The sequence below is a fragment of the Phragmites australis genome, chromosome 9 (assembly GCF_958298935.1).
Source record: "Phragmites australis chromosome 9, lpPhrAust1.1, whole genome shotgun sequence".
NCBI classification, from domain to species: Eukaryota; Viridiplantae; Streptophyta; class Magnoliopsida; order Poales; family Poaceae; genus Phragmites; species Phragmites australis.
In genome coordinates, this window is record NC_084929.1 from 4044579 (window position 1) to 4116667 (window position 72089).

General features: G+C 43.4%; 2 protein-coding genes and 1 pseudogene across 5 annotated transcripts; all 3 read right to left on the reverse strand.

The window, feature by feature from the left end:
* Window positions 1–13313: 13313 nt before the first annotated feature.
* LOC133929640 (disease resistance protein RGA5-like) lies at window positions 13314–29288 on the reverse strand (annotated as a pseudogene).
* A 2023-nt stretch (window positions 29289–31311) lies between these two features.
* LOC133928454 (double-stranded RNA-binding protein 2-like) lies at window positions 31312–36045 on the reverse strand. 2 transcript variants are annotated; one of them, XM_062374786.1, is made up of 5 exons: window positions 35801–36045; window positions 35048–35184; window positions 34669–34916; window positions 33145–33364; window positions 31312–32840 (listed from the first exon to the last, which is right to left on the reverse strand). In XM_062374786.1, exons 3-5 carry the CDS (start codon window positions 34912–34914, stop codon window positions 31582–31584), a joined length of 1725 nt encoding a protein of 574 aa, XP_062230770.1. In that variant the 5' UTR covers window positions 34915–34916; window positions 35048–35184; window positions 35801–36045; the 3' UTR covers window positions 31312–31581. The 2 variants fall into 2 exon arrangements, with proteins under 2 accessions (XP_062230770.1, XP_062230769.1); XM_062374785.1 differs by having other exon boundaries at window positions 35048–35189.
* A 5719-nt stretch (window positions 36046–41764) lies between these two features.
* LOC133928455 (transport inhibitor response 1-like protein Os05g0150500) lies at window positions 41765–48623 on the reverse strand. Of its 3 annotated transcripts, none has more exons than XM_062374789.1 (4): window positions 47911–48623; window positions 44220–44712; window positions 42938–43752; window positions 41765–42118 (listed from the first exon to the last, which is right to left on the reverse strand). In XM_062374789.1, exons 1-3 carry the CDS (start codon window positions 48408–48410, stop codon window positions 42973–42975), a joined length of 1773 nt encoding a protein of 590 aa, XP_062230773.1. In that variant the 5' UTR covers window positions 48411–48623; the 3' UTR covers window positions 41765–42118; window positions 42938–42972. The 3 variants fall into 3 exon arrangements, with proteins under 3 accessions (XP_062230773.1, XP_062230774.1, XP_062230771.1); XM_062374790.1 differs by lacking the exon at window positions 41765–42118 and adding an exon at window positions 42205–42487; XM_062374787.1 differs by lacking the exon at window positions 41765–42118 and having other exon boundaries at window positions 42514–43752.
* Window positions 48624–72089: the final 23466 nt, after the last annotated feature.

Sequence of the window (72089 nt, forward strand, 5' to 3'; positions counted from 1 at the left end):
TTGTAGGTAGCATTAGTACCTTAGTTGATCAATGTTAATAAATTATAACTATTTATGTCACGTACAGGAGGAGCGCACAGGGAGCCGGAGGCATGCGGGACTGGGCATTCGTGAATGCCGAACACCTACAGAGGTGGAGGAGTCAGCCGCGGTGGATGTCGTCGTTCCTGCTGGTCAATACGACGATGTCACGTACTGGGAGTACCTTTCGTGGTACCGTCCGCGCACGTGTGCTATCTTACTCAGCGGACTTGTAAAGCCAGCCCCCAGACCCTTCCCCGAGGATCGTGACTACCTTCTTCATGTTGTGGTAAGTCATACGGTACTTATAACGATTTTTATTGGTTAAACCTATGTATTACTGACATGGCCCTCATCTTATATAGATCGAAGAGGCGTATGAGATGCATACACAGGCTGAGCAAGCTTGTGGGGAAGCAAGCGGGTCATCAACGAGGAGGGATCGCAACCCTCTCCAGGACTACATGAGGACGAGAGGGTCCCGCTTCCTGTCCGCTATACGTAGTCTAGGTGATTGTGCCCCGCGTTGGAGGGGGTATGACCTACCAACCATGGACCCGTCTCGTGCCTCCCATAGCAGGCGCTCGTCCAGTGCCCGTGACGAACCCGTTCAGGCACAGTCGCGAGAGGCACCTTCGGCTTTGGAGCATCGTGAGGAGTGCATGCAGGCTCCTGCGCCCGAGCAGTGTACACTGGGTTCACAGGCCCCGCAGTGGACACAGCCTCCTCAAACTACGTTGACACCTCTGCCTGCAGCATCGACTCATCACGAGGACATCGTTGACTGCACGCAGCAGACACCTGACTGGAGCGACATGCTAGATAATGACTGGGCTGCTGCAATGCAGGCTGCCAGCTTTACCGAGCTCCTCGGTGCACAGTACCCCCAATATCCCGATGCACCTAGGAGTCTATAGTGGTACCAGCAGGGCGAGCCTTCAGCACACCGGACTCTGTCGGAGCACCTTCAGCACACCGGACTCTGTCGGAGCACGTTCCAGGGGCGTCCACACTGCCACATGAGGATCCTTCTTCATGGTACATGCAGGACAGAGTAAGCGGGGCGAGATACACATTCGGTGGGGGTCCCACAGGGCAGGACGATGATGATGACGAGCAAGGGAACACGAAGAAGGGGCCAGCGCAGGCCGTTGGGATGAGGGCCACACACCCACCAAACGCGTACACTCCTAGGGATTGCGTGCGGCGGCGTCGTCGTTGAGTCGCCAGTGCAGTTGCTCGGTGTACTTGTACTTGTTAATGACACATGTATTATTGATTTTATTGTCGTAGTTATTCATATTATGTAATGTTCACTGTATTGTTAATTTAATTATTTTTAATTTATGTAATGTTTGTCAAATAACTTTGGCACATAACTTTATTTGTTACTTATTTATTAAGTTTTGTTACATATTAATTATGATATTTAATACTTGTTTAATGTTTTTTAAATAATTAGGGATTCGTGCTTTGGTGCAGCGCCATAACGTTGCAGTGAAGGATCAATAAATCTATGGCGGGATCTTCGAGTACAGACTTTCCATGGACACCTACAACGATCCATATAGCACTTAATGCCTCCTTGCAAGTTGTGCGTGAAGGGAAGGATGATCCCTTCAAGGAGAACAACCTAATCCAAGCCGTGACCAAATTGCATGCAAGACCCTTCTATTCTGCGTTAACCGCTCCGCTCCAACATGTAACCATCGAGGACCTTAGGGCCCTCTTGCACGAGCAGCGTCAAACGTATCTCAGGGTGTGCGAACTGGTCAACCATCCTTCTGTTCTAGGTTTCTCCTGGAGGCAAAGAACGATAGTGATGTTGCCCGACCAGTATGCATCTCACATTTAGGTTCACAATTTCCTATGTGCTCACCCTACTTATATTTTTTTCCATTGATTTGAATGCTCCTCTTTTGCGTTATGCGTTCCTAGAAGATGCGCAGTTGATCAACAGAGACATCACAAACTTCTTGGTGATGTATATGGTCTTCGGCGGGGGTGTCATGCTGTCACGTCCTGATATCCGTAATTGTGTGTTTTAATCCTAAAACATGCAATTTCAGCTTCATGTTCCAGTTTGGGTCACTGGAGCACCTCACTTTGAATCAATGAGGTGGGAGAAGGAAAAACTAAGAGAAATAAAGGAGCTAGAAGCAAGTCTGGGCTTTCCTCTAGGTAAATGGGGCCCACTTGGGTGGAAAATATCTCTCTATAGGTGGGCAACAACACTCTCTCTCCCCCTCAAACTTGCCCATACGTACTACTCACCCACTCCACCAGGTAAGGCTTTTTGAGGAAGCAAGTTGGAGTTGGCTGTCTCTCACTCTCTCTCTTAGGCTCCCTTTTTTCCCTTTTGGATCCCTACCTCTGGGAGCAAGATCAAGGTACGTATGTGGTACTCACGTGACCACTAGCTCAAGGCTTACTTGTCCATCCAATTTATTTTTAGTTTCCCCGAAGGAATTCGAGCTGGTTCTGAACTTGTTTGGTGTTCTTTAGGAGAAGCAAGGAAGCGGCAGTTTTTCCTCTCTTCTCCAAGCCATTTTTCGTCGTTTCCTCCTTCAACTGGCGGTCACCAACCTCAGCAAAGGACCTTGGGTGAGTATGCTAGGCTCCCATGGTAAGTATGCTCATTTTTGGTTGGATAGATCTTGAATCTGGAACTAGGGTGGCAAAGTTCTTAAAGTTCTTCAGTCTGGGAACAAATGAGGATTTAAGTTAGGAATCATGTTGCTAGGCGGTTGAGCAAAGTCTAGACCATGTACACCCTTCTAGGCATTTTTACTTTTGATTTAGAGAGACTCCCAGGTTAGTTTAGCCCAGTTTTTTCTTTCATAATGGCTGCGGTTCTGGAGCTGCACGAGGCTGATTTTACTGTAGCGCCCGAGTACTGTACATCCGAGCACTCCGGGCGCAGTTCACCCCGAGCACTCCCGGTACTGTTCACCGAGCACCCGAGGACTCCGGGTACTGTTCACCCGAGCACCCCGAGGGGCTCCGGGTACTGTTCACCCGAGCACAGTTCACCTCCGAGCACTCCCTGGGTACTGTTCACCGAGCACCCCAGCATCCGAGCACTGTTCACCCCAGCACTCCGGATACTGTTTACCCCGAGTACCCGAGCACTGATCACCCCGGTACCCCGAGCACTGTAGCAGTGGTCGCAGAGCGGTTATCAGGTTTTTCTGGAAGCTGGTAGCTTGTAAAATTCATAGTTAATTCGTGCGAACTCTAAACTTCATGAGACCAGTTGCGTTGGGTTCGTAGGAATATGAGCTACATGTTAAAAATGTTGAAACTCATTAAATACGTTCTGAGAATTTATTTATTGATTAAATATGTTTCAGCTTAGTTAAAGCACAAATAGTCAATGCCATGTTCGAAAGTCGTGAGACCACTGGGAAAACTCTTGTTTTGCATAGTGTGATCTGAGAAAAATATTGTCATGTATTGTGGAGCATATTTTTCTTATATGGTCGCATTTCATACATGCTCATTTCATTGCACGCGTTGCTCTCTATAGTGAACGCCGATCCGTCGATCCCGGAGGCTGTGGGCGATCGTGAGGCGTCCCACCTTTCTGATCCAGGGCAGCAAGGCAAGCATCGTTCATATTGCACCGTGTCTACTTGAAAATTTAATATGTTATCTACGCTTATGTATACATTGCATGTGTCGGGTACCGAGTTGGGTAGAACCTATGCCGATGCATTCTCCCATTTCGGTCACGTGTCATGTGTTCTTCCTTGGAGCCTAGTGGTGTCGTCGAGGTCTAATTATAGTTCGCTTTGCTTAGTGGTACTTAGGCTTTCCGGTAGAAGTCGACGACGGCGTCCACCGTTGTCGCGAGCCTAGGGCTTATTACTTGTTCACACTTGTGGTTGTGTTGAGGATGAGTCAGTTTGGTGAGTGGTGAGTTGAGACGAGGTGTGGGCGGTGTTAGGGGTGTCATCTACTCACGAGGAGTCCTCAGGCAGTTCGGGGAGGGAACCCGGACACCATAGACCGCTTGCACCGGTTAAGCACCGACCGTCGGTGTAGTCGGCTTTAGCACATACCTTACTCACCACATGCTGATATAATGGTAGGCGAGCCGATTACCTTCGCAGACGTGGTCATGTGGGCCTCGTCATAGACGGTGTGAGTCCGGTTTGAGTCCGGGCTTTTAGCGGTATTAGTTTGCTCGGGGAGTAGTTCTAATACCGCCGTGCCGAGCTATGGTTGATCCACATGGTTGGGCCTGGTTGGAAAAGGTTGTCACGGGTACCCCCTTGTGTGCATCTTAGCGGGTGGCACAAGCCGTATGGTCCCTGTGTCGTGTGGGTCCAGGAGTATCCCCCTGCAGGGTGTATAATCAGTTCGAACTGCCGCGCTCTCGGTCATGAGCATCGCTATCGCTTATCTCCACCGAGCGACCATGTTTTGGTCGTAGAGTTTCGATGTGGGTTGTGGCATGGTTGGATTGGGGTGGTTTGGTCGGTATGTGGTTGGTGGTTTGGTGGGAATGGTTTGCTTTTATACACGTGTTGTTCATATATCTGTTCTGATCAGTTGGTTGGCAGGGTTTGAGTCGGTGGTTGGTTAAGTCAGTTGCTTACACCTAGAGTCTAGGTTGCTTACCGCTTAATGAACTTAAACATGTCTTAATCCTTGCTACAGCTCCAAATGCATGATCCTTGGAGTCGAGAATATATATACTCATACTGTGTAAGACTTGCTAGTACCTTCGTACTAAGGGGTGCTGCCCTTAAGTTGCTTTCAGGTTCGCAGGTTGGCGAGGGAGAGGCAGTGTTCGGCTACTTTGTGCCTGCCGATTTGGGTGGCGGGCAGGAGTAGCACCTTCTACTCCGAACTCCGGCGTTTTTGGTATGGAGCCTAAGGGCATACGGCTCCATACTCTTTTGTTGTATAGGTTTTTCTTCCGCTGCGTAGTTGTTGTTGTTCCTCTTTTGTTGTAAATTGTGGAAGCAGTTGCGTGTTTAATAATGGTAATCCAGTTTAATTATTTGCTCTCTATTAAACTAAGTTGTGATGTTTGAGTTTGGGAGGCATGTGTTCCGATCCTGGGCACAAAACACGTGCCGGGACTACCGGAATGGTATTCTGGTTAATCGTCGAGGTTGTGATTATGAATAATGATCCTCCTGATGATTAATTAGAATACTATTTGGACGGTTCCTCACACATGCCTGGTTCGCGTAGAAGACAATGACGGTCAGCGAACCTAAGGGGTACAGGGGTGCCCTCTACTATTCATCCAGAAAATGAGGTGGATAATGAGGGTGATGATTTCATGCCCCTAATGCCTCGACGTTCCAACAGCAATATAGGAAAAGGTTCGATGATCACTGCAAGAGGACATTCACACAGCACATCGAGTTGGCGTACAACCGACAATGAAATAGGACGTGCTATTACCGCGATAGCTCAAGATGATGACGACGACGACGATTTCATGCCACAACGACCCCTCCCTCCGAGGCCTCCCTCTCCGGAGGACATTGATGACCCCAAAAATGATGGTGGATTTGCTAGTACCCATCCTTACAACTTCCCATTACCACCTCGGAGACGACAACTATCTTACCCTAATAGCATTGACCGGCACAGCTAGCATTCTTCCGCTAATTTGCGTCGCCACTTTCCTTCGCCATCTTAAGATTATCTAGGTATTCAACATCTATGCACAATGAACTATGCAAATGCCAGGCAGGACTATTTATTTTGTTTACCTTTCCATTTCATTAGTTCAGTTCGATGGGTATATGGTCAGTATCTTATTTGAACGTACTATGTTACAAACTATTTGTGAACTTTATGTCTAATCAATGTGATGGTAAGTTTATTATATTAACGTACTATCCAAACACAATTCTTTCCAACATATAAAAAGTATTTGTAAACTCAGGTTTTAGACACGCCAATACTTATGCTAGTGTCCTCTTATGACTAATGTTGTAGCACGAGCACCATGGGGACTGGCATAGACTGGGTTTGTATCACCAGCACCTCGGAGACTAACATTAATTACAGCTCTAGCATCAACCATGTGATTGTATGAACCGTTTAACCTTGGGCTGTGCTTGCTTTAGGATGAATGCTTAAAGCAACCTTTGACTTTGGATTAAGATCAAAGGGACAGATCAAAGCATTCTTCCGTTACTTCTGCACCCACTCAAAATCAACAGTTTTCACAGGGAATGCTTTCATAGGATTATATGCCTCCATGCAGAGGCAACAATAACTCATTGTTGAACTTTTACAGAATGAAATAACCACACCAAGCAACATCTTTCACAGGAAATCTCTACCAAGCATCAATACCACAACTTTTCCAGCTTTCACAGGGAATCCTATGCTCCAACCCCCAGCCAAACCCATGTACTCAATCCATGCACCAGCCCCCAACCACCATAAATAGCCCCACCCTCATCCATGGATAGACCACTCCTTCCTCAGCTCTCTCAACTGCAATGTCTTCCTCAGCTCCATCAAGCCCACCCAAGAAACATTGGGGGATTTTCATCCTCCAAGGGGTCGAACCGCCGATGTGCTTCTGTGGTGACCTTTGTAGGCTTCGCGAGTCCCAAGACATCTCCTACACCTATGACCTACACTTCTTCATGTGTGTCAACTACCAGTACGACAAGCCTCGACATGGACCGTACGAGTATCCACTGGTATAGCGACATATATCACTAATGTGGCACTTTTCGTACGATTTCATACACTATCTTACTAATCTCCCCTCTTGTTTCATTTATCTAGTATCCTCCACCTATCTGTGAATTCATGGAATGGCTGGATATGGAGCAAAATGCGCACCAGAAGCGGTGGATCGACATGAGCAGAGAGAGAAAAGAAGCGGGAGAGGGCCCGTCGCGCTAAAGCAGAGGGCCCCGATGCCCTGCGAAAGGGCAAATATCCTAGATGCACTCAGTAGAGAGCATTTATTGTAACCCGGACTATTTTCATTCCCTAAGGCGTGTTTGGTTTAGCAGCGGCACACTATAGTTAGTCTTTAGGTGTACCGTACATGCCAACGTTTGTTGTCGTCATCTCTTTATGGTTAGCGTCCATTTGCGCAGCGACGAAAAACCACATATCCCATGTAATGTTTATCAGCGTATGTAACCTCTATACCGGGTTATATGATAATCGTACTTCACAAATATTATTGTTCGATAAATTAGAATTTGTATCCTCCCAACGTTACTTCACAAAAAAGTTACCTACAAAACTACCTTCACAAAAAAGTTACCTAAATAAATTATGCAACGAGAGTGAAGCACGGCCGGCCGTATTCGGCACGTGAGGTGCCAAATATAGATCGGGCCCATCCTTTTTCGGCGCCTCAGATACCAAAATCGGATTTTCGGTATTTCAGTGCCGAATACAGATGCTAGATTTGTAAATACGTCAATATATTATCTAATTTGACAAATACGATAGTGTTTGTTGTCTATTTTTGGATTTTTATCCATATTACCTTCTTTCCATTCTGTATGTATGCGCCCACCCCCAAAATCAATCATGCTTCAGTCGATGTGGAGGTGTAGTAGGCTAGTAGCGACTAGGTGCGGTGCCCCTTAGGATTGAGAGTTGTGCTCCCTTTGAGCCCAAACAATGGGCCAAATTGCCTGATGTGTCTTCCAACTTAATGAACTTACTCTAACAATATTTAAATTCATCAGAACGGAAAGAACTATGATTGTCTTCAATTTAGGAACTTCAATCAGGGGAACATTCCATTAATACATCTAGGACTATTTAGTTCAACAGGACAAGTAGCATATGACCAAACCAGAATAGGTACCAAGGAAATTCTGAGGCAGGACCATGGAGGGGAAAGGAAGGCAAAATCAGTAGTACTAAACTCCCACCCACCTCCTCCGGTTCTAACTACAGACCAAAGGCAAATCGTGATAATCATCTCATAGATGTTACGGCCAGCTCAACGAAATAAAGAATCAGATTGACAGAAGAGCAGAGAGACTGCTCACACTATCAGCATGAGCAAGAAGTAAATGATAAATCCGTAGCTTGATATTTCAGCTGGGAAATATAGTAGCACTTCTCCATCTTCTCCGAGACCTGTGGAATATCCGTAGCACGGTATTTGCTGAGGCCTACATCAGTGACATTTTGTAAGCCTCTGCTTCCTGATCAGGCTGCAGATCTCAATAATTTTCGTAATAAAGAGGTCCTCATCCGAGCATTTTGATTTCAATGCGAGGACAGACAGGTGAGTGCTGACGGCACTACTGAAGGCAGACGATGCTCCTCCCCGGTCAGGCGACTGCATAAAAAGCCAGACATTTCTACTAAACCTGCTTGGAAGAAACAACTACCATTTAGTGAAAGCAGTACAACCATGTTCAGCTTGACAGCTACAACTAGGAACAGTCACAAACGAAATTAAAAGGATAAGGTAGGCACAACCCGAGCTAAGATCGAGAAACAAGGTGAAAAACTCAAGGAGTTAAAGTAAGGAAGCGAATTTTCACGTACCATCATTAGCTTTCAGTTCTATAGATGATGCTTATTACTGAGGAGTATACTCATTGAAAAATGGCCACAACATTCTCATATTCCGTGTTGGCGAAAGAGAAGATATCTTCCACGAAAAAAGTATAGCGAGTGTCTCTTCTAGAGAGGAGATTTAAGCTTAGAGAAGAACTGGAGACGAGAGAGAACTAAAAATATGTTGATAGTAAAAACGATTGGTCCCCCTGGTCTGGTGACCAAGGGTCTGTATTTATAGTATCATTTAGGGTGTAAATATACAGGTATAACCTCATAGAGATAGTGATACAAGCTATCACTACACCGCAGGGACCTAGGGCTGGCCGAATCGCACAGTCTGGACCTGGGTAGAATATTTTTATCTTGCTCAGAAGACATTATCTATTATGGCAAATACAGTAGTGCAATTGGCCCTAGGGACGCGGTACCCAGCCGGTCGTTAATTGCGGCACTGCACTGTCCCGGGTGTCAGAGTGGCCTCCACTTGCATCGGGAGGTCAGGGTGGCCACCATTTGCACCGGCATTAACTGCCGGTCACTTCGTGTCAGGCTAATTTCGTTTGGTGTTCTCCTTTTGCTGATATTCTCTCCAGAAGCCAGCTTCTTCCCTTGTCTCGAGAGGCGGTGACCTGAGGGGTTCACGGCCTCCGGAAGCCTTAGCTTCTGCAGGGAGTCCGGAGCCCGAGAGCTCCGAAGAAGCTCTTGATGGCGTCCCCTTAGTATTATCTGTGGGCTGGGATATTTCTTGCAACAGTACCCCCTCATCTGCTAGCCCCGAGGTGTGGAGGGGCGAACAGATGTAGAAGGAACTAGCTTCAGCCCAGCCTCATAGTCAGGATATCCTAATATAACTTCTAGCCATTGAAGAGCCTCTTGGTAATGACCGTAAGCGATGGTGACGAAGCCAGATGGAGATGGCATAACCCAGAGGAAACTGCATGGTTCAGAGCCCAATGACGAGAGTCAGAGATATCGACTTGGTTTATCTGAAGCTCGGCGGGGATGATGCAGTCCAGAGCCCGGCGAGGGTCGCCTGAGGTTGAGCCGTTGTCAAAGCCAAGGGCCATGGGGGTTTGCTGGGATCTATGTGCACCGGAGCCTAAGCTGAGGTCGGAGGTGTAGTAGACGTTGGAGCCGAAAGCCGTCGGGGTTCGAATGGAGGCAATGAGCTCCGGAGCCCATGCTGAGGCTGGAGACGTAGAGGCGTTGGAGCCGAAGGCCGTCGAGGTTCGAACGGAGGCAATGCTCTCTGGGGCCCATGCTGAAGCCGGAGGCATAGAGGCATTGGAGTCGAAGGCCGTCAGGGTTCGAACGGAGGCAACGCACTTCGGGGCCCATGCTGAGTGGTGGTTACCAGAGGTGAAGCCAATGGCTAGGCTGAGGGAGGCAGTCTGCGACCCCCTCGTCCCTTAGCCGTGGCGAGGCTCCGGAGGCAGGGCCATCTGGAGCCTAGCTGCGGTTGTCGGAGGTGAAGCCGATCCGGAGCCCAGCGGCGGTTGCCGAAGGTGAAGTCGATGGCTAAGCCGAGGGAGGCAGTCCGTGACCCCCTCGAGAGGCTCCGGAGGTAGAGCCATCCAGAGCCCAGCGGCGGTTACCGGAGGTGAAACCGATAGCTAGGCCGAGGGAGACAGTCCGCGACCCCCTCTGCCCTTAGCTGTGGTGAGGCTCCAGAGGCAGGGCCATCCGGAGCCCAAAGGTGGTTACCGGAGGTGAAGCTGATGGCTAGGCCGAGGGAGGCAGTCCACGACCCCCTCGGCCCTTAGCCATGGTGAGGCTCCGGAGATAGGGCCATCCGGAGCCCGGTGGAAGTTTTGATGGAGCTGAGCCGATGGTGAGGCTGAGGCGACCTCTTTGGTACTCGGTGAGCGCCTTCGAGTTACCAGAGGGTTCCGTGCCTCTATGACATCGATGTTATGCCTTCAACTTGTCGGAGGGTTTTCCGTACCTCTATGGCATCGGGGCTTACGCCTTCGACCTGTCGGAGGGTTGTTGTACCTCTACGGCATCGGGGCTTACGCCTACGACCTGTTGGAGGGTTTTCAGTACCTCTACGACATCAGGGCATACGCCTACAACCTATCGGAGGGTTTTCAGTACCTCTACGGAATTGAGGCTTTCGCCTACGACCTGTTGGAGTGTTTTTAGTACATCTATGACATTGGGGCTTTCGCCTATGACCTGTCAGAGGGTTTTTAGTACATTTACGACATCGGGGCTTACACCTATGACCTGTTGGACGGTTTTCAGTACCTCTATGGTATTAGGGCTTTTGCCTACGACCTGCCGGAGGGTTTCTTTGTACCTCTACGACATCGGGACTTTCGCTTACTACCTGTCGGAGGGTTTTCAGTACCTCTACGGCATCGGGACTTTCACCTACGACCTGCCGGAGGGTTTCTTTGTACCTCTACGACATCAGGGCTTACAACTACGACCTGTCGGAGGGTTTTCAGTACCTCTACGGCACTGGGGCTTTCGCCTACGACCTGCCGGAGGGTTTCTTTGTACCTCTATGACATCGGGGCTTTCATCTACAACCTGTCAGAGGGTTTTTATTACCTCTACGGCATCGGGGCTTTCGCCTACAATCTGCCGGAGGGTTTCTTTGTATCTCTACGACATCGGGGTTTTCGCCTACAACCTGTTGGTGGGTTTTCAGTACCTCTATAGCGTCGGGGCTTACGCCTATGACTTGTCGAAGGGTTTTCAGTACCTCTACGGCATCGAGGCTTTCGCCTACGACCTGTCAGAGGGTTTTTAAGGTATCTCCGCTACCAAGGCCATGCCATCGGTGGGGGATAATCTCTATGCCTTATTTCAGCGAAGGTATAACTTAAGTTTTGACTGTAGATATAACTTAGGTTTTACTGTTTATTTTTGAACAGAGATATAACTTAAGTCTTATGGTATCCTATTGCTACCTAGCAGCTATCTGTCGTAGAGACTTTCAATCAGATAAGCTAGCTACTTTCAGAGTATGCTGATTTTGTTGTATAAATACTAACTAGCTAGGTAAGCTATTGCTTGGTGGCCATAAGCGGGCATACCTTTGCCAAAATGAGGCCTCCACATTAAGGTCGAAGGCCAGGAAGAACTCCATAGCCTGAAGGCAGCGAAAGGGTCGGCTTCTCCAGCCTGGGCTGCCTGCTGAAGGGTTTGGGCTGCGTGGGCATCCGGAGCACTCAGAGCCCTATTGCCGGAGCCCTGCACCTCTTCGTCACGACCAATCCCACCAGTGTCGAACCCGATGGGGGAGGCACATCGGGGGCCCCAACCACTCCGGAGGCTCAGGCTGGGTCCCCTACGTTGGAGGCTTGCCGGACTCTGTTTATAGCTAGGGTCTTTTCGCGACTTAGTCCTCATCACTGGGGTATTGCACCGTTGGCAGCGGAGTCGGGGGCGGCATAACAGGCCGAGGGGGGCTCGGTAAGGCCTGGCCGCCCACCTGGTGGCCCGCTGCAGGCTTGCGACCCCTGAGTCGCTTGTCACCAGCTTTTTTCCCTTACTGGGCGTCCCGTCTGCCTCTTGAGGTAATCTTCCCGGAAAGCTATGAGGGTTCGGCAGCCGTCTGTATTGTGGCCACATCCGGGTCCGTGCAGGATGCACCAGTACCCTTCTGGTGGTTCCGGAGCTTGTGGTCGGTGCCAAGGATGTTGGCTGGATCTGTGCCCCCTAGGCCAGTGGTCTCCCCGGAGCTTGCTTCCACGCGGGGAGGCTGTCGGGGTCGCCGGGCGACCAGGCTCTCAGAGGACACTGGCTCGACGAAGGTACCCTGGGCGTCGTCACAGGAGGCGTCTAGGGGCCGGGCCCACGCATGAGTGCCCCTAGGCTCGAGCGCCCAGAACCATTGGAAGGCAGCCTGTCTGGCTGCGACCTTAGCCATAACCCCCTGGGGTGCGACGGGGTCCTCGCTGCGCCACTGTTGGAATGCCTCCGCGCTGGCTTGGGCCTCTGTGCCAACCCAAGCTGTTGGGTCGGCAGTGGCCGGATGGTCGCTGTTCTGCCCAGCTGCGGAGCTGGTGGGTGCACACAGTGTGCCCGGTCGCGGCTGCCATGCATACGTTTGCATGGGTGCAGCGATGGAAACGGCTGCTTGGGCTAGCGCCTTGGTGGTCTTTGGTGGTGTCCTACCTCCCCTTGTACTTCTATGTTCAGGTCCCCACGGACGGTGCGCTGTTGGCGGAAGAGAAGATGTCTTCCACGAACAAAGTGCGGCGATAGTCTCTTCTAGAGAGGAAACTCAAGCTTGAAGAAGAAATAGAGAGGAGGGAGAACCAAAAACGTGTTGATAGTAAAAAAGATTGGTCTCCCTAGTCTGGTGATCAAAGGTCTATATTTATAGTGCCATGTAGGGTGTAAATATACAGGTATACCCTTACAAAGATAGTGATACAAGCTATCACTACACCACAGGGACCTAGAGCCGGCCGAATCGCACAGCACGAGCCTAGGTAGAATATTTTTACTCTGCTCAGAAGATATTATCTACTATGGCAAATACAGTAGTGCATGTGGCCCTAGGGACGCGGTACCCAACCGATCGTTAATTGCGACACCGCATTGTCTTGGGTGTCAGAGTGGCCTCCACTTGCATCGGGAGGTCAGGGTAGCCACCACTTGCGCCGGCATTAACTACCGGTCATTTTGTGTCAGGCTAATTGCCTTTAGTGTTCTCCTTTTACTGATATTCTCTCCGAAAGCCAGCTTATTTCCCTATCTCGAGAGGCGGTGGTCTAAGAAGTTCACGACCTCCGGAAGCCTTAGCTTTTGCAGGGAGTTCGAAACCCGAGAGTTCCGGAGAAACTCTTAATAACATCGCTTAGTATTATCTGTGAGCTGAGATATTTCTCCCAAATATCAACACGAGGACGGTTAGGATGCATGTCGATGGCTCTCCTCAATGCAGACTCTGTGCTTGTCATACGGGATTCTGGATCAGCAAAGCAGCCGATATCTGTAGAAATCTCTTCAAGTGCTGACAAGTGCTCGATTCCCACAGGCGCGGACGTGTTATAATGCCTCCCGTGTCCGTAGAATAGTAGACGGAGCCTCTGGAGCTTGGGCATTGCCCCGGCTTGGAAGGCCAGTTATGACATCTTGCTGCAGCCGATTATCAAATACTTGAGAACAGGGAATGCTGCCTCGTCAATGTCGATCCTTTGTTCTGGGGCTCTCCAGGTGCTTAAGAAGAGGTAGATGAGGGCTGGCAGCTCTGCAAGAATAACAACATCCTCCCAGAGCAGATACTCAATATCGAGTACCAACTTGCAAAGGTTTTGGAGTTCCCCTATCCATCGAGGGACCCTAGAAAAGCTGCAGTCATTTTCCACTTGGAATCTCTCAAGGCAACGGGGCGGAGGCGATAAGGTGCTCAAGGCATCTGTGTGGCCATACCAGAAGTACACCTTCAGAAACTCTAGGTTGCAAAGTTTTCCAAGGGAAGAGCGCAGAGCAGCATGCATACCATCTGGCCCCGGAATCTGAGTTATCAGCATCGGCTGGATCAGGCTCACATCCCAGAGCTAGGAATCTTAGATTGGTCAGCTCCCCAAGGCCCTTAATATTTGCTAGTGTGTTCATTGCCACATTAAAATCACATAGAGAACGTAGGGACTTCATGTTGCCGATCCCATCAGGAAGCCTTGTATTGTATGGCACTTTAAGATGCAGCAAGTGCGGTAGATGAAAAATATCCAATGGGATTTGTATGGCCATTTCCACCCTATCTTCAAATCAAATGTTTCCAAATTATGTAGCCCTCGAATCTGTGTAGGTAGCTCACACATAGAGCAACATTTAATCTTTAAATATCTCAGCTGATAAAGTTTACACAGTCCAGTGAGGTCAACAATTGGGCTGTTCCGGGAACCAGTATGAAAATCAGCAACTAGAACTCGGAGAAATTTGAAGTCTGACAAAGAAGGCATATAGTGATAGCATCTATAGATTGCAAATGACCGAACCTGAGACTTATGTTTGCCGGTAATGTCGTGCCATCTTTTGCACCATCAAAGCAGAGGGACAGGCGACGGGCCTTGTCATACAGTCCTGTAATGTCTTGCGAATCATCTATGACACTGACAAAATTCTCTTCTGCAGACTTCCACAAGATAAGATCACGTATCATGTCGTGTAGTTTGCAAGATGTCACAACCCCAGTATACTCAAAGCCTACTTGTTGAATAAGGCTCCTGTTGATAAGCTCATTTAAATAATTTCTTGCAACCTCCTCGGCGTCTCGCCCATGCGCTTTACTAACAAAACCTTCAGCAACCCATCGACCAGCCAAATCAGATATCTCCATTGTATAGTCCTCCGGAAACATTCCGAGATACAATAAGCATGTCTTCAGATGATGGGTAAGATTTTTAAAGCTAAGGTTTAATATTTGCCGCATTCAATCCAAGGTGAGATTTGTGCCAGGCATGGAGCCCAAAGAACTCCTCACATGCATCCAACTTTCCTTTCGATTCCTAGTTTCACTGGCTAAATGGCTGGCCATAGTAATAACTGCAAGTGGCAAACCACCACATTTTTTTAGAATTTCAATTGAAACTTCTTTTAGTTGGTGAGGGCACTCCTCTTTGGAGCCAAATATTCTACTGAAAAAAAGTTTTCTTGGGTCTTCCTCACCAAGAGGTTTCAAGTAAAAGATGTACTGATGGCCATGGAAGCAACATGCCTTAGCCACATCCTGAATTTTTGTGGTTACTATCACTCTACTGCCAAGGTTATTTTCGGGGAAAGCGCATTTTATAACATTCCATGATGACACATCCCATAAATCATCAATTATAATGAAGTACCTGCCAAATATATTTTTTTCTCAAACAATGCAGGAAAGCTACGTGTCATTCCATTAAGAGAAGATGCAAAAGGTAGCACAAAAACAGAAAAAACGAAAACGAAAACACAACGCCACACCACACCTGCCAAATAATTCAATAGGACGTTCTGTTAAGTAGGAGGAACATATTAAACATTTTCAATAAAAACGAAAGTAGAAATAATTTACATCATTTAAGCTAATATTTAAACTTATTGAAGAATAAAAGCTGCATTTCTCTGTTTGAGAAATCTTGATCAGAAATAATAAACCAAGAAAACAAGTTAATCTTAATGTGAACCATATTCTTTTCCTATTCATGTTTTCTAGAATCTTATTGTGATTTCCCCTCAAAATATTATAATGTTAGCTAACTATAATAAATCATCTTACTGTAATGTTGGGAGTTGGAACGATTTATCTACTTGATGTTAAAACTTTAGCTTCTTAATCCAATCAAGAGGCACAAACCTCATTCTACTATACCAAATATATGTAAAGTTAAGCTCTTGAAATTTATATTTTAAAATGTGGAACTACTTTTAACAAAGTGCATTTGTTTTGCTTGTTACTTTGTTCTAAAAAAATTACTTGTGTACATTTAAGTGCATACTGTAGAAAATTTGTGTATACCGTGACGTTCATGATTCACTGCACGTACAATAGGTAGGACAGATATGGATAGGTGAATGTGGAAAAGGAGGCAAAAAAAATGCCTCACTGCACTGCCGCCACCCTCTGAGTTTTTTTTATTTTTATATTTTTTTATTAAAAATTTAAATAAATAGATTCTCTGCAGGAGAATTTGTAAAACTAGGCGCTTGCAGCCCTCTGAGAGGGCGGTTAGAGATCCTAACCGCCCCCTGAGAGGGCGGTAGGCCTAACCGCCCCCTCAGAGGGCGGGTACGGCCTGCCCGCCCGAGCCGGTCCCTTACCGCCCCCTCAGGGGGCGGGTAAATGTCCTTACCGCCCTCTCAAGGGGCGGTAAGGGGCCTCCCCGCCCGCCGCGCCGCGCTGCCCGCCCGGCCGCCCTCTCCTATAAAAAGGCCGAAAAATAGGCCAAAAATTTATTAAAATTCGAAAAAAGAAAAAGTTGAGAAGAGGGAGGAGAAGAGAGGAGAGGAGAGGGGAGGAAGAGAGGTCGGCGAAGCCCTGTTGCATTTGGGCCGCGGATTTGAAGAAAAATTTTGAGTAAGTCTTTTTTTCCTTTTTATTGTTGTTAATTAGTGCAGTAGTAGTATATGACATAGGTTTTAGACATTTATGACCTAGGGTTTAGAAAATTGTCAAATTTATTTAGAAAATGGTACGATAGCAGTGCAATGTAGAATATTATTTTTAGTATATTATTTTTACTATATTGGAGTTGTACCTGTGGACGTAGGAGGTAACAGTATATGATAATTTGCGAACCTAGGATAGCATTTAGAAATTATTTTATCCGATAATTAGAAATATAGTTTGTTGTCTTAACATTGGTTATGTTTGCGGGTGTTTTCAGGGATGACAGATAAATTAATTTTTCAGATATATTATCGTGAGGGTGAAATTAGGTACGGTCCTAACGGTGTAGATTTGTCTGGATTTCGTCATGTCATAAAGGGGCTTAGTAAAGCTAATGAGAGGACCATTGTGGGTGTGTGCAAATGGCTCATGCGGTTTTTCCAACTGGATCCGCAGCAACATGAGCTGAAGTTGAAAGCTGTCCTCAGCCGTGCTAGTCATGGATACTTTGGTGAGCTTGTTCCCATCGAAGCCACATCAACTTGGAGGCAGTATATAGATATATGTTGTGAACGTGGCCTGCAGCTTGTTTTGTTAGCTGAGGCGTACCTGAAAGATCAAAATGAGGTGAACTCTGCGGAAGCAGTAGCAGGACCAAGTGAGGCAGTAAAAGATGAATCAGAGGCGGCTAATGTCGGGTCCAGGGAGGAAGTTGGTGATGTTCCAGAGCTGCAACCGATGGGTGTAGCTAATGAAGGGGAGCACATCCCTAGCATCATTGAAGATATGGATTTGGAGGATGAAGAGTTGGAGGAAGGCCTTGCCGATGGGGATTCGTCTGATGAGGAGGGTAATGCTCCAGTTCCTGTAGAGTGGCAGGATTATGAATTTTCGAAGTTGGTGGTTAGCGAGGCTGACCGGACACCGTGGTAGTACCATGAGAACGAGGTGTCACAGGGTGCTATGTACCCTACAAAAGAGGCAGTTATTAATGCAGTGAAATTCTGGTCGTTGTCTCTTTGTAGGCAATTCAATGTTGTTAAATTAAGTAAAAGGGAGTACGATGTGAAGTGCTTAGTGCCTCAGTGCCCTTGGCGGGTGCACGCATTCAGAGGGAAATGGGTAGACTACTGGCAATGCTCAATAGTTAAGGAACATAATTGTCACATTGAGGAAATAGAGTTCGCCCACCGAAACCTGTCTTCTGCTTTCATTACAAATGTTATGTATGGAGAGATTGTGGACAACCTAACGTATGAGCCATGATCAATAATCCGTGCTATTGAGCAAAGGTTCCAGTACACAATAAACTATGCGAAGGCATGGAGGGCGAAACAAAAGGCTATTGAGATGAGGTTCGGAACATATGAAGATTCATATCACAATCTACCTCGTCAATTAGCCACAATTTGTGGAAGAAATCTAGGCAGCTACTATGATATCAAGCATTACCCCTCTACTGATGTGGAGTACAGCGGAAAAAGAGTGTTGCAGCGTGCTTTCTTTGCATTCGCTGCAACTATCAAAGCATTTCGATATTGCCGACCCATCATATGCCTAGATGGAACATTCCTGACTAGGAAGTACAAAGGGCAGATTTTATCTGCAATTGGGGTCGACGGTAACAACCAAGTCCTGCCACTAGGGTTTGCTTTCGTGGAGAGTGAGAACGGGGACAGCTGGTATTGGTTCCTAGAGCGGGTTAAACATGTAATTGTTCTTGACCGACCAGATGTGTGTCTCATTCATGATAGACATGCAGGATTGTTGCAGGCTTTGCTGGATATGCAATATGGTAGCGTGCGATGGGGTGTAGCAGCACAGTGGCCCGATCTCAAAAGCAGGTGGTGCATGCGCCATATGGGTGCGAACTTCTACAGACAGTTTAAAAATAAAGAGTTAATGAAGCTTTTCAAGAAGTTGTGCAGTCAAAACCAGCAACGTAAGTTCAATGCATTATGGGCAAGACTTGATGAACTGACTCTAAAATAAACTGCGGAGGCTGCACCTAACGGTGATGAACCAATAGCTCTCAGTCCTCTTTCAACCGATACTCCGCAGATTGTAAGGAGATCAGGCTCATCTATTAGGAGCTTCTCACAGTGGATACGTAATGAGCCAAATGAAAAATAGGCTCTGTTGTATGACAGTGGTGGTGCAAGGTACGGAGTAATGACTACAAATCTTGCAGAGGTTTATAACTGGGTCATGCGAGGAATGAGGTCCCTACCACTAGTTGGAATTGTAGAAGGCATTTTGCATGGGACCTGTAAGTACTTTATTGATCGGTATGCAGCTGCTAAGGTTGTAATGGAGGACAATTGTATGCTTTATGGACGGATGCTATGTGAGTATATGGAGAAGGCTAATAAGAAGGCCCACATGCATCGCGCAAATCAAGAGGGCACTGCGGAGCACAGGTTCAGTGTCCTGTGTCGGGATAAGGGTCGGAGGGGGGGTAGATGTGAGCGGCATGTTCAAGAGTGTGTGCTAAGGAGTGGGACATGCACCTGTAGTTGTCAGAAGCCACAATTACTCCACAAACCTTGTACACACGTCATAGCTGCGTGTGCGGAGCACCATATGCTTCCCAGGCAATATGTGTCAAAGTATTTTATGAAAGATCAAATACTCAACACCTGGAACCAGGAGCTGTATGGTTACGGCATTGTTGACACTTTTACAAGTAATCCAGGGCCTGCAAGAATATATGTGCCTGATTTGGAAAAGATGAAGAACGCACCGGGCCGAAGACAAACTCGTCGGATTCGCAACGATATGGATGAATCCGAGGCTGGCCTAAGGATGAAGCGATGCAATCAGTGCAATGAAATAGGTCACACGTACAAGTATTGTCCCAAAAATGCACCCGGTGATGCACCTGTTGTCTAGGTGAGTTTTATGTGCGTTGTGCTCGTTTTGTACAATTTTAATATTCGTTAATGTTGCATATAGTGATATAGTTAATTTGCATTCAAAGTATATTGTTAATGTATTTATTTAACAATATATTAATGTACATATCTTTCAAATGCACGAGGGCCAACGAAGAAGTGGATCCTATAGTTCCAGGTACGGTACCATACAACCTATCAAATACTAATATAGTATGTAGTAATGCTCATTTTTTACACCAGTCATATGTGCAGCCGGCGTACATACACCCACATGCCAACGCATACGTGGTCTCCAGGCATTTGGAGGCCTTCCTGCTTTGGTTGTTTGGGTGGGTAATGTTCACTAGTGGCCAAGGCCACCTGGTTGCCAGGACGCTTGTGCCGTACGCCCGGTCGATAGCGAACGCTGATGCGGAGGACGTACCGCAGTTCAGTTGGGCATCCGCTGTTCTTGCTGCGACATATCGGGCGCTCTGCGACGCATGCATGAAGAAAGAGCCACTAGCCACTTTCGCCGGGTGTCCACTTCTTCTGCAGCTGTGGTCATACGAGCATTTCTCTATAGGCAGGCCGGTGGTGGATCGCTCCCCGTACCCAGAGGAATGGTACGGCGAGCCGGACGAGGACGCGCCTACTATGGCCTCGATGTGGTGTCATCGTCGGGTACGTATTTTACATTAACAATTTCCTTCGTATTCTTTTTGTCTCTAAAGATTTGTATTGATGTTTGTCACGCAGCCACACTGGGCGCACGAGCAGCCTCGCAGCGCATACGAGCATTTTCGTACCCAGTTCGACAGGCTACGTCCGGACGACGTGGTATGGGAGCCATACAGCATCTTGGCCGTGCAGGCGCATGCAGGGTTGGGTTTGTCACCGTTGTGTACCCGCGACGAGGAGTACTGACTCACGAAGGCGCCCCTTGTCTTCGACATCTACGTCGAAGAGTACTCACCGCACCGCGTCATGCAGCAGTTTGGCCATCACCAGGCATTCCCTCTCGTCCACATCTGTACCGTCCCCGTGCAAGTCCACAGGTACATATGCAAAATTACAGTTTTCGCAACCTTCGTTTCACTGTGACTTACATTTACCGTGGTTCAAATGCAGGTACACGTGGAAAGGCCAGCCAGCTGGCAACCTCTGGGCAGAGCGCTTGGCCCCATACGTGGCAACATGGGCTCAAGCGCTACAGGATGTCGTGGAGGAGACTCATCCCCACACCGAGCGGAACTTCAATGAGTACCTACGGTGGTACGTTCCACGTACGCGCACACGTGTCACCTACACCCCTGAGGGTGTCCGGCCCCACATCGCGTTGACAACGGAGGCATACCCGGTGCATTGGGACGAGGACGCCGCATTAGCAGTAAGTTATTTTTTGAAGTCAGTAGTCCATATTGAACGAACATAACCGTATACTGTAATTGTTTACTTCTGTTCGTATCCGCAGGCAGATATCGTTTATGATGTACATAGGGATGCAGCTGCTGCCATGGACCGTGTCCGGCAAGGGCACCACCTAAGTGCGTCAGGTGTTGCGAGCTTCATTAAGCGGGTTTTCAACAAGACAGCGCGCGCCTTGAAGCTTACCTCCTGCCGATCTACCACAGATGTAGCAAGGGCGCCTCCCAGGTCCAGTGGTGTCCACGCCGAGTCGTCTCGGCCGTCAGACGTGCACCGTCGTTCATCCGTGTCGGCACCCACACTACCCCTTCTACCACGTCATGGAGGCTCGGAGCAACTTGGTACGAATTATACTTTTGAATAATATTGAACAATATCCTTTACTTATTATTAAATATTCATTAGGTCCGCCTGCACAAGTCTCGACGCAGCCTCGTAGATCGAGCCCTGTGCGTCCACCCTCAGGTACTGGTGGCACCCTTCATCTTAGTTTGTAATACTTTCAGCAAAATAAGTTAATATTGTGCTCAGGTTACTTCGATGACGAGGTTGGTCCGTCTTCGGCGGCCCCACGCCCGACCCCGCCCGCAACGTACGAGCCATACTACGGCACGATAGCGTGGCCTTTTTCTGCTGCACCGTCGTACCACGCAGGTACAATTATACAATTTTTACTACTACTTCCAATACCATATTATTCGTATCTAACGTGATTATTTGTTCGTAGGCCCCTCCAGCCAGTACACATGGACGCCTGCAGAGCCTTCACAGTCCTCCTACCCTAGTCAGGAGGATGAGGCTGGCCCCGACGCCGCATACGACCTCGTCCGTGACTTCTTCGGGGGCACACCTGACTACGACATCCTCCAGCGGTCCCAGGTTTCCAGTGCTCCCCTTCGGACACAGCCCACGCAGGACAAGACCTCGACACCGGTGGTCCCTACTAGGCCTACCAGACATGTCGGTCCACCCGACCCCCTCACCTACTCCAGGGGTCACGTGAGGGTTAACCAGCGGCATCGGGACTACGATGGGGCGCACGGGCGACGGCAACGAGGGAGGCAGCAGTAGCATTTTACATTTTATGTAACTTACATATGCATATTCGCTTCGTGATGTACTCCTATGTATTCAGACACGTTTACTTTGTATGGTCGACTTAGCATGTCGTAAATGCATTTCGTATTCAGACACGTTCAATGAAGAAGTGACCATACTACTAAACTTTAACCATGACTTGACAACACATGCCTCCTGACGCAGGCTTTAAACAAGACGTGACAACACTACCCAGCTTTTTCCAAACAATAAATGACAACACGGGTACCAATAAATGTGGAATCTCTGGCCATGATCAATGACACAACTTTCCCATTCTTCAAGATGGAATCCGATGCTCCTGCCACTAGCTACGCCCCTGCCCTCACTCCTTTCTTCACGAGCGAATCCAATGCTCATGCCTCCCCCAACTATAAATAGCCGAACCTCCTTACGTTGAAGCATCACTCATTTCTCATATCTCTCAAGTGCAATGTCTTCCTCAGCTCCATCAAACCCACCAAAGAAACATTGGAGGACTACCATACCTGAAGATCTCGAAACCACCAATGTGCTTCTGTGGTGACCTTTGTAAGCTCCGCGAGTCGCAAGACATCTCATACACCTATGGGCTGCGCTTCTTCATATGTGCCAACTATGAGTATGACAAGCCTCGACATGCAACAACTGGTTATCGACCGGTACGGTAACAGATATCCGCCTCATCTCTTCCGATTTCGCACCCTCTTTTACTAACCACTCATCTTGTTCCATTTGTTCAGTCCCCTCCACCGCTCTGTGATTTTATTCAGTGGCTCGACAATGAGCAAAATGACTCACAGAAGCAATGGGTCGACATGAACATGAGGTGGAGAAGGGAAGCGTACGTACGTCGGGAGTACGAGCAACAGCAAGAGAAACTTCGCCTCAAGCGGGAGGAAGAAGAGCGCATGAGAAAGGCGGCGCACGACCATACTGTGGCTCAGGCTCGGGAGGCTGAGAGGGAAAGGAAGCGGGAGAGAGCCCGCCGTGCTAAGGCGGCAGGTCCCGATACCCTCCGAAAGGGAAAGTATCCTAGATGCACTCAGTAGAGAGTACCTAATGTAACCCGACATACTTTCCCTCCCTAAGGCATGTTATGATTAGGATTGGCGCACTAATAAGTAGGTCTTAGTGCGAACCGTACATGCCACCTTTGTTTCCTCATCGTGTCGTCGCGGTTGCAGTGTATTGTAATGTTTTCGCCCTATGTTTAATATTATGTTTGTCCTTGTTCGCACCCCATACCCACGTAAAATGCTGCGACTGCTAATTACTAATTTTTTATTCTCCGACTATTACATAACCTACTCCAAATTTAAATTCTTAATTTCCTTACACCCCTTCCTTTTTATTTCTTCAATTACACAAAAAAATTATATTTTTAGAGGAAAAAAAAGGCCCTAACCGTCCCCTCAGAGGGCGGCAAGGGGGCTAACCGCCCTCTCAGGAGGTGATTAGGACCTCTAACCGCCCTCTGAGAGGGCTGCAGACGTCTAGTTTTACAAATTCTGCTACGGGGAATCTATTTATTTAAATTTTTTAATAAAAAAATATATAAATAAAAAAAACTCCCACCCTCTTCCACCATTGGGCTGCTGGCCCAGTAAGACTGCCTCCGCCAGTGAACCCCCACCCCCAGCCTAGCCCTAATGCTAAATCTGGATGTTTTAAAATATTTGGTAAGCTCACAGATTAGCAAAAGCCTCATTTTTTTTCTTCACTCACTGTAGTAATAATTTACAGATGATGTTGTCTGTAGCAAGCAGTAACAGAAAGATATATGGCAGTGGTCCTGGCGTGCTCCATCATTAATCTCTTATTGATTTTTTTTAGATAATGGAAAATAGTTTCGTCCTCTGCATCACGGGATAACCTATTGATCTCTTAATGATGGGTTATCAAATTCTTATAGAATCACAAGGCCTTAAGTCCAACATATGCGTTTCAGGCATTAGTTTGATCCTATAAATGCTTTTACTTTCTAGATAATTTCCAATTTTCTACTCGAACTTAGAGAGCCACAGGCTATTTTAATGCTCTCTTATTGTGGTTTCAAGTCCATGTATGCACTGTGGGTAGATATTTTCATGATAATTTGTACTGTTGATGGCTTTATCTCTTTGGAACAACATGTTGATTGCATCCTCTGACATCCAAGCATGCTTTTGTCGTCAAGTCACTGAAGGATTGACTATGGCTTCTTTTGACATAAAGGAACTGGAATATGAATTTGTAGTCTTATATAAGCAGTCAGCATAAGCATTATTGTCTTTTATCCACCCAAATTTATGCTAATATTTTGGAACTCAGGGAAAATATTTACCATCTGTTGATAGAATGACCATTCAGTTCAGAGTTATTTTACTTAGTTACCACTGACTACTGAATATGGACCAGCAACTTGTACTAGACTATTATGCATGCAAAAGAAGCGCATCCTAGTAATTTTCTTGTGGAGTATTCAGATGTGTGGTTCTTTGATGAGGCCACGTAGAGCAGACCTCCTATGATGTTACAATTTGATGTATTCCTGGAAAATGTATATGCAATGCTTCTTTTTAGAGTACGATTCTGAGTATCCAGTGAAGTTGTAATTTAGCCTGCTGCGAAAGGTGAACATTCAGGATTTAATGAAGATATTGCAGCTAGTTCTTGTTTGAAGATAGAACATGCCAATGTTTAAACAACTTATTAGAAACGCAAGACAGGCAACTCAAAATGCAGGAAAAAGACCACCCGTAATCAAGGTAATAAATAGCATATAGCAGGGTGGTAGCGGATTGGTGTCGGGTAGCGGATTGTGGATAGCGGGCGATATTGCGGACGCTAAGTTACAATAGTGGAATTTTAAAAATACTCATAATTTTGAGACGGGCGGGGAGCAGCTGAGCAGCCGTGGCACAGACGGTAGCCAAGCGCCCAGGGGCCGGGGCACAGCCGAGCAGCTAGGGGCCAGCCGGCCGGGGCACAATCGAGCAGCCGGGGTACATGCGGCGCTTTGGCGGTCGGCCAGGGCACAGGCGGCAACGGCAGCCGGGGTAGGACGACACTGGTAGGCCGTAGGAGGCGGCTAGGGCCCAGGGCAGGGCGGCCGGGGTAAGGGCGGTGGTGATGATGACTAATGTGAGGCGGAGGCCGAGCGTGGTCCGGGGCCTGGGCATCTGGCGAGTGGCAGCTGGAGTGGAGGCTGGGGTGGAGAGTTGAGCTGGTCTGCTAGGTTTTGCAACGCAATGTAACGGCCCGCTAAGTACTATTGCAACCTGCAATTGCGGCCGCTAAGTTACAAATCGCTGCATTTGGCCTGCTACCTCGACGCGATAGCGGCAGAGATCCGCTACCGCAATAGCGGCCGCTATGAACGCTATTTGTTACCTTGCCCATAATGGATGTCCTCGGCATTAGGAACATGTACTCATCATGAAACACACATGAGATAGGTTTTCAGTGGTATGCTAAGACAAAGCCACATAGCCAGTCAACTTGAGTGGTCGAAGGCTCAAAAGTTCTATGCACAGTTCTTGTGTAATTTGGTTAAAAATAGCAAGTTGGTGATGGGGCTAAGGTAAAATTTCTTGGTGCTGAAAAATTATTTCCTCTGGATCTTCAGGAGCTGAAGAACACTATGCTCCGATTATATGTTAACACAGATGGATCACTTTTTTGGGGAAGCTCTTAATAACCAGCTGAAAGTGCCTCCAAGGATTGTTGGTCCTTAATGTTCTGAACATACACTTGGGGAAGATGTCACTGGAGAAAGCCAAATGCGACAATCTGGAGTTCTTCTAATACGTTGCTGGGTTCTAAGCGTTGAAGTGTGATAAGTTTGAATGTTTATGTAGTTCAAGCAGGTTTCAATTTATCAAATGATTAGAACTTGATATGAGGTAGGTTGTACTCCCTGGTGCTTAACTGATGATACGGTGTAAAAAAACAACTCATACAATACGATGGTCCATATATATTCACAAATTTGACCGGGGGCATGACCCTAATTTTCTAAAAGGAAAAAAATTAAAGACTTCATGACAAGCACAATTCTAGCAAATTGATTAGTACATGAATAACGTTTTTCGGTTTACATAAATCCGGATATAAAAATTCTCAAAAAGAGGGGGACACCATTCTAAGTAGAATTATATATAAATTTTATGTGAAGACTCATGTCTAATACATCTTGCGAATCAATTTGCACATCAGCATCCCTTTGTATGTATAACAATTCAGATATATTTAAAAGTTCCAGTAAAAAGGACTCTCACCCATGTGCAATTACATCAAATTGATTTGGATACAAACATGTACTTACATAAATTGCAAAACTAATTTTTCTAGAAACTTATGCCTTTTAAATGTGAATGTGGTTGGACTCTAACAACAATTATAGGAAAAGAATCCAAAATTCTCTTATGAATCAGAGAAACGTATGAAGAATCAAGCTTTACATTGGTAGGACAATGTTATAATGGCTTAGATTGATAAGAAACACTCCAGTTCAAATACATGTTAAATTCAATTTAAATTGATTGTAGCTGTATTAATTTGAATTAAAAACTTGTTGAGCACAAATATCCTCTAAGTATTCTAAATGTCATTTTGTACTTAAGTATACCTGTTTTTTTTAGAGAAAAGGTCTCCCCCGTTTTATTCATTTTGAATCAAACGCAAAGTCTTTTGGTTCAACATTCAAAGCATAAGCGTATTCTAGGCGCGCCCGCCAAACTTATTTAATATGACAAAATTCTCTCCTAACGTCCCATTCAAACTCAAACTACCCTCATCACGCTGATTTCCAGTTCTTCTGACTTGTTTCGCATGGTTTGAGATACACCTTTCCTGATCCTCCCGCCATTTCAGTCTTGGTGCCTCCCTGCCCCACACCTCCAGTGCACCGATGCAGTGATCCAATAGCTCCATCTCGCCAACCTTGAACAACAGCCTCCATCTCCTTAGTGTTCTCTCCATCATGCCCACCAAACTTTTCACACCAAACCAGGTTTGTCCCTGAAAACATAATGCATTTCTTAGTTTCCATATACACCAAAGAGCAGCTGCACAGCAAGCATTCATCACAATATGTTTCTTATTGCTTACCCACTAACGGGCTATGGATTCATAATCAGATCCTAACTGAACATGAAAAAGATCAGATAAAAACTGCCAAACCAACTCAGCTACACAGCAGCCAAAAAATAGATGATTAACCGTTTCTGTTTCATTGCAAAACAGGCATGATAAGTCCTCTACTGTCCTTTTGGCCAAATTATCCCTTGTTAGCAACCGATTATTAGAGAGCAACCAAAGAAAAATATAAATTCTAGGTGGTACCATTAACTGCCATATATTCGGTACACAAAACTTATATTTATCTAAGTATACCTGTTGAATATTTTCCTTACACAAAACTTATATTTATCTATGTATTCTAAAAATTTCATTCACAAAGACACATAGTAAGTACCTCTTGTCTTGTAATTTCATTCACAAAGACACAAAACTTATATTTATCTATGTATTCTAAAAATTTCCTTACACAAGTTTGTGCAGGAAGAATCTAGCTATCAAGTTGCACACAATTAGATGACTAAGGCGTAAGTACCTCTTGTCTTGTAGATATCCTCTAAGGTTGTTCAGAAGATCATGTAACTCACAAGGATGACAAGACTGTTTTCTTTCAAGTTGTGAAAGTAAACTACTCAGAAGTTTCATGATGTTAGGTTTTTGAGACACTGGCACGAATACTCCACGGTCAAATTTCCCTTCTAGCTTTCGGTACACCTCGTTAGAAAGTGTGGTCTTTCCAAGACCTTCAAATCCCACAATGGACATCATCTTCAGCTGTTGCTTCTCATCTATTAGCCAATTGACAATCCCATTCATTGGCTCCTTAATACCCACAAGATCATCTGTGTTCGCATAGAGTGCGACAACTCGTTGGTCAACAGTCACATTGCTTGATGATTCGGTGATGCATTCATCAAGCTTGTGCCTCGTGCGCCTTTTACTTGATTGAAGCACAAGAGTCTTTATCTCCCCGATCTGACCAGCAATGTGATATTTGGCCCTCAATGTTTTGAGTCGTCGAACTGTCTTGTCGATATCCTGCAATTAACTTCCTACCGCATAATTAGATGCTAGTGGAACGCAGCGTCACGCCGTATTGACAAACAACTACAAAGAACTTTTGACGGGGTGGTCATCGCGTTTTAGTGGAACATATGGAAAAAAAGAAACCGTCAAACTTTCGAGAACGTCCAATGTGACGCCGTGCAGGTAGCGGAAAAATTCAAGGAGCAAGTAGAAGAATTTCAAAGAGCATTACCAATTTGATCCGCACTGTAGTAGCAGCATGTTGTTTTTTTACGTGGATTTGTTTCTGGCCGGTGTGACCGAGTGAAAGGATTGAAAGGTTCAAGAGGGGGATGAATTGGGCCCTAATTAAAACTATTTCAACCAAACTCTAGAACAAGTAAACAATCTTATCCTAGATGAATAGTAAATCAACTACAACGACTAAATTTGATAGAATACTAAGAAAGAAAACATGCAAGCTACAACAAGAAGTGAATAGCGAAAATTTAGCTTGCAAGAAAATAAATGTGGGAAAATAAAGAGATGGGCAAAAAGATACCGAATTTTTTCCCAAGGTGACGAGGAGTTGGCACTCCCCTCTAATCCTCGTTGGAGCATCCACTAAGGATATCGCTCCTCCTTGAGCCACCAAGACTCAAGTGCTCTCTAATGATAGCCGCTTCTCCATCTCCGGATTGGTGGGCTTCAAACCAAGCATAAAGCTTTCTCTTAAGGCTCCCACAAGATCTTCAAGAGCTCACCAAGACAGCTCCAATCACCAAAATCTGCTAGGTATTGCCAACCACCAAGAGTAACAAACCAATAGCTTCACTTGACCCAAATCAAGCCTAAATTACAGCTAAATACACACTTGCTACTCTTCTTGCACTAATGATATCCTTAATCTTCAATTAAGAACTTTGCAAATCACTCTAGTGCACTCCCTTGCCTCTTGATCACACACTAAGTGTTTCAGCTCTTCTGAATCGCAAAGTTACCCCATGAGACAAAATGAGGGGGTATATATATACTAGATGTCCAAAACTAGCCGTTACCTAACCAACCACATTTTTCGTGAACGTCGGATGATCCGGCATGCACAAGCTCCAAACAAGGACCATCTAGTATGAATCATCCACCAAAAACTAGCTGTTACTAACCGTTTCAAGCACTGAATCCTCCGGCGAAGCCTCTGATACATACGCCGGACCATCCGGCGTGTATGAGTCCATCTTCCAATAAACCGAGAGAAAATCTACTAGACTTTACACCGGTAACGCCTCCGATATATGATTTGGACCATCCGGCATGTATAATTCCGTCTTCAAGTGAACACAAACAATTCCTCTGGACTTTGTAACTCTTTGTTTGCTCGTAACTCTTTGTTTGCTCGTGATTTGTCGCAGGGAAGAAGGTGAGGGTGATAAACTAGACTCTGTCTGCAATGGAGGTCGAAAGGAGGCTCAAAGCAAGGGAAGCCCCAGACGTGCCCCCTCTACCCTGTGCGCTCTCTTGTGCGATAGGCAGAAGTAGCTCAAAGGAAAGGGAGGTCGCTCTGACTTCCTAGTATAGAGATTCTGGTGACATGGTTAAACTTGTTTACCTGTTGAAGCGTGTTTCGTGGAAGAGAGTAACCTATATAGATAGATGCGTAAACGGATTAGATAGATCGCGTACCATAAGAGGGTTAATTATAATAGTAATTATATGTTCTTTGACACACATGATACGTGCACAATTCAATTATGCTACATGCTACGTGCATGCCACACTTACGTCATAGCACGCGCACTTAGAGCAACTTCAACAGACTAGCCAAATTTAACTGTCTATATCTTCATTTGTCTATCTATTTCAAAAAATTCCTCCTCCATATTTCTGTACAATCTAGCAGACTAACCAAATTCCACTCTCCATATCTCATATACTATATTTTATTCATAACAACAGTTTCTTGCAACGGTTTTATTCCAACGGCTATATTCTAACAACTATTTTGTTCTACGACTATATTCCAATGGCTACTTCTTTTGTACAGAGATAGAGCATTACAAAGGAACTCAATTTTTTACCATATAATTTAGGATTGAAAATAATTTTAGAAATTAGGCACATGGATTATGGAATACGTACAAAAATTTTTAGGACTTTTGGAGCAATAGAAGACCACTATTTTGATTTTTGAGAAATTTCGGTACTGTTCATATAAAATGATAAAAATGAGTATAAATAAAGCATTACAAAGTACTTCACTTTTTCACTATATAACCTAAGGTTGCAAATAATTTTAGAAATTAGTACATTAGTTTAGATGAATATTCATAACTTTTTTCTGATTTTTGAGAATTAAATTTACGTCTAAAAATTCAAGCGAAATACAAAAGCAGTCAACTTTGGGGAATTTTCATTTAAAATTTGTAAGAGATTTTTAGTTGGAACCAGTTAAAATGGGTTCTCTGTTATTTATTCTACGAGCACAAAAATTAATGTGATTTTAGAAATTTCAGAAGTTCACTTTTCGAATTTATAAAAGAGGGGAAAATGAATGATTTTTTGAAGCATTTGGCAACTTTTGCCTTCCCTCCTCCCACGACGTGCACAGGAGCCCAGGGATAGCGACGGACTTCACTCGCTACATTTGCCGACGCGATCGGGGAGGATAGCGTGTCTACAGAGTTAGCGATGCCGTTGCCGTAGCTGCTGGAGTGCGTTTTTTCACCATTCGAGCAAAAGTAGCGATGGCGTGCCGTTTGCCGTAGCTGCTGGAGTTGCTCTTACACGTGTATGCATCCCCTACACATGATGCGTGTGTACCAAACGTAGTGTACACCGATAATGTAGGGATATGCCTTGTCCACTTAATACGCATGTGTGTGCCTAACATAATTATGCGCATCTTTGTGTGCCTAACATAATTGGGTAACCAACATACCTAGTCACCTGAGCACAGCTCGGTTCTCAGGAACTGCTTATCTGTGTGTATGCCAAATTTCCTTGCCAAATGCATAGTCAACCATTCACATTTTGGTGTAAGAAACACAAGTCGTGAATCAACAATTTGAGGTCCGAACTCGTCTGATCAAAGATCTCAAAAAGGCTTCAGCCAACGAAATTATAGACTGTGCAAGTGCCATGGTAGTGGGAATAGGAACACCAAGCGCAACAGATTGAATAAAGATGCAAACTGAACCTCCAAGCAAAGAATGTCCAGCATTCTATCAACATAGATGAAGTAAATTCTCAATGGTAATCGCATGAGGAAATTTGCATTCTCTATATTATAATTCTCATTCGTTAATCTTGATAAGGAAGTGGTGTGTGTAAAATATAAATGCACGGAAACCGCGAGCACGGCTTCTCTCACACAACTCTTTCAAGAGTTCAGCCTATCTAACTAAAAACATAAGGGGAGAAAGATAAAAATAAAAAAGAAACAAAACTGAGATATTGCCAAGTTTCAGCCCTAACTAAAGCTCAGCAGAAGCAAAACTGTGGCTCAGATATGGAACTTATTGAGTTCAGAACTCACTGTTGCAGCGCTGTTCGGGTCTCTGTGCCCGTTATTCCTGTCAGGTTCTGGCTCACCTCTCTAGCTGGAGTCGAGCGGCTCTGGACAACGGGTCTTATTTGAGCTGCACTAGCAGTAGTATTCACCACATTTGGCCTCGCCGAGCAAACAGGAACAGCAGTTCTGACTGTAACAGGGGCGGCCAACCAAGGAGGCTGCTGCTGATATACTGAACCTGGTGAGTTTACAGGAACTGCAGTTCCAAATCTGGATGGAGCTTGTAAGCCGGAAGACCACAACTCTGGCAATGCAGGCAGACCAGTCTGAGGAGGATTATTTCTGTGGATAAGCTCACCATGCTGAACGGAGCTAGTATAATGCTTTCGCTGGATTGGACCGCATGGCGGAACTGAAGGACTAACCCAAGACTGTGATGACTTTGGCTGTTGTTCTTGGGGCTTCTTTGCCTCTGCCTGATTACTGCCCAAGGTTTCTTTATCTTCGTTTGGCTCCAATTTTTGTGATGATGCATGTGTGGTAGAGCTTGAGACGGTGAGAGGAGATTTATTTTCTTCCTCAGGGGAAGCACTACTCATAGTACAGTCTTCTTCCCTATTTTTTGGTGGTTCTTGAACCTTGCGTGTACGACCATATTCTGTTGTGCTAGAAGAATCTGAAGAAGTGTATTGAGAGAAGACGGCAGCATCAAGAAGCTTAACTGTTTCAGTACACTCTTGCCTTTTCCCATTATTTCTGTTCACAGTAGCAAGCAAAGGACTTCTTGGCATATACGAGACAGGGTAAGGTGGGAAGTACCGCGGGAGGGCAGGAGCAGCTTCAGGAAAACATGGAAGAAGACCTAAAGAATCCTGGTTAGCCAGAGAGGCAAATTGCCCTCGAGGTGGAGGGTACATGGAGAGCATAGCTGCTGTCGGTGGAAATCTTGTACTGCCCATAGTTGGTACCACTGAAAAGTGAGGTGTCGGCTGTGTTGCTTGCACACGATGCCACATATGGTACATTGCTTGCTCCGGTGGAATGCTAGGATAAGGCTGATTATGTAAATGCGATCGGTAGGATGACATATTTGGCTTAGGATAAGATCTCCGTGATGACGGACGGTTATTGCTTTGCTGTTTTTCCTTCTGATGTAGCATCTTGCCATCATTTGCCTGGTTCAAGCTTGCAAGAGCACGAGTAACTAAGACCTGTTCCTGCTCCTCATCATCCTGATCGGGTGGACAAGATGAGGATGACGGCTCACCTACTCGGGGCACTGTTAGCAACAATAAATCAAATAGTCAGGCAACAACACATGTGAAACCAATACAGTACAGTTAAATAGAAAATGTCACAAAGCACCATGGTTGGATTAGAGAAGGGACAGGCACATAAACTTTTGCAAAGATATGATGGTTTTTGCTCATAGTTCTTACAATCCATGAAACACTAGGAAATTATTCTTACCAAGCTGTTGCACAAGTGTGATGGCCCAATGCAGAATGAAATGGAAGGTACAACAGATGCAATGAATCATGCGTCATGAAACTGAAGGTGGTAATAAGTGACAAGATACCCACATTGCTTCAATTCGGACCAGGCAGCCATTGCAGCATTTTTTTGAGCTTGCTTCTTGGTCTTGCAAGGATTGCCAGTAAATGTCATTCCAGCCAACTCTACCGTGCATGTAAACACAGGCGTATGACCTGGCCCAGATCGAATAGTAGTGTACACGGGAAGTTTTAAACCAGCTCGATGAGCAGTTTCTTGAAGTAGATTCTTGTAGATCCCAGTTTCATCCTGTGGAGTAAACAGCATTAGCCCCTCATTTTCAACAGCACTCCACAGGAGGTTACAAATGCATGCGCCCATTACAAAATGTAAAGTAGGAAACATATTAAGCAGTAATAAGAACAAAGTTTGTTTATTGCCGAAACCAAATGCTGAAATCTAGCTGGCATGAATAGCATATATATTGATGTCCATGGGAGGAGAAAAAAAAATCAAACACATGCCACCCTTGTCATTCAACCACTTGAATCTGTTCTTACTGCAAGAGCAGGGAGCGAGGATAGGACAACTAGCAAGTCAACATCAGACATCATAAAAGATTGCACCCAACCAATCCAACATAAATAACACTTCTTCACTTTGACTTATGGCAGTAGGAATTGTCAAGAACAGTGAACATTTAATATACTCTGCCATAAGGAGTGTCTTAGATAGATCCAGAGTGCAGATGAAATTTATTGTTCTTTGACCTAAGGAAAACGCTGGCTTACGACTCCACATTCATGTCATTTCACAATTTCCATCCACAGAACAATTACTTCGAATTGTGCAACATTGTAGATGGAAAGCATAAAAGTGATATAGTAATATTCAGCAAGTGTGAATTGTCATATGAAGCGTAAGAAATTATTTGAAGAACTGGTATGGCATATACAAATGCCAGTCCTGCATGCTTAGCATTAAATATTTAGCATGGTACCAACAATACCAAATGGTTTTGATATGACTTATGCTGTGAAAATTTCTCTACATGACCACAATGGGGTTCCAATAGAACCTATCCATCTTCCATATTATAACTATGCCAAAAAAAAAAAAAACCCCAGCTTGGTTAGCGATTTGTTCCCTTGAGGAAGAATATATATAAACAGCAAGAATAAATAGCAAACGAGAATAGACCAGAAAAAAGCCCAAGGCGTCTGGTCCTTGTAAACTTTAAAAATCTGTTCTTTTTACCCTTGATTATAAATAAGCTGCAGAAACATGAGTTCCTAAAATCAAGAACTGATAATGTTTGTTTTTCACCTTCCAATGCCCTGAAGAAGAAATGAAAGAGAATCTCTAATGTGATGATTGGCCTTTTGGTGTGATGATTAGCATTATGGCAGAAAACCAAGCAAGGGTATTATTTAGCATATCCTACAATTAAAAGTCACAGTGTGATCTAAGGTAAGCAAGCTTCCAGGCTGTTAGTCAACTGATCTCTCTAGATAGCACATACAAAAGGAGATTCTCCATACAAGCAACATAAAATGATTTCCATATTATACTCCAAATGGGGATAAGTTTCCAGAGGCATCAACAAAACTAACCAGAACTTTTGCAGCCAGCGTCGATGAAGGCCCCCTCTTAGATAACTCGTTGAGTGCTACCTCAGCTGCCGCATGCTCTGCCTGCCGCAAAGTAGAACAAAATGCCGTGCTCTCAAACGTTTCTCCATTGAAATTAACTGTGGCCTTGAACCGGGGCGCATGATCTGGCCCCTCGCGGATGCACGCATAGGATGGTAAATTGAAGCAGCTCCTCTGAGCAAGCTCTTGGAGCTGATTCTTATACATGCCTGCACATCAAGCAGCAAATACCCATCCGGTTACTACATATACAACACATGTTGCATAAGGGGGGAAGATCATATCTTGCTCCATAAACAATATGAGCAAAAAACATCTAATGACACAAAGGAAGACATACCTCCAATACTGATGTGTTAACGTAGCTTCAGACTGAGCTGCTTTTGTCCATACTCTTTCAGCTCTTTATAAACCCTTTGTAGTTTGTATCCTCTTGCTGCAGCAGATAACAGGAAACAATAACTACTGCTGTACCCACTGTCCTGCAGAAGAGCAAAGTCTCGGATTAAAGTATAGCAATAAACCAAATGTTCGGGCTTGCAATTACAAGAATACGAAATGAGATCAATGCAGGCAAGTAGGAAGATCCTCTGCTGACGGCTCACCAGTAGCGGCGCAGTAGAGACAATAAAACAGGCTAAGGACAGCAGCAAGAACAACGGATTAGGAGGAAGCATCAATTTTTCTTATTATTTTGAAATAAATTGGGAAGCAACGATTCAGTTGGCCCAATCAATGCAGTGCCACAAGAAATCGAAGAAGCAGTCGGGACCCTAGGACGGACAAGCCCAGACGCCAAATTTCGCAACTAATCACCTAAAAAAATCCATGAGATGGTCTAAATAGTGAATCAGGTATTCCTAATTGGATAATCCCCAAATTGGCAAGCGAGCAACCCCATGGCCGATTTCGCGAAGGGACTCCTTTTCCAAACCTTGGCGGGGAACCAGAAACCCCACCTGCCGCACAGGCAAGATCGATCAAACCCCTCCAAGAACAAGAACCCGTCACCAGATCATGCCCAACCCCAAGAACTGAGACCACGAAATCCTCAAGGCAAGAAGACATAAACAGAGCAAGCCAAGTGACCAACCTGTGAACACCTTCCCGATTCGTTCTCCTCGACCTCTCCCTCCCCCTCCAGCTCTAACAGAAGCAATCAACAGCGGAGGAGAAACAGATTTCCTTTTTCCAGTAACGAAGATGATTTTCTTCCCCCGTAGGATTCGTGGGATCGAGGCGCGGGTAGCTGCGACGCTGCCTCTGCTTGCCTCCTCCTACCAACTGCCGCTGCGACCGCGAGGCGAGCTAACCTGAGCTAAGCTCGAAGCATTAAGGCGTAAGTAGCAGCAGCGGTGTTGCTTTCGGGAGCTATTTGTCTTCTTCTTTTCTTCTGATTATTATTTTCACCAGGATTGAGGGCCTTTTTGAAAGGAGATTACTATCTGAACCCCTTAGGATTCAGTACATATTCCAACTAAATCATAAAATCCTTAGGAGCTTTGTACTCTAAGGGCAACTTCAGCAGTGGAGTTATCCAGAGGTGAGGAAAACTGTAGCAGTACTATTTATTGAGGCTGATAGCGGGACCGGAAAGAGAAAAAGAGTAGTAGAAGGTAGGAAATAGGATAGCTGTTGGAGATTAAAAAAATAAAGGATGCTGTAATAGTGATAGATGATGCTGTAATAGTGTTTTTGAGGATGAAAATTTGAGGTAACTGCTGGAGATAGTCTAATGCGACGTTTGGTAACCGGGAAAAGAAGGATGGGATAGAGAAAAGAAATGAGTAGAGGGTTAACATATAAAGATGAAGGAGAAATGAATAGTTAAGATTGAATTTTGTTCTTATTTTAGTGGGATATTATTTTCCTTTCTCATTTGTCAAACGAGGCATAAAGAATCGGTTAACATCATTTGGGTTGACTAAGGTCGCAACTAGCTGTACAAAGAACCGACAAAGGAAAAAAAAAAGATGACAAGTTTTTTTATGGAAAGGATTATCAGAGCTGTGTTTGTATCTCTTCTTACTTTTTAGGTTTTTAGTTGTATTTCGTATGTTTCTACTCTTAATCGAGTAAAGCCACACTTTCGGGGGGCTTTTTGATTTCGCTAGTGTCATCTTTTTGCCACGTAAATCCGGATTGAGTAATTTCAAATGTGAAGCAAGTCTCCATTTCTTATTTCAAGTAAAATCCCTAGTATGTGAAAGAATAAAAAGATATTTTCGTTCTTGTGAAATAAGAAGCTCTCGTACCTTAATAAAAGGAAAATAAGAATTTTCCTTTAGGTATTTGATCAAATAGGATGGTCCCTTTCTAAAAAAGAAAAAGAAAATATCATTTGGGTTCCAAAAAAAATGTAAGTTTGGTTTCCTCAAAATGGAAAATATTAATTTGTAAAACCAATAAATTGCAGTAGACTCCAAAAAATCCTAAAAACTGAAAATTGCCAGGAACTCACGCGTTGTAGCAAAAATTTCCAGCGAAAATTTGAGCGCTACAGGCAATATGGTAAGCATGCTGGCCATTTCACAGAATCAAGGGCTGGCAAATGAATCAAGTTCAAGTGAGTTGGAATATGCTCAGTTCTACTGATTTTAAGATCAAGCGAACTCAATTAAAAACACAGTATTGGCAAAAATATTAGAGGTATAACTTTGTTAAGCTCAGAATGTTTCAGTATAGAGAAGATCACAACATTGGCAAAAACATATGTATACAAATGTAAAAAAATAAAAGCCAAACACAAAATACTATTGTGATGTCATATTTTTTCATAAAGTGAAATGTTATCTAGTTTATTTTGTCACAACCGTTAGACATAACTTAGTTTATGCACCCCAAGTAATATAAAAAAACGATACCTATTTAGCCCCTTGAATAAAACAAAATTATAATACAACCAGCATAATGTTTATATTGTACGGGAAGGACCTGTATTACAAAATGCAATATCTACTTGCCTCTTGTCTCCTCACCCCCGCAAACCAGAGCGCCACCAGAGAGAGGAGATCACTTGGATTATCATCTGATGGCGAAGAAGTAAGTCACCTTCCGCTTCGGGCTGTGTCGAATATCTAACTATAGCATATATATGTATAAGAGTACATCATATACAAAAAGTATATATAAAGTATATTCGGCAGCTCCAGATATTACAGAACCAAATCAGCGGTACCTGATACACCTGGAATCAAGAAAGTACATACCGAGAAGGATTAGATTGGTTACACAAACCAATACGATATGTATTCAAAATAGTTATATCTACTTAGACGTCAAGAAAAATAACTTCTTATCGACTACAGCTGGATATAAGTCGGTACCTCACCCGTATATAAGACAGAAAAGCTAAAGGAGGAGAACGATAACTACAACTAGACACGAACAAGGAACTACGAGCAACATGAAAGGTAACAACAGAGGAGTTACTCGACGACTTTAACCCTAGAATAGATTAGATCCAATCAACTCCCTGTAATAGTCTTAGCCACCTTGCTTATACTCAAGATCATCAATATAAGGCAGTAATACCCCCACAGGACGTAGGTGTCGGTGACACAGGAACCAGAGGTCCCCCAGTCTCGAGGCCAGATCAGTAGGTTGCCACGTGGCATCCTCCCGCGGGGATCATCTCCCCGAAGTGCGAGAAGACTAAGTCCCGGGAGAGGGTGCTCGGGGCCATGAACGGTGGTCCCTGAGTACCCGAGTTCCTCGATGACTCGAAGAGACCAAGTGCCGAGAAGAGAGTGCTCGAGGCTGCCAACAGTGGCCCCCGAGCACTCAAGTCCCCTGACGACCAGAAAAGCCGAGTACCGGGAAGGGGGTGCTCGGGGCTGTGAACAGTGGCCCCCGAGCACCCGAAAACCCAAAGGAAGTCAGTTCCGGGAGAGAGTGCTCGGGGTTGCGAGCAGTGGCCCCCGAGCACTCGGTTCCCTAAGGATCCGAACAGTCAGTTCCGGGAGAGAGTGCTCGGGGTCGTGAACAGTGACCCCCGAGCACTCGGTTCCCCAAGGACCAAGAAAGGGTATATCTGGGAGAGAGTACTCGGGGCTGTGAACAGTGACCCCCGAGCACTCAGTTCCCCGACGGTCTAAGAAGTCCTTCGTCAGTGGCCCCCATAGGGACCCAGTGGTGAGGTGTCAGCTGGTGAAAGGCCCGATGCCGCATTTAAGGGGGCACGTGGCCTGTCACTTCCAATTGCTCCTGCCACGCTCGTTGTCAGTCCCTGCCACGGCCTGGCAGGGAGACGTGGGGGCATTTAATGCACGGATCCTATCGCGGGACATCCAGCGCGTCTCGAGATAGCATCGCGAGGCCCGAGGCGCCCCGCCTGCCGCCCTGCTGTGTCAGGTGTACAAGACCGGGCGGGCACGCCGGGCTGCTCGGTGGCTGCCCGGTGGGCCCTCTCCGCGGCGCTCGTTGCAGAACGGCGTGATGACGAACAAGACCGGACTTCGTCACTTCACGCAGCAGGCCATGATGGTTGCTTTCCATTTATAGCGCATTGGAACTCGCGCCCTCCCTTTCTGGGCACGCTACTGCCCGACGAGTATTTAAGGCCGGGCGGGCTCCCCGGCAAAGAGGATGACAGACGATTCTGAGGAGATCCCAAGACCCCGGTTAACACGGAGCAACCGCCAGAACAAGCTGAATCACAGAAGCTCAGATCACCGAAGAACAAGGAACCCGAGGTTCTAGGATAGATAAATATTCTTGTAACCAGCAAACATCTTTGAGAGACATTCTCAGAGTATTTATAGCACACACAGGAGTAGGGTATTACGCTCAGTGCGGCCCAAACATGTCTAAAAAACCTCCTGCACATTTACTACTTCTGCATCCGATCCTTCCATTCTAGCTGCTATCGCATTTACGCTCATTTATTTCACCAGCAAAACAGATTCAGAATCATCCCCCGACCGAATCTCAAAGAGGTCCTTTCGGATCCCTGCTTGAGGAGTTCACTCTCCGACAGTAGGGTATTACTCCAATCGGAGGCTCGAACCTGTATACATCGTTTTGTCTCTCTTCGTGATTAATCCCTACTCTCGAAGGTACCCAGTCAATTTACGAACATATTGTCAGGAACTAATCTTCGACACGGTACAAGACCGACGAGTACTACCGAAAGTAAATTCTATATGACTCTGTACAGAAAGATTCTCATATGATCATATCCACGCTATTTATCTCGTGATATAATACTTAAACTAAAGAGGAGAGAGAATAAACACGTATTATCACAGAGTCTTTAGTACAACAAATTCTTATAAAAATTGCTTCCAGCACTGCTGTGCCTATGGCGGGAGAGCGGCGTCATCTTCGACTGCATCTGGCAGCACGGGGGCAGTGCCTCGTGCGGTGCATCGTCGGAGAGGCGTGGGACGGAGGAGTGCAAGAGTACCCCCGCCACAGCCAGTTCAAGCTCAACAAGGAGCATTAGAGATGAGTTTTCCTAGGATTCTGGGGCTTTTGGCACATCACGGGGTTTCCTAGAAATCGCGCTTGAAAAGGTTTCTTCTTGGTCTTGGTGAGTTCCTGGGATTTTGGTCGCATAAAGTGGCATGCCTTAAGCCATGAGATGAAGTCAATTGTTGTTCTGAGTTTCATGTATGCATTGAATATCCTAGTGAAATAAATATGGTGGATCTCTGGGTGTGTATGGTAGGATTATGATTTTTTATTTTTCATATTCCCGATTCAATTTCTTCGTATAACTGATTCTCTGGTGAATCAAAATAACTTTATGCCATCGTTTGGCTGGTTTATTGGATTCTGGTTCCTACAAGAATGTACTCAGGTTGGGGGAGTGTATTCAAGTGAGAAATGCCATTTTAGGTTATTTTCTTTGTGGATTCTCCTAGTACAGGAAAAAAACATTATTGTAGCTTCTTGCAGGAATTAGAAACCAAACTGCCTGTTTGGCATGGTTTTTCGGTTTATAGAGAGAAATCCCTGCCAAACGCACGCTTCCAAAAAACGTACATGAGTTTAGCGCACACAGCATGCATATGTGCTAACCTGTTTATAACCATTGAATCGTTGCCTCGGGGCAAAGTCCTACATTAGTTTGTAACCAATTTACTACATTCTCACTAAATAGAAAACTTAGAAATGTGTAATATTTGGTTGTTCTAGAAAAATTCTCTCTGGAATATCTACGTTCTACTTTCTAATTCTTATCCTAAAGAGTTACTGCGAAAATAACTGAGATTTTCTCTTGAATTTTCAAACGTTTAGCACTGAAATGGGTGCTCGTATATTTATGCGCAAGGCCCTTTAGGTGACCCAAACATCAGAAAACGGTATAACAAATTCCTGACCATTTCCGTAGGCGATAATTTGCCCGTCAGTTTGGAGAAGTGTAGGAATTGGTATTAGCATCGGAAAGTTGTCTCGGAATCAGCTGTGCTATTTTTATTTTTCAGACCGTTTGGTCTGTTCTTCGAAATTATCAGAAATTTATCATAGGAAATTCAAATAAGCCCACAGAGCTAAAAGCCGTGCAGTACCTCATCGGAAAGTTGTCTCGGAATCAGCTGTGCTAGTTTCATTTTTCAGACCATTTTGTCTATTCTCCAAAATTATCAGGAATTTATCATAGGAAATTCCAACAAGACACAGAGCTAAAAGCCGTACAGTACGTCAGAAGATCCTGTCCCCATTAGTCGTCCCCTCCACACTATACGGCTTCTGCTTCTCCTTCCTCTCTGAAGCCGCACAGCCATTGTCTACAAATCGTAATTTATAACGCTATCAAATTCAGTATTTCTTTTATTTTCTGCAGGCACGTAAAGGAAATGTGGATGCCAAATAACTCCTCAAGGAAGGAGCAGCACACCGCGTGTCAACGTACAATCTGCAGGCTTCAGGGCATTTCTGTCCAAGGATCCAAACACTTGCTTCTGTACCACAGTATGGATCTCAACAGGGCTTTTCCTTTGCAAGGGTACACATCTGATTCCACTAAAACCAGCCGCATCTATGATAGACCTGGCAGTATCAGGGTACATACATGTACCCAGGTGTTATTTAATCCCAAACTGTGGAACAAGATCTGGATGGATAGATACAAGCAGAGCATGATGGCTCTCAGGTCACAGCCAGAGACAGATCAAGAATTCAGAACTCAGGACTGGGATCAGAAGCTAGAATGCTAGATACTACTTATGTTCAGCCCTCAAGCTAATGCATCATATGTGGCTTCATATGTGATTATATACAATGAATGCTAGGGATAAACACGCAACTTGTGCTTCTCTAGTGATAAATTTTAAGTTTGGCTTGAGAGAAACATCTTATAGAACTCAATTGAATTGAACCCCACAACAGAATCAGAAAAGCACACTTGAGCTGTAAATCACCTCGGCACCACAGGAGGATACCCAGTGAAGTAGTTTTCCCGAATCTGAGAAATACCACGTAAAATGAAGAGACGCTATCAGTGTTCAGTTGTGGGTATACACAATACTAGGGAAAACACACGAGAATGGATTGAAAACCCAACCATTGGCTACAATCCTTAATAATTTGATATGACGCTATCAATGTTCAGTATCCTCAGCTGACCCATCATACATGGGTTCATATGTGAGTATGCACAATACTAGGGAAAAACACACATTGTGCTTCCCTAGTGATAAAATTCAAGTATGGCTTGAGAAAAACATCTTACAGAACTCAATTGAATTGGACCCACAACAGAATCAGGACACATTCTAGCTCTAAATCACCCCAGCACCACAGGAGGATACCCAGTGAAGTAGTTTTCCCGAATCTGAGAAATACCACGTAAAATGAAGAGACAGACAGGGACAAGCTTGAGTTATTCCGCATTCACAACAAGTTGAAGCAACAACCCATGATCAGAGAGGGGAGGTCAAAAAAGTAGAGGCTCCGGTACAGTTGTTCCGATAGTACGGTACATTGCAAGATTGAAATGATCCCATATTTTTATACATGAAAAGAACTAAACACGCTAAGAAAACAGACCCAAGTTTTCTCAAGACGCTATCTAGTAGTTTCTGTAACTCGTGGAGGCTCCTACAGTTATTAACACCTGAAAAGGGTCCCGAGTCTTGTCCTAAACTTGCAAACAGTTTTACAGCTGAGCAGAGATTATGATAGGATCAGCCAAGCCACCAACCAGCCTTTCTACTTCAAGGAGACAATCCATTGTTATGCTAGGAAGGTGTTGAAGGTACTAATTGAGATTGAAAACAAATACCTCCATCATAACTTCAGTTACCGTAGGCCATCCCCCTAAACAATCTGGACATAGGCTGGTGTATCAGACCTTGGACCTGCAATTGTCCGATAGACATACAATGTCTCGACAGGGCTTTCATCTGTAAGTGAATCCAAGGGGCATGCCCGTCGAGGATCATTCATGACCTCCACATTGAGGCGGGGCATCTTGCGTGCAAGCTGTTGGCATGGACCCAAGGTCAGTGAGCACGACGACATCCAAAGGGATCGCATTGTCTCCAGCTTGGCAGCATTTGCCAGCAAGGGCTTATCACCAAATGGGCAGTCCCTGATCTCCAGCTTCTTCAAGCTCTTGCAGCCCGAAAGGATGTAATGAAGGCCCAAGTCGCTATTCCCAGCAAAGGCGATTGAGAGCATCTCAAGACGATTAGCATGTGCCCCGATGGATTTAAATACACGGTCTGTGAGAAGGCCTGAGACAGAGAGCCGCCTAAGGCCCTTGCATGATTCCACAATGGCACTGAAACCTGCATCAAGAGGCTGGTGCGTGATGTAATCTGGGGTGTGAGGCTCAATTATGCATAGGCGGAAGCAGGTGAAGTTGGGCCGGTTCTTTGCGATGGTAATAAGGGCCTCATTGGTCATCCGTCTGCAGAAGTAGAGGACTGACTCCAACATTGGGCAACTGGCAGAAACATCAACAAGGCCTCTTTCAGTCAATGAAACTTGCTCAGCTGCATCAAAAGGAGCAGAAGGGAAGACCCTCAACTCCTGCAGTTTATTGCAAGATGATGCCACCACAGCTAGACCATGGTCCTCAATTAAGTCCATCACCTGAAAAATTGCAGGTTTAACTTTAGAAAAGAATCTTCGAGAATTTGAGTGCTGCTCTAAAACAAACAAAAACAATTTATCTAGTAGCATTCTGACAATGAATTGAATCACTATATAAAGTCTTCTATGGCATACTAATTACTGAGTTCTGTCAAAACTCAAAACAAGGTTCATATTTCCCAAAAAGGTAAAAAGCAATAAGTCCAATGAATTCATATGATGCACCAGACATACAATGCCGTGCTATGCACCCTGAATAAAACAGTGATGCTTACTGCACTAAAAAGCATATGCACGGGATCTAACACCATAAAAAATTAAAATGACATTTATGCAGGTAAGTTCATTTTCTAGAAATCAAGTGTTCATACCGATATGCATGTGAGAGTACTTTAAAGGTAAATTTCAAAACCAAAACAGAGGTCGGTTCTTAGTTCAGTAAAAAAATGAGGACAACAGCTGCATACCCATAATAGTTGCAAGTTTTTGCATCTGCTAATGAATTTTATCAGCTCAGGGCCTCGCACAGTAGCATAACTCAGATTAAGTGATGTGAGGCCCTCACATACACAATAAAATGCTGGCAGGTACTCTGGAACAGCATCCCAAGCTCCAGAAAGCCTTCTTAGGCTTTTACAACCAGCACATGCTGCTTCAAGTTTTGCAAAGAGATCTGGATGGTAGTCAGCAGAGAACCTTCCTGTTCCAAGCTCTACAATCTGAGGAGCCTTACGAACGAGGCTAGCAAGCTTGTCAAGAGGGATAGCATTATTGAGCTTGAGTGTTTTGAGGTTGCGACATCTGGTTACTAGTCGCTCAAGTACAGTGATATTGACATCCCCCTCTAAGCATGAAAAATTTAGAGTTACCAAAGAAGTGAAAGATTCTGGAAAGAGACTGAGCCAATGAATAGAACAATCTTCAATCTCATTCTCCTGCAGGTCAAGTTCTCTTAGATTTCTGCAAGGAGAATATACAAAAAATAGGAGTTAAATAGGTGCTTAGTCATATCGCGAAAGAACAATAAAAAGTGGAACAAGGGCAGCCAATAACCAACGGTGTCACCACTTTCAAAGAAGCATGGAGATTTGTGAGGGAAAATCACTCAAGGAACTACAGGTATACTTGACTACTGCATGCAAAAGTCCTGACAAAACAACTATTTACAGAAACTAGCACATTATCATTAACTAAGCATTTGCTGTTCATTTTTATTTGTCAGTCCAGTTACATAAATATAGCGTTAAAAACTTAATTCCTGAACTTCAACATTACAAACTACATACATTTCAATCACATGACTAAAGGACATGCTAATTTGCTATTGTTTGGTACGACTTAAAGCTGCACGACGATAGTTCAGAACTACTGCAGCCTGCAGGAGGATAGTTCAGAAAAATCAATTTCCATCATGTCACGGTCATGAAAAATCATCAATGTATTATATACTCGCAGAAAGAATATAAAGCAATGAACGAAGTCACAGTTCAGAGATTAGAATTACATTTTCCATAAGTTCAGGAAGACTCCCGTGTAGGTATTAAACCTAAATAAAGGAAAACAATAGCAGTGATTCCGATAAAGTAGCTCACTAAGACTTTCCAATATTCAATCACCCAAAAGGCATGAAGAAGGGCAACACGTAAAACATACTTTCTGTTAATGCGAACAACCTTTCTACTCTAAAGCCAAAAAAGGAGATAACAACAGCTAAAATTCTAGATTGCATATACACGGGGCATCTTGCTTTTCTAACATATCATGCAGATGTCTAGGATAAGCTAGAAACATTAAACTTGCTACTTCCATTATTTTAGATTGCACTCATGTAGAAATAATATCTAGCATCTTGTCAACATGGAACCATCCAGAAGCAAGTGCATCAAATTAGTAACTAAGGTGCTTTCCAGGAACAACCAGCATAAAGCAGAATTCCTCAAGTTATTATGGCTTTCCAAACAAAAAGGTTTATTTCACAACCACTGCAGCACCCACACCATTCTTTCAGAATTAATTCAGACATACCTGATAACAATCAACAGATGTAAACCAGGCCGCAGCAACAGCAAAGGTAGTGACTTCACAAAACAAGGAAACCAAAATGACTTGACATGGAAAAGGCAAGAGTACTAATTAGTGTGATCTTTAGGCAACAACATCAAGCTTTTAACCAGCGCGTGGCATTAAGCTCAGTAACATCAACACATAACCTAAGGCGTCTATGAGTTTCAGATTAGAAAATGAAGGTTATCAGTTTTTAGTTGGCCCAAACAGGCCTTGCTTAGATCTCCATGGTTTGTACATAACCTAGACTGGGGTCCCACAACATTAGACAACTAACTACTCTGAAACCACAATGTGAGTGAGCAATACAAGAAAAATCCAAACTAGAAAAGTCTGGTTCATTGATGTTAACTAACAACTGTATCCAGTCATAGACTTGAGTACCATATCATTTCAATTCACATTATCAAATTTCTAGTATAAAAAAGGTGTATTTACAGTAATAGTCACAACAATCTATGTTATCCAGGATCAATCCATCCTCACTTCTGTTATTATGGACTCATACAATTACAAAAATTATATTTCATTATGTCAAAACCTCTTCTGTGTCCGCACAAGGCACCAATGTATCAGAGATCCAATCAAAGCTCACTATCAGGTCATCAGAGATCAAGTGTTTCTTATCAACTGAGAAAACAATATGAATGATGTTCATATGGCACATTAAGGATCAAACTAATTAATCAGCTTAGGTGTCAGATTCTTCAAGCTCCTTTTCTGAAAAGTAGGGCTTCAGTAAGATCCTAATTCTTTTTCCGAGAGAGATACAGAAAATTCTTCCTAAGTAATTTTTGTTGTGTGCAATTCAAATTTAACAATTACTACTAAAGTAGAGTAAATTTGGTTCTTCTTATTGGTCCGTTAGATGCAAACATTATCAATGTAGGAGAAAATGTGACATCCTCCCACCTAAAGCAAGATAACAGCTATTAGAATCTTAAGCACAAAAAGGGAGAGGAACAAATGGGAATCTAGATGTCCAGAGCATGCTAAAAGACCCGACTATTTGAATCTAGAAGCTTATATCAGGACGGGAACTCACTTGAATCTCAAGCATAAATGAAAAGCAGACAGTTCAAGTCAGATCTAGAGCCTCATGAGGTGTTTGGGGGGGGGGGGATACAATTGTTTAATTAAAGGTGCACCTAGTTGGTTCTAATCTTGAAACAAACCTATTTTGGTGGAAAGATGAAGGTAGACATCCATGATTGCCAAGCAGATAGAAATGTTTAGGTAAAAGAGGTGAAGGATAAACTTTGTTACAAACTAGTTCATGTAAGACATATGATCAAAGGATTATCAACTTCGGACATATTATCAATTGACCAACTTTAGGAGATATAATCAAGTTTCCCAAATGTTATTCTGTCAAACCCACAGATCCGTGCAAGAAAGCAAGAAAGATCACACATCCACAGAGTCACGGACCAATCACTCAAAATCACAGGAGAATCCTAATTCAAGCTTCCCAAGAACAAAATAAAAGCTTACTGCGGAATCCTAGCTTGTAAAGGTCAACTTTTGAAGGTGACATGAGCATCTCAAAAAAAATAATTCTTCCAGTACAGATCACTTCTTTGACACTAACACGCAAGCATCCCAAATAGCACACAAGTCTTCACCTTGGGACAAACCCTAAAACAACTCCAGATCACAATAGAACAAAATGAAGTATCACCTTTTCAGAGTAAACACCAAAAATAGATCAAATCTTAACTGGAGCTTAGCTCTACTCACAGAGACTACTCGATGAAGCACAAGAAAAGTTCAGATGTTCAGCTAAAAAAAGTTCTGATGTTTAGCTCGAAATCATCAAAGCCAGATCCTCTTTAAGAAGGAAGCGTAGTTCATTCATTTACTCCCAACCAGAACTACTTTAGATCACCAAAAAAAAACGCAATAAGAACGCAAATGACACCAAAAAATCTCGCATCTTAGCTAAATGGAAAAAGTAAGAGCTTTTCGTCAAAGATTCCTCTTAAGTTTCCGAAGAGCAACTCCCAGAAAGCTCAAATCTTCACGCAAAGGAAACCAAGAACCACGCAAAGCTTCCATTTTTAGCTCAAATCTGGACCAGACGCGGCGCCTCACCTACAGCCGGCGGCAATGGCGGCGAGCCCGGCAGTGCTGAAGCCCTCGCAGGAGACGAGGCGCAGCACCTGGAAGTTCCTGAAGGAAGCCGCGATCATCTCGAGGCATTCGTCGGTGACGACCATGCGCTTGAAGCTAAGCTCCTCGAGCAGCGGCCACCCATCGGCGGCGGCGGCGACCCAGGGCTCGGCCGCGGCGCCCCACGCGGGCGGGACGAGTCCGAAGTCCGCGAAGTGAGGCTTGCCCTTGACCTCGGCGGCGCGGACCGCTGGGAACCTCTCGACCGCGTCCCGTGGCGCGGCGGCGTAGCAATTGGCGACGATGAGGCGTCGGCGGGACCGGCGCTCGGCGCGGAGCCAGGAGTGGCAGGAGCCCGCGACGGCGCCCCGGTCGGACGCGGAGGGGAGGAAGGAGAAGGCGTGCTCCCAGACCTCGTCGGGGAGCGCGTGCCACGGCGGCGCGGCGGCGGCGGGAGCCGCGCGCGAGCCGCCACGGCCCATGGGGGCGGCGGGAGCCGTCGGATCGGGCTACCTGACGGCTGGGATTGGCTGGGGGAGCGCTCGGGGAGGTGGCGGCGGTAGGTCTCTCGCTGGGGAGAGCATCTGGAGCTGGACCTGGAATGGAGAGCTAGCCGCAGCTAGGGAGGGACTGGTCTTCTCTTCTGCCCTCTCTCTCCACTTCTCTTTTCACTAGTCTTTCCTTTCTCTCTTCTTCTCTTATTATTTATTTTTTCTTTTTAGAGAGAGAAAGAAAGGATTGTTTTTCTTTTTAGGTTTGTGACGTTTTAGGTAGGATTTAGGGCCATGCTTCTTTTTATATTTATCTATTAACTGTCAATATTGAAATCTTATAACACTTTTTTTTTTCTTTTCAAAACTAGAGTTCTCGGTATCGTTTTCAACGTTAGACCATCTTTAACAGCTATCTTAAATTTTTATCTAAAAATACTATTACAGCATACTCTATTACTATTATAGCGTCTCTTATTTTTTCATCTCCAACAGCTACCTCATTCTCTATCTTTTACTCCTCTTTTTCTCTCTCTGGATCCGTCTGTCGGCCTTTATGAACAGTGTTACTACAGTGTTGCTACAGTACCCGACGCGTTTTTCTGCCTCCGGTCCCACTGTCAGTCTCTGTGAGCAGTACTGCTACAGCGTTGCTATATTGATACGCGTTGCTACAGTAGTCCGAAAAATGCAGACCCTCCCCCTCTCCAGCAGTTTCGCCTTCCGCTTCCGTAAAGCACTGTACCATTTGCAGCTTGTACCTTTGCCGATCCAGTCGCTGCGGAGAGCTCTCCAGTAGAGCCGGTTTCAGGTAAACAGGGATACGGAGGCAGAGTTCCCGGCTACAAACTTGCGGAGGAAAAAAGGGTGCCGTATTCCTGTAGCCAGCGACTGACATGTGGATCTGGGGAAAGTAGAAGATAGGAAATGGAGTAGCTGTTGGAGATGAAAAAAATAAGAGGTACTGTAATAGTGATAGAGGATGTTGTAATAGTTTTTTTAGAATGAAATTTTAAGTAGCTACTGGAGATGGCTTTAGTGGTTATAGATGTTCGTATAAATAGATGGTTAAACACTATAATATAGCTCGGTCATGGGTAGAAGCTTCAACTAGACATCTATCTGACGAAAAACAAATGGCATTCAGTCGCTAATTTGCATTTGGTATTTTGTGAAAGAACTTACTAAATATTTTACCAGTTTTTAACTTTACAATGGACACAGAAACGTGCTATGTAACTTTGCAGGAAGACAGTCTACGACATTGCTTGGTCTAGACTTCATTGATTCTTCTACTCATATCTTCTTCATTTTTCTCCTAATGTTATCTGCACCATCCTTATTTGCGGTTGCCATTACGTATAAATGCCAGTATCACACGACATTACTGGTTACTGCACCATCCTTATTCTTTTTTAAGGGATTATCTTTATTCGTTATGATGATTGTTTAAAAAAAATATTTGTTACGATGAATATACAGATGCTCAATATCGCTACATTGCTATTTTAGATCATCTTCAACGGATTTACTTTGCGAGTTATATTTACTTCGTGAAAAGATTTTTATTCTATTTGACGCTCTAATAGTTTCTTTTCACGATTAACTTCACGAAGGATTCTCAAATCATTCATTTTACGAATAGGTTCTCTCATATTTTCTTTCGCGGATCTAAGCCATTAAAGATGAAAAAAATAAAAAAATAGAAACAAAAGGAGAAAGGAAAAAGAAAAATAGTTAAAAATAGTCTAATAGTCTTGGACACTTCAGGCTTTTTCTGATTTAGCTTTTCCGCCTTTTTTACGTTGTCTCTGGGTGAACAACTTTTGTCTTTCTAATGAACTTAATGAGATATTCTATATTGCAGTAATTTCATAGCTAGTAGGAATTAGTTCTTTATTTACGTAACAGTAAAACTTAAAGAAAAACAACGGTTTAGTGTCAATTCATACATTTCAGTTGGAACCATCGCATGCATTGTGCATAGAAGATCCTGCAGGGTTTGGGTGGGTCCCATGCAGAGTGGGCCATGGCAGCATGTGATGGGGGCATGGGCCTCTCGACCTTTCACTGCCCGGTGACAGGGAAAATTAACCAAAAGATATCACAAGCAAATTTTACTTTCCCCTTTTTTGACTTGCTTGCCCCCCGTCCTCTCTCAAATCCCAATCTCGAGAAATTTATTCTCACCTTTTCACTGTTGAAACCGATCTGATTGCAAACATCTTTTCGCAGTGAAAAAACACGCCATCATCTTACTCGAATAAACACACACGCACTCTCTCTCTACGAAAATCTTACCCCAGTCAACACGAATTTAACTATGGTTCATCAAGAAATAAATTGTTTTCATGCCTGGTAATCTCGCATGACAAATTTTGCTAAATCCTCTCGTGTTATTGTGATATTTTTCAGGCCGACTTGATGCCTGCCGACCGATAAAAAAATATTGCAAGCAACCTGGTAATTTACTGTGTTTTTGGACCATTTCTCTTGCAAAGAAAATTCCTTAAAATTTCTATAAAAGTAAATAGTCATGTTACACCTGTCATCCATCTATCGATATATAACCCACTGTCATCTTCAGTAGTCGTGTCTGCTAGCTATCACAGTACTATACTCCTGGTAATTTAGTATTAGTGTCAGCAATTACCAAGGCATTTGTTTAATTATGATGGTAATTTCCAAGTACGTGGTGTTTTTGCAAAAGGGTTCTTTTAGAAGGCCGAAATGTCGGAAGAATTAAAGGTGGATATATGATTGGCAAAAGTAGTTTGTATTTTTCTTATGAAGCTCCCATGAGCCAAATAGGCAAAATCATGCAAGTAAATAAATTCACGCAGTTAGACCAACTCCAGCAGTGGAGGTATTTAATACTACAGTACCCCGTAAAGGGCCGTATCACTGGAAATTGGTCTCCAATAGATCCGTTATCCGGTGGCACAGTATTGTACAGTACTGCTACAGTGATGCGGAGGGAGAGTGGGAGCTGCACTTTTACCGGGTACTGTAGCAGTACCGATACTGTAGCGGTATTGTTTAGAAAAATAGCAGTAGAAGATAGGAAATATGGTAGCTGTTGGAAATGAAAAAATAAAAATATTATAATAGTAATAGGGATGCTGTAATAGTATTTTTGAGAATAAAAATTTGAGATAGCTGCTGAAGATGACCTTAATGCTACAAATAAGACGTTTCAGAGATAATAGTATCTTATTGTATTTTTAAAAAATAAGCACGAAGGGAAGGACATCTCCCTAAGATTTTATTAAAAGGATGTTAGATCTCGAATCCAAACTGGGTTAGCGAGATTATACTCGACTGATTGTTAACACTGTGAGAGCTTGGTAGCATCGTCCTGAATTTTTAAGAAAAGAAAAACCTGGTATGGTTCGATATACGTGGATCTAGATTTTAAAAAATGTTAATATTTGTTTATACGCGATGGTAATCTCGACGTACGTGGTGTTTTGCAAAAAAACTTCGAGACGCGTGATAAATAATCGGGGGATATTTTTATGCCCCCCTCCCCCCCCCCCCCCCGCGCGCTCTCTCTCCTATGCTGTCGCACTGCCACTGCACGCACCAGATCAAATCCCGTGATCAAACGCTAACCCCGATCCAGATCAAATTGTATACTGCTGCTACACCACTCCTGCTGCTTGTAGCAGATAGGTAGACATATTTAAATTTTGAACATCAATACCATTTTACATATTGGGATTAAATATCGTTGAGATTTGTCTTATATAGTAGTTTCGTAATGCTATAACTTTGTAAAAGTTGATAAGATATTATAATAGTAATTACTAGTGGGATATAAGTCATGAAGGCAGTATATATACAATATGTCGTTTATTTGTGATTAGAGAGAGTAATTACTAACCTATTCCTCCTTATTGCAACTCTTTCAGTTACTAAACCCAGGTTTTCTTGTTTTTACCTTTTAAATTTTCAAAGTGTCCAATAAAGTGGAGTATACCTATGCAATTAATCTATATGCTTTTATATGTCTTGATGCTCCAAGTTTTTAAGAATTTTGATCACCATCAACTCATATTTACTGAATAGAGGTACTGCTAGTTACTTGGTCTAATCAGACACTGCAAAGTTAGGCCATGTCAGTCTCGTGAAACTTTTACAGCGAGTGCATGAGATGAGCTTACCGTCTGCTCTTGCTGCTCTGCCTCACCGTTAGGCTTTACTGACCAGAAATGGTCCAGGGTCAATTTTCTTCCTCTTCTCGAGCTCGTGAGAAGATGGGTCCAGTATGCAACGGTTGTTCTGTCTCACAATGTGTCTACAATCTCTGAGAAATGATCGGTTCAAAATTCGTAGTATTTGGAGATTCTCCTTTCGAGGAAACTGAAAGTGGGACAATTGTTTTCCATACGTGTGAGAGGAGTTTGTGTAACCAAGCAAACCTGGTCGTATAATTTGGGACAGAAGGAGACAATCCATCCAGCTAATTTGTCTCTTAGAATTTGTTCACCTATTATTAAGATACATAATATACTGTTAAACTATCTTCAATAGATACTTTAAAAATTCATTCTCTGTAATACTATTATATCATACTCTAACACTATTATAGTATCTTTTATTTTTTCAATCTTCAACAGTTACTATATTTCATATATTCTATTACTCTCCTCCTTTTCTCAGACCCACACGCATACTTCCACAAAAATACCACCGCTTTTACCGATCCGGCTTTCATCCGTATTCCTGTAAAGTGGAAACCGATCTTACGGGAACCAGATGCAGACAGGATGAGAAAACATTCACATAACACATCTCCTTCTTCCAACCCTTCTCTTTTTCTTTCTCTCCCTATTATTCCCCTATATCTATTGTGGGCTTGAGCCTCCCATGCCCTTTGAAGATCCGCCCCTACTTATTATATTATTGTATGTCTGACTTTAAAGTTCAACCTTATTTCCAACAAAGGCAAATAGATCATTTTCATATTGGTTGGAAAAGAGTAGGAAATCAACAATAAATCCAAACAGAAATCAATACTGGCATTCTGAGACAGTTTCAGTTCTTTTCAGAGTGGTATCTCACGAGTTTTCCATTCCGCAAAGTTGAATTTCATCCTCTCTCGGATTTTCGGTGTTCAGAATTTACAAACGGTATCCTCAAAAAGTTTGAGATTTGACAAAAAAAAAGACGGGCTAACTCTGTGTCTCTTCGATAATTAAACTGCTTCTCCTAAAATTCTGCAACGTTTCATAAATTTGAACCTGCATGTGCTGTTACATCCTCATTATAGGCTAAGAGTGAAGTTGGGATTCGAGCTTTACTCTACAATTTAATTTAATGAATGTTGTCTGTGTATTAACTTATACAGATAAATTTATATATCAGTGTCACAAAATTTTCATACAAGAAATCAATTATAATCTTAACTCTTGTCTTCACTCATGCAACCTCAGAGTCAGAAACTCAACTTAATCTATTTAAATAGATACAACTAACAAAACACTTTTCTGAACAACAATATAATTTTGATCAACTTATTTATATAATACAGCTCTACAAAATCTCATAAAAAAAACCCAAACATACTCATACTAAACCTCATGCAAACCATTGCTAACACAGGACACAGATGGTCCTGATTATTCGAGTTCGAAATTGAAATGGGGGATATGATGATTCGAGTACGAAGATGGCATTCTGCAACCTGCTCTTTTCATGGGAGATGGCCTCCTCTCTTCCTCTCCCCATTTCAATTTTTTTTTATCCGGCAAAAGGCTAAGGCAGGCACACTGCATCTGCATATCCTCCTGCGTCATCTCATGATGCGCACCATCTTCTTTTTCCTTTTCCTGCCCTTTTCACTTTAGTTACACTGCACAAAATCTTTTTCAAACAATAGGAAAAATGTATGTATTTATATATATATATCAGGAAACGGAAAAGGGGACGCATGATGGGAGTGAGGGAGGTTGGATAGGGGGTGGGCCCCACTGTCCAGATCCGATTGACCAAATCATTTGGGTGCCCGGGTTACGAAAATGCCCCCGGTGACGTCACTGCCCCCGGGCTGATCTTTTTATGCTTTTCTCCTCCCATGCCTTTTCTGCCTGACATAGTGGGCCCGGTGCCTTTTTCAGGCCTGCGCTCGCAAAAACATCATCGGCTCTCGTCTCCTTTTTTTTTTCTTTCTTGCATAGAGTTTTTTTTGTGTGTTATTTTTACGGATAATACGATCGGTAAAGTAGATTATATAAATATATATTTAAAATAGACATACATGATTATTAATTGTGTTTATTGAAGAAGAAAACACTAAATTTTAGACAGATTTAGTCCTCCTTAGCCTGAAGTTGTGTGTTTGCCTTAATTATTTTGAGGAAGATTATTTTGTATGGAATGTGTCTAGAGCTAATCCTAATGATCTTGAAAAAGTTTTCTCATATTTTAAATTTGTTGTTAATCCCAATATACTGTTTTTGTTTGTTTCCGACAAGTTTTCTGTATTATTTGTCCAACTTTTGGTTTGAAATTCGATTGTAAGGCTTGGAATCCCATTGTCTGGATGTCTCCTTCCCTTATATAATTGGTTTGAAGAGACTTCCGGATTATATATCTCATGAGTATTAGAAGACTTGTTTCTAGTCCGGGGATGTTTGTTTTTAGCACACGATGTTTCTTTACAGCTGCGAGTAGTCGTGTTACTAGTATATATGATTGGCTAAGTCCTTGCCCAACCTATTTGCCTCTGAGAAAAAAACGAAACTGCCCGTCGTCCGTGCCGTACTCTACCACACCTACCAGGGTGTAAACACTGCAATGCTGCGTTGTCTTGGAGCTGCAAATATTTCGGTCTCTTACTACAACAGTGTTAGGAAAAGCCGATCCGCATCAGCTGGACCATGCTATACTGTGTTTTGATCAGACGGCGGCTGCAGGCCGTGCCCCCATAAGAGATGAAAGTGTCTTTCTATACCACAGGGCGTCACTGTAGTGCTGTGTTGGATGTCTTAGTAAATTTTATAGATTTTATTTTACGAAAGATTTTATCTCTTATGATGATATGTATCTATTTTTTTCTTTAGTATAGTTATTGGTTCATAAGATGAATAGTATGGATGAGATTTTATAAAATCTTTCAGAATAATAGAGCAATACAGTGTCAAAACATAGGAAAAATACTATGTGAGCACGGGCATGCCCACCCGCTCCATCACTAAATTCTAAATGAATAGTTACGTTATCGTGTGTATTCCTAATGCAAGCACGTAGGTCTCTGGTATTTGCTTAAATGCCATCCGTGCAACATAATTCAGGCCTAAATTTCGAGTTATGGCAAAGTTTAAAACAAATAGCTCAGAGCTGTTTCTGCAGCAGCTGAGTAGCTGACATAAACAAAACCCTGAGAAACTTAACTAGTCCATAATACACCTTCAACGCAGTTTTCATACCAAGCAACACAACCGATATGCTGCTACCTGACGCCCATCATTATATAGCATGATATATAGCAGATAAGAAGAAGTAATGTACTCGCCCTGTCCACTAGTAGTAGTATGAGCCAGTTATCGGTGGAAGTTTCGTTGCAAGTCAGATTCTCGGATATCACTAAAGTGCTTTATTATTCTACATGACTAGAGGTGCAATGTGGATTGTTGAACTGAAAAGGTTTAGTAGTTAATTTGTTTGTGAGAAAGAATGAGATGGTAAAGGAGCCAAAACGATAGCAAGTAGAGGCTTAGAGATGCAGGCTGATTATAAAAAAAGCAGGATGCCAGCACTTTGTCATCGTGAATGTCACACTCAATTTTAAGATTAAACTATATTATAGCTATATGCATGTTAAGATCAAATTTTATATATATAGTGGCATCATAAATGTTAGAATTATAAGAGCTCATATAATTTTAATAATTTTTAATAAATCTTAAATGACTATCTTGTAGAGAGACGACCCATTATAAGACCCTCCATCTATTAAGTATCATATTGCTAATAGAGGTGAAATAGAGATATTTTCTCTCTATATATATCTAAGGATCCTCACCTCGTTGGAGATAATAATATAGACTACTAGTTAGAGAGTAACTCATAATTTGATAACACTCTCATTACGTGAGTCTATATAAGAATTAGGAGTTTTACCTCTTTCTCTCTTTGTTGCGTTGTGCTGTAGTCTACTCCATCCCGGTGTCGGTGTGCACCGCCGAATGGGAAAGCAGGTCTCTAAAACCCTCGCTCTTGAGATCTTGCATCGAGAAAAGACGAATAAGGTTTTTGGAAGGCGTTTTATGCGACTGCTCAAGTTCTTCACCACGGCTCGTCTTCCTGATCATCTGGATACCACCTGCTGTCATCGTCAACAAATCTAGCGCGTTGTCAACAAGATCGATCATATCGTGAACACGGTGTAACCCGCATCTTCAGCAACCTCCACAGCGCAGGATTAGTACGTAAAAATCATATTACTCGTACTTTATTTCCTACGGTTCCTAATTTTAAGTATAGTAGATCTATTCATATATAGCGCTATCATATACATGTCTAAATTATGCTATGATAATATTAACATATTAGTTTATCAGTTTACGCTCATGAATAATTTACGGATTAATTAAACCTAAAAGTGATTATATTTCCAATAATAAGTACAATAACAGAGCAATATATCTTATTACAACGTTTAACTTTATTACTCGAAAGACCCTAAGGGTCTAAAAGAAAAGCTCACTGCAGCGGAACTAAGCATAGCCTCCATCTTCAACTGGATGACTCCATAAAAAATTGATAGAGAACACACTTTAGAATGCGTCATCCACTGTGAAGTCATTAAAATCTTCCCCCTAACTGAGTTACATTGTATGTGTATAGAAAGTGTGAGTACATAGAATGCTCAGCAAGTGTTGGAAAATATGACATATGGGCCAATAACAAGAATAGCTTAACTCTAAGGTTTATTTGTATCAATATCATTTTAATAGTAAAATAGTTATAAAAGTAACATATTTGCTATGTGAAAGATTCTCTAAAACTTAAGCCAATATTCCAACTACCTTACTCCTCATATAAGGTTACATCCACCTCTTAACCAAAACCAAACTAGAATCACAGCTCCCACGCTATGATCCACCGGAATCAACTAAAAACCAACTCGAAACCACCCGACTAATCATGTGAGGGTCTATGCCACTCATGATCATGAGCACAGTTGATATATCAATTTTCACTCTGCAGAGGTTGTATAATTTACCCACAAGTCATGATTTCCATTCTGCCCGTGTTAGCTAGACACTTATACACTTCCAATATATGCGGCTAGGAAACCACTACACAACCTTTACAATGCCTCTCTTAGCACGTGTCTACCCTGAGGTTTCATTATTGTGAGAGTACAACCTCTACTCCGGAAGCCCCCTTTTACGCCTTATGGATCCCAGGAAGTACACTCTTCCATTTCCCTTACCACCAAATGATCTACACCATAATGAGAGAATAACGAATTACTCGAGTAGACCCGTCCCATACTAGACTTATGGTTGTATTAATTTTATAGGTGGTCGCTCTACGAACCGATCTTTAACATGGTTTGAGCAAGACCATTGTCATCCAACTAATAAGGTAATCAATTTTATCCCAACAAAACCCACAATTACCAGGAACACATCCACATACCAACTATCATGCCAACAGTTGCTCAGACGCTACTTTCTATGTGTCTAAGCACTTTACCAAATAATTAACCTCATGTTCTATATACCATTAGTCAAGTTCATCATTGGACAGCACTAAGGCTACAAGGAATATCAGGAAAGACTAGTAAACCCTAACCATAGGTCATCACATTTGACAAACATGCATTTTATAAAACAAAAACTTTACAAAACTAGATGCAAGATGTTCAAGGACACTTGCCTTCTCCGAAAGGTTACTATGAGGAACCGTCTAAATAGTATTCTAATTAATTATTAAGTCGATCATTTACATAATCATGACTATAATTAATCAGAATACCGTCCCGCTAGTCCCGACATGTGTTTTGTGCCCAAGATCGGAATACATGCCTTTTCAACATATAACATCACAACAAAGCTTAACAAAGAACGAATAATTAACATTATATTACAAATTCTTAAGCATTCAACCATTTGCAATAATTTACATCAAAAGAGATAAACTACGCAGCAGAAGAATTAAAACCTAACAACAACAAAAAGACCGGTGAAGCCATATGCCTTAGGTTCCACCCAAAACCTCACCACATGAGTAGACGACACTACTTTTGCCCACCGCTAGCATCAGCGGATATGAAGTAACCAGAAGCTAATCTTTTGTGGGGAACCGTCCAAATAATATTCTAATTAATCACCAAGAGGATCATTATTTATAATCACAATCTCAATGATTAACCAAAATATCATCCCGGTAGTCCCGGCATGCGTTTTGTGCCCAAGAATCGGAACACATGCCTTCCAACATGTACATCACAACATAGCTTAATAAAGAGCGAGTAATAAACATTTATATTACAAGTATTAAGCATGCAATTGATTTCAACAATTTACAACAAAAGCGAGTTAGGAGGAGACAAAACCCCCCAACTCCTAACCACAAAAGAACTACGCAACAGAAAGTTAAACTTAGGAACAACAAAAGAGAACGGCGCCACATGCCCTTAGGCACCGTCTCAACACGCCACCTTCAGAGTAAGATGCACTACTCTTACCCGCCACCCTGATCGGCAGGCACGAAGTAGCCAAAAACAACCTCTTCCCTAGCAACAGGAGTACCTGAAAGCGTAGCATGAGTATGAAGGTACTCGCAAGACTTAAACCATATAGAGCACATATACATAGCTCGACTACAAGAATTATGCATTGATCATTAGCAAGGATGAACCACCGGTTAGGTAAAACATAAGCACTAAGCATCATAGACATAAGTGTGAGCGACTGAAACTTTACCAAAATATATGAAAACTACCCGGTAACTAACAACTGAACAAAAATAAATGTAAACAACATGTATATCAATAAGCAACAAGAACCAACACCACCATCTCCCACATACTGAACCACAATCCATACTCGAAACTCTACGACCGATGCAGATGGACAGAAGCATGCTCATGACCGAGAGCGTGGCAGTTCAAACTTTTATACATTCTGCAGGGGGATACTCCTGGACCCACATGACACGAGGACCATTCGGCTTGTGCTACCGACCAAAGTGCACACAAGGGGGTACTCGTGATAACCTTTCCCAACCAGCCCCAACCATTTGGATCATGCATCGCTCGGCGCGGTGGTACTAGAACTACTCCCGGAGCAAACTAGCACCGCTACAAGCCCACCCGCTCACACCGTCGATGTCCAAGACCAAAAAACCACAACTGCGAAGGTATTTGGCTCGCCTTACCATTAGATCGGCATGTGATGAGTAAGGTAAGTGCTAAAGCCAACAACACCGACGATCGGTGCTTAACCGGCGCAAAGTGGTCTACGGTGTCTGGTTTCCTCTACCGAACTACCCAGGGGAACTCCACATTCGGGCAAGACAAAACACCTCCTAGCACTGCCCACACCTCGTCTCATACTCACCACTCATACAACCATCTCAACCTCAACAAGTGTATGTAAGTCCTATGCTTGCGAACAACGGGATGGTCCGTCGTTCGACTTCTACCGAATGACCTACGCATGGCTAAGCATATAAGTCGAACTCATACCTGGACATTGACAACATCTCAAGGATACAAGGAATGTAAATACACAAGTATTCAAGGTAGAAGAATGCAATCGGCATAGGTTCTACCCATTGGTACCCGACATTGACTCACTAAACATGCATACATACATAAGCATATTTCATCAATTTTAGACTTACCCAATTACACAAGAGGGATCAATATGCTTAGTTTCTTGCCTGGATGCACTGGCTCAAATAGGTGGGGTGCCTCGGGATCGCTCTGGACCTCCAAGATCGACGGATCGGCGATCTCTAAAAAGGATCAATGCGTGCAATGCAAATGAGTATGAATGAAGTGCAAAAAGTATGCTACAAAGCTTAACAACATGCTAGAATCATAAGATATGCGAATCAACACAATACTAAACGATCTAAATGAAATCCAAAAAATAACAACCATCCGGAGTATCCGGATTGGTTCGGAGTATCCAGGTTGGACCCTCCGGGTGACCTTCCGGAAGAGGCGCTCGGTTGCTGCCTTTTTATTTGACTGACCCAGAGTATCTGGGTGAATCCGGAATATCCGGGTTCCGGAGTATCCGAGCCATCCTCCGGTGAAGGCTCTCGGTTAGCCTCTATTCTAACTTAACCCGGAACCTCCGGGTTGGTCCAGACTATCCGGGATATGCCGGACACTCCGAGTGAGGTTCCAAACGAAGCTCTCGGCTACACGATCACATAACTACCCGGAGTCTCCGAGTTTGACCGGATTATCCGAGTGATACAGACTTGGGTTCTTCACGATTTTTCCACTCTAGTGATTTGACTCACTTTACAAATCTGTGCTACACAAACGTGTATATGCCCCATCTAAAAGGTTCTAAACCAATCTCGCACCCTAAACCCTAACCAATTTTGAACACAATTCAACGGACTATTCGGGTGAGTCCGAAGTATCCGAGTCTGCCCAAAAAAGTTGTTCTCGAGTGGATTTTTGGTTGATTCGAGTTGCGATATTTTCCAAGCCTAAAGGGAACATGTTAGGGACAATCCAAGGGTACTAGAACTTACTCATCAACTACCAACATGACTCTAAAGCTCATTTTCGACCAAAACCCCATTTTTACTCCAAAAAGCTCAAGAACGCCAAGAACTTCAAGAACTACTCAATTCTTTCAAAAAAACGAAAATAGATTGGATAGATGAGTAGCTCATGAGCTAGAGAATGTAATGGTACCACATGCATACCTTGAATCCTCCACTTGAGCTCGGATTTTGGGAGAAAAGAGTGAGTGAGCTTGAGTGGGAGAGTGAGAGGGGAGGGGGCAGCAGCTGTGTGCTGCACGGTGGTGCGTGGGGAGTGAGGGAGGAGAGAGAGAGGGCAGGTGGGGCTGCCCCATTTGGTGGGTGGGATGGTGGGGCCATATGTGGGGTCCACATGTTAGAGAAAATAGGTATTTCTAATGCAATTTTTATTCTTTTCTCCCTCAATTTTCTTTCTCATATCCAAATGATTTTTAATGAAGTGAATTAGCACTCCGAATAACCATTACGCAAAATTAAGCATAATGCTTAAGAAGCATGATTTTGCTTAAATGCGTGATTAAGAATTTGGGACGTGACATCTTTCCTTTCCTGCAACATGAAAGAGCATCATGAGTACGAAGGTACTAGTAAGATTTAATCCATATATGATACATATAATAACCCGACTCCAAAGATTATGTATTTGGGTATTTAGCAAAAATAGGCCACAGGGTTAAGTAATTTCATATGCGGTAGCAATCTTAAGACCTATGTGTGAGCACTTATACTTAACCAAACAACCCATTTTTTTTTTCGGTAAACACCAACTGAAACATAAATGTAATTGGAAACATAATACACATATATATGAAACAAAACTATCTCAACCGCAACCCAACATACCAAACCATCACCCCTCATTCGTAACTCTACGACTGATGCAGATGGATGGAAGAATGCTCATAACCGAGTGCGTGGCAATTCAAACTGATTTTACACCCTGCAGGGGAGTACTCCTGGACCCATAAGAAACAAGACCACCACCCACACAACCCATCAATTGCGAGTGATGATTCACGTATCAACTGTTCACGTATCCACCTCGAGCCTTTGTTTCTATGTCGAGTAATATGGAGGCCACCTAAATCCCATGCGTAGCACGACTTACCGGCACAATCTTAGGCACCCCTAATAGCATTCCTGCTCACATCTCGACGCATAAGTCAAATGAACATGGTAACTTACGGTACTTGATTTAAAAGCCCCATATCCGGATATATGGTAAGTACGGAAAAGTGTTAAAACCAACGGCACCGACAGATGATGCTTAACCAATGCAAGCGGTCTACGACATATGAACTCCTCTCCCGAACCATCCTTAGCATCGTCCATATCTCGTCTTATCCTCACATCTCATACATCTCAATATCATCATTATATTTGTGAACAATAAGTAATTTCTAAGCTCGCAAACAATGGTTGGACCATTGCTCGACTTCTACCGATGACCTATGCATTGCTAAGAATATCGAACATACTTGTAATTAGACATCAACAATGCTATCAAAGCTACAATGATATGGATAAACAACAACTCAAGGTAGAGGTAATGCAATCAACATAGGTTCTACCCATATAAGCTTGACATCGACTCACTGAACATGCCACCATCCATAAGTAGTAATTTATCAATTTAGACTTCATTCAGTTTGAACCAAAGGGTGCAATATACTTAGATGCTTGCCTTGCTACTTTTCTTCAATTCTGTATCAAACGTCAAACCCCTTCACGAAAACCCGTTACACTTCGGTTCGACGATCACTAAAGAAAAGAATGTATAACAATAAGCATATGATGAAATACCATAAAATATGCTTTATAATGCATGAAAATATTTTTCCTAGTTAGAACAAGTCAAAATAAGACTAGAAAATTTTGTTTCACTAATTTTGGATTTGTAAAGAATTAACGGTGAATTAATGAAACCTTAACCTAATTAATTTATCTCAGAAATTTAATTAATTATTTCATGGCTGGGGATATTTTTAGTAGGTATATGAGGTTATTGTGAAAAAAATTGGTTTCATAATTTTTTGAGCTACAGAGAATTTATTATGAATTTTACAAGTTTTAGCATAGAAAAAAAAAAGAAAAATGCATCATAAATCGTACAATCCGGATGTTTCGGGTTCAACTAGGAAACTCTGGGTTCCAGAACTTCTGGGTGAACCTCCGGGTGGGGGTCCTCGGGTATTTTTATCTAGGATCACCCAGAACCTCCGGGTTGCGCAACTATTCCAATGGCATTTAGGGTAAGGATTTTGGACCTAGAGCATTATCTTGACCTCCACTACCGCATAGGATGACATGCATAAGCCGAAAATGACTGAAACTCGGCTATTGTCTCCAATGGTGGCAACGGCCATTGTTGAGCTCTTTTAAGCTTGATCCCGGTAGATCTGGCCATGGGAATGAAATGGGAGGGGGGTTAGGGTGCTCACCACGTCCTAGCAAGCTTGTGGCTCAGTCGCAGGAGTTAGGGAAGGGTCGGAGATCGAGATGACATCGGGGAGGGTGGTGGCCGAGGTGCTTGAGCTCGACGGGGAGGACGACCTTCGGCGGGTTGCGGTGGGGGAGCTCGTCGGGGACCTCCCCCATGACCTCCCCTTGCTTCTCCTTCCTCTCTTTGCTCGGTTGAGGAGGGAGAGAGCAGGTGGGAGATGGAGAGAGTGAGAATGAGAGAGAGAGAGGGAGTGGGTGGGTGAGTGAGGGAGAGAGAGCATGGGTGGGGGAGGGGGCTGCTGCTATGGAGAGGGGGAGGTGAGGTGGTGGGGCTGGCCAGCTAGGTGGGCCCCACATGCTAGAGAAAGAAGGTGCAAATTCAATTCATTCTTTCCTGAATTTTCTTTCTCTTGTTCGATTGACTCAAAGCTAGGTGTTCTAGTACTCTAAAATAAAATTGCTCAAAAATTAGACATGATGCTTATGATGCATGATTATGCTTAAATACGTGATTACGAGGTTCGACGCATGATAGTTGCATGGAGTCCTCAAAGTCCTGCTCTTGAAGGTCCTCGAACGGCTCCGGAACGAACTCCTCTACCCGCGGAGAAAGCAAACAACACTACAACAATACACCAAACAAGGCTAACACAACAAACAAATGCTACAGATGGCTAGATTACAATTTTTGAGGAATTTAGGCTTAATAATCACCCAAATTGATACTATAGCACAAAAACTACGATGGTTTGAATTTTAAAAGGGCTAAAAAAGGTAAATACTATTTTTCTTGAATTTATTCTAATTTATTTGAATTTATAAAAGGTAAAAACGTTTATTTATAATTTTATGGAATTATTTCCTAACATAAAACTAATTAAAAGATTAATTGAATTTTTTCTAGAATTCATTTACATTTATTAGGAATTAAAAATATATATGCATTGATACATATTAAAAAACATTTATTTTACTAAAGAATACCTATTTAAAACATTATTAGAACCATTCTAGATTTTCTAAAACTATTAAAATGTTTATTTTAAATTTATTTATATTTTTAACACTAAAAAGATATTAAACATAAACATAGATAAAACTAATTACAAAACTAAAATAGAATTAAAAACATTTTAATAAAATTATTCTTCTAAGAATTTTTAAAATATTTATCAATTTTATTATCTTATTTTTAAAAAATTTCCTAAATAGAAAACCCTATTTACGAATTACTCGGATTTAGTGTGCAAGGCTGACGTCATGCACTGATTGGACGCACTGACACGGCAAGGATTGGCTAACTGGACTGCCACATTGGACACGAACACATATATGGTTGCTGATGTGGATTAGCTGACTAGGCACGACCCCATTTAAATCTACGCCGCACGAAACTGATCAGACAGCCGAGATTCACTTCGTGAACCGGTACCTAACCTATCTAATCCTAACCGGACACTATGGATCAGACAACAGATTCAAGGCGTACCTCGGCTCTGGCGTATGCGATGGCGGAGGACGGCGAGATGCCGATGGCAAGTCCGTTTGAAGCAGTTTTGGGAGTCAAGGTGGCTCGGGAATACTTGGCGACGATGAGCTTCAATATGGGTGTTAGTTAGCATATAATCGTAGATCCCTTAATCGAGCGTGAGGTCGGTGGAATTCAAATTGGGTGGCCGGCTCTGTAAATGGAAAGGGGAAATCGGGAGGTGGGAGAAAGGATATGACGAGCGAGGTACACATGGCAGTGAGTGAGGGAGAGAGAGAGAGAGAGAGAGAGAAGTTTTGCAAACCTAGCCTCCTGAGGATGAATCTCGCCCTTGAGGTTTGGGCTGATCTCCGAACAGTTAGGGAAATTCTACCTTCAGGTTTTCTTCTATTTCCCAAGTAGCTTCGTCCTCAGAATGGTAACTCCACTACACCTTGCACGTGCGAATCATTTTACTTCTGGTAACTCTCTCGGCTGTTTTGAGAATTTTGACTTGGTATTGTGAGTATGTAAGATCTTCTCGAACATCCAATTCCTCCATAGGCATCTATTCTTCAGGAATCGTAAACATTTCTTGAATTGAGAGATATGAATGTCATCATATACATTGGAGAGTTGAGATGGTAACTCCAGTTGATATGTCAATTCTCCTCTTCTGTCTAACACCTTGACTGGACCAATATACATGGGTGCTAGTTTTATCGTAACTTTGAATCTTCAAAATCCTTTGATTGGTGACACTTTGAGATACAAAAGATCTTTAACTTCAAAAGTTAATTCTCTACATCTGTTGTCAGCGTAGCTCTTCTACTGTGATTGTGTAATCCTTAGATTTTCCCGGATAATTCGAACTTGCTTTTCTACATTCTGCAATACCTATGGCCCAAATACTTGACCTTCTGTGGATTTATTCCAATACAATGGTGTTGTATACTTTCTGCTGTACAAGGCTTCAAATAGAGATATCTTATGACTGGCTTGATAGCTGTTGTTATAAGAGAATTATGCATACGGAAGACTCTTATCCCAACTACACCTATATATCAGAGCACATACCCTCAACATATCCTCTAGGATTTGATTTATCCTTTCCATCTATCCATTGGTTTGGGGGTGATACACTGAGCTAAAGTTTAACTTAGTATCCATGGACTCATGAAGCTTCTGGTAGAATTGTGAAGTGAACTGAGTCCCTCGATCTGATACAATCTTCTTGGGTACACTATGAAGACAAACAATTCGCGACATATACAATTCTACAAGTTGTGCACCTCTATATGTGGTCTTGATTGGGATGAAGCGAGCACCTTTGTCAAGCGATCTACAACAACCCATATTGAATCATAGCTAGATTGGGTACGAGGTAACCCAACAATAAAATTCATACTAATTTCTATCACGTCCCAAAATGTTAATTACATAATTAGGCATGCCTAATCATAATTGCATTACGTTTTGTGTGATTTATTATCAATTTGAGTTTCAAAAGTTGTGCATTTTGAATCTTCACGTATTTCCCTACATACACATGAGTATTTTGAGAGTGAAAATGGCTTATAAGCTAATTAGGAGAAACCCCATAGATATTAGAAAAGAAAAATAATAAGAAAAAGGAAAAAGAATGTGACTTTCAGCACCAAACTGCTCTCGTGGTCTAACCAAGGCTCTCCGTGGTCTGACCGCCAGTACACAGAGCGTCTATTAAGGGGATCAATCACACTCTCTCTCGCTCTCTTTTTTTCTTTTGCTCTCTCACTCTCCCTCACTCAGGCCTTAGAGAGAGAAGAAGAGATCACCTCGATGGCTTCGACGACTAGAGATCGATGGAGGAACCTTCCCTGAGCTTCTCGAAGACTTCTCGAGGTTTTCCCCCTTTTTCTCACTCACCGGAGGTGCGTTCTTCCTCCCCAAGCTCTCTCAACCTCTCCGGGAGTCCAGTCGGTGGATCAGAGCTCCCCCCAGAGGATTCTTATCCAATAGAAAGTTCCTCTATATCGAGGTGAATCTTCCCATACCATCTTTCCTTCATTTCCTAGCTCTGGTCGTTTGCCATTTGGATTTGAACCAAGGAACCCGAGTATACCTGAGATCTAGATCTCATTCTCGGGGTTTTACGTGTTTGGACCGTGCATGTCATCCGAACAATCATAGAAAACGTTCCCCTAGTCTTATGGAGTACTTTGGTGCCCTTCATCATCGAAGGTTTGGCCGAAGTCCTCGCTGGTGACCCCACAAAGGCACTACCCACAAGGTCTGGTGTCTGATCACTGCTAGGGCTGTTCTGATCACCAATTTAGATCGGAACATCCAAGTTCAAACCCCTATACAGGAGTCAGACTGCCGCTAGGTCCAGTATGACTGTTGGTCGACGGTTTGACCATCACCATGCCTTCGATCAGACCGCCAGACACCAAAGCTTTTGGTTGACTGCGGTCAGACTGCCACTCCCCGTCGGTCTGACCGCCAGCCATTCAAGGTTGTATGTACGTAGGTTACCTTGCTGGGGTTTCAAACTTTGAAACCCTAATCTTTTGGCGGTCTTTTGCAAATATTTTTGAAACACGACGTTCTATTGTTTAATCATGTAGCATATGTACATGTTTTCATCGTTTAATTATTTATTCGATGCATTCGTATTTTGTTTAGAGAGTGATGCGCTGCCATTCTTTGTGGCTGAGATTGAAGCCGAACTGGTGATCATGACTTGCAACCCGATCTGACATATTGTGAAAGACCAATCCGAATCATGGATGAAGTGGAACGCAAGACTCGACATCATTTTATCAAGTTCATCAAAGTCTAATAGAGCAACCACACTGAGGATGAAGCAACTTGGGAGCGTGATGATAAAATCCGCCCTGAATATCCTGAACTTTTTGAGAACTTGTAAAGATCGTTGTAATTTTGCATAAGTGGAGTATTTCGCATGTCTATAGTCATCACCATGTTGAATGAAGAGTTTGTTCCCAAAGGATTGCAATTAGAAACAATCCAATTGGGAGAACCATACTCCTGGCGGTCTGACCGCTGTTGGTCTACCGGTCTGACCACCAGAGGTGTTTAGAACCCAAAAACTCTCTATTCCCAGGTGGTCTGACCGCCCCAGGCTCATGATCTAACCGTTGGTCGGCGGTCTGACTATCGGCACAACGTCAGTCGGACTGCTAGAGCCTAAAACTCTTTGTATAGATTCTAGTCTAACCACCATACCCACGGTCTAACCGAGCCACGGTCTGATCGAGCCTAGCTGCTGTCTGATCGCCAACTCGTGTGAAGGCCAAATGGCTATCATTTCATTCTGTCGATGAATTTCGGCAAAATTCTTTTCCATTTGTGGGAGATTCCGTTCCACTTCATCACTATCACCGTTTCCCTGAGTTTGCTGAATCTCGGATCAAGATTCTTTTTAAAAGGGGGAGGTTTGTCATGTCCCAAAACATTAATTATATAATTAGGCATTCCTAATCACAATTGCATTATGTTTTGTGCGATTTATTATCAATTTGAGTTTCAAAAGTTGTGCGTTTTGAACCTTCACGTATTTCCTCCACATACCCATGAGTATTTGAGAGCGGAAATGACTTAGAAGCTAATTAGGAGAAACCCCATAGATATTAGAAAATAAAAAAATAAGAAAAATGAAAAAGAATAAGACTTTCAGCACCAAACTGATCCCGCGGTCTAACCGGGGCTCCCCGTGATCTGACCGCAAATACATAGAGCGCCCATTAAGGGGATCGATTACTCTCTCTCTCTCTCTCTCTCTCTCTCTCTCTTGCTCTCTCACTCTCTCCCTCACTCAAGCCTTAGAGAGAGAAGAAGATATCACCTTGATGGCTTCGACGATTAGGGATCAATGAAGGAACCTTCCCTGAGCTTCCCAAAGACTTCCCCCTTTTTCTTGCTCACCAAGGCATGTTCTTCCTCCCCAAGCTCACTCAACCTCTCTGGGAGTCCAATCGGTGAATCGGAGCTCCCCCGGAGGATTCCAATCCAATAGAAAGTTCCTCTACGATGAGGTGAATCTTCCCATCCCATCTTTCCATCGTTTCCTAGCTCTAGTCGTCCGTCGTTTGGATTTGAACCAAGAAACCTGAGTATACCCAAGATCTAGATCTTATTCTCGGGGTTTTACATGTTTAGACCGTGCATGTTGTCCGAACAATTATAGAAAACGTTCTCCTAGTCTTATGGAGTACTTTGGTGCCCTTTGTCATCGAAGGTTTCATGAGTCCTCGTTGGCGACCTCGCAAAGGCACTGTTGGCAAGGTCTGGTGGTCTGACCACTAGTTAGGACCGAAACATCTAAGTTCAAACCCCTGTAATGGAGTCAGACCGTCACTAGGGCTGGTCTGACCATTGGTCAATGGTCTGGCCGCCACCATACCTTTGGTTAGACCGCCAGGCGCCAAAGCTCTCTGCTGGCTATCGGTTAGACCGCACTTCCCTGTTGGTCTTACCGCTAGCCATTTAAGGTTGTATGTACGTAGGTTATCTTGTCCGAGGTTTCAAACTTTGAAACCCTAATCTTCTGGTGGTCTTTTGCAAATGTTTTTGAAACACGACACTCTATTATTGTTCAAGCATGCATCATATGCACACGTTTTCATCATTTGATTATTTATTCGATGCATTCGTATTTTTTTTAGAGTGATGCGCTGTCGTTCTTTGTGGTCGAGATTGACGCCGAACTTGTTCTGAACGTGAGAGAAGCACCTGGAGCAGCAAGGCAAGCATCTAAGCATACTGAATCTACTACTTTGGATCTCGTATCGTATAACTTGATAAATTATGCATTATGTATGTTTGCATGAGTAGTGGGTTCATTATTGGGTTTATATGGGTAAAACCTATATTGGTTTGCATCACCTCAACCTTAAGTTGTTGATTATCCATATCCTTGTAGCCTTAATAACATTGTGGATATCTAACTTACAAGTTTGTTCGATATGCTTAGAAATTTTTAGGTCCTCGGTAGAAGTCGAGCAATGGTTCAACTGTTGTTCCCGAGTATAGGACTTGCTTAATGTTTACACTGATTATGATTATGATGTTGGGTGGTATGACATATGAGTATAAGGTGAGATATAGGCGGTGCTAGGGGTAGGTCGGGGGAGTAGCCCAGATGCCATAGACCGCTTGCATCTGTTAAGCAGATCGTCGGTGTTGTTGACTTTAGCACTTTTTCGTACTTACCACATACTCGAATATGGGATGGGTAAGCCAAATACCATAAGTCACCGCGTTTATTTGACCTATGCGCCCAGGGTGTGAGCAAGGGCTTATAGAGGTCTTGGTGGCCTCCACATACATCGGGCATGAGGACAAAGTTTCAGGGTGGGTACGTGAATGGTTGGTACGTGAATCATCACCCGCAACTGACGGGCTGTCTGGGCAGTGGTCTCATGTCGTGTGGGTCTAGGAGTACCCCTTGTAAGGTGTAAAATCAATTCAAATTGTCATACTCTTGGTTATCGAGCAAGCTTCTTTCCATATGCATCGGTCGTAGAGTTTCAACTTTGGGGTTTTGGTATGGCATGTTGGTTATGATGGGTGATGGTAGTTGTTTACATGAGATAGTTCCGCTTACTTTCATGTGCAAGTGGTTTGTTATAGGGTAGAAAGGTAGTTGTGGTTTAATATAGGTGCTCACACCTTGGTGTTAAGGTTGCTTATGTATATAAATTTACTTAACCTTGTGGCCTATTCTTGCTAATGGCTCAATTGCATAATCTTTGGAGTCGGGTTATATGTCCCAATATGGATTAAGTCTTGTGAGTACATTCGTACTCAAGCTGCTTTTTCAGGTTTGCAGGCGAGGAAAGGTTAGTTGTTAGCTATTTCATATCCACCGACGCTGGTGGCGGGTAAGAGTAGTGATGTCTACTCGAGTGGTGTGCTTTTGGGTGGAGCTTAAGAGCATATGGCTTCACCTAGTTGTTGTTGTTCATAGATGTTAGTTTTCCGCTGTGTAGTATCTTTTTAAATTCTTGTAAATGATAATCTTCTAAATCCTTATAATATAATTTAATTACTAACTCTTTCTTAAGCTTTGTTGTGATGTTACCTGTTGGAAAGGTATGTGTTCCAATCTTGGGCACAAAACAAGTGCCAAGACTGCTGGAATGGTATTCTGATTAATCATTGTAGTCGTGATTATTTAAATAATCAACTTAATGATTAATTAGAATAATATTTGGACAGCTCCTCACATTTCTTCTCATTTCCATTCAGGAACCTTCAAGGGTTGAAATAGTAAAACCTTCAAGGGTTGAAGTAGTATGGCGGGTCTCTGATGTTCTGCCTTTACCTTTTGACAGGTGTCACACAGTGCTACGCATTCTGCAATGTCATGCTTCATGCCATACCATCAGCAATGTTCTTTCAAATATTGGTACATCTTGGTAATGCCTGGGTGGATGGAGTAAGACTAACTCGTTGGTCTCTTTTAGAATTATATCCTTTTTGGTCTAGTATGCAAATGCGTTTTTGAAACCATATGGTGCCTTTATCATCTTCGAAAAATCTTGGGGGATTTGCCTTCCTTGATATTTTGCTTGATCTCTTTGATTTTCTTGTCTTCCATTTGTCCTTTACAAATATCTTCATTTAGGTTGGGCTTGATCTCCATGGCCACATGTCCTTTATTCGTGACAAATCCTAGGTTGAGCCGCTAGAATTCCTCGTATAGGGCCGGTCGAGCTTCTTGCACCATGATAGTGTCACAATACACCTTTTGACTCAAAACATTTGCAACTATGTTGGTCTTCCCAGGATGGTAGTGGATTTCTGCATCGTAGTCCTTGATCAATTTCAGCCATCTCTGCTGCCTTAGTTTTAGGTCTGTCTTGGTGAAGATATATTTCAGGCTCTTGTAATCAGTATAGATTTCACACCAATTACTGACGAGATAGTGTCTCCAAATCTTGAGAGCATGAACAATTTGCAGCTAGCTCCAAATCATGAGTCTGATAGTTCTTCTCAAA

Coding starts and splice junctions, on each gene's coding strand:
- LOC133928455 (XM_062374789.1), bottom strand. CDS start 48,410: ATGGGCCGTGGCGGCTCGCGCGCGGCTCCCGCCGCCGCCGCGCCGCCG. Junction 44,713..47,910: donor GCCATTGCCGCCGGCTGTAG/GTGAGGCGCCGC, acceptor TTCTCCTTGCAG/AAATCTAAGAGAACTTGACC. Junction 43,753..44,219: donor AAAACTTGCAACTATTATGG/GTATGCAGCTGT, acceptor GCAATTTTTCAG/GTGATGGACTTAATTGAGGA.
- LOC133928454 (XM_062374786.1), bottom strand. CDS start 34,914: ATGTATAAGAATCAGCTCCAAGAGCTTGCTCAGAGGAGCTGCTTCAAT. Junction 33,365..34,668: donor CGCTGGCTGCAAAAGTTCTG/GTTAGTTTTGTT, acceptor TTTACTCCACAG/GATGAAACTGGGATCTACAA. Junction 32,841..33,144: donor CTGGTCCGAATTGAAGCAAT/GTGGGTATCTTG, acceptor TGTTGCTAACAG/TGCCCCGAGTAGGTGAGCCG.